Raw genomic sequence first — 56,143 nt, 5'->3', positions numbered from 1 at the left:
CCACACCCACACACACACACACACACACACACACACACACACACACACACGGCCTGCTTTCCTCACCCGACCTGGAGCTGCTCAATCTCCCCTCTCCTGAGCTCGAGCTCCTCATTATACAGTCCAAAGGCCTGGTCGCCACCACGCTGATGAGCACGCAGTTCCTCTACCCCAATGTGGCGGCCAGTGAGGAGCAGGAGTTCACCAAGGACTTTGTCAAGGCCCTGGAGGATTTGCACAAGCAGAACCAGCTAGGCGTGGGTGCAGCGGCTGCTGCTGCGGATGCCACAGGAGGACCCCCCTGGCATGGCATCAGGCGCAGCACCTTCGGTGGCTGCGACTGAGGCAGCAGTCTATGGGAACCTGAGCAGCTACTCTGGTGGCGCTGGGGATGCTGGGGGCATTGCCATGGTCGCCTTAGCCACCGAGCCTGTTCCTACGCTGCCCTCCCCCCCACCGCCCCGGCACTGGGGCAGCGCTTGGCCGCGCTCAAGGAAGAGCCACAGACAGTGTAGACATGCAAACTTTGGGGAGAGCCGGGGATGTTGCCCATCCACATGGACGCCAGGATTTCATCAAGGTGGAGCGCAAGCGGCTGCTCGACTGCTTCACAGCCTCCAAGTGTGGCAGTTGCAAACTCGAGCGCATCTTGGGGGTCTGGAGGAGAAAGTGAAGTCTCCAAGAGCCAAAACAAGGAGCTGGCGCTGGCATCCACCGCCAGTCTGCAGGTGGCGCAGCGCAGGCAGAAAGTCCTCAGCCACGTCAACAGGGGCTGCCAGTTGCTTCCCCAGCACCAAGCGCCCACATATGGAGCCCGAGCACCGGGCGCATTCACGGACCCCCTCCTTGAGGGGCGGGCTCACGGGGCGGGGGTGGGCGCCCCCGACTTGGAGAGGGTGCAGCCCTGGCGACCCTCTCTGGGATGGTGCCCAGGTCTTGGAGAAGTCACAGTCCCCAGGGATATCCCCGTGGGTTCCCACAACTCAGAGAGGGCGCCCTGGACTTCGACAAGCTGGACCCCCTGCTCGTGGGGTGGGGCAAGCGCATGACCCCCTCTCCCTATCGCGCTGCCTCTGTTCCCGGTGATGCTGTCCTGTGTTGCACAAACCCAATCGCCCAGCTGCCCTTCCTACACAGCTACACATCGCTGTGGAAGGGGCCTCTATGGGGAGCAGCCTCCAGCCTGACTTTTCTTTTACTTTTTTTTTTTTTTTTTGCCTTTGGAAGAGAGAAGAACAGAATGTTCCATTCTGCCCTATTTATGGTTCTACTCGGGAACAAATGGTTGTGTATGCATGTGTGTTTCCTTGTGTTGGTTTTTTTAAAGAAATGGGAAGAAGAAAAAAAATACTATGCCTTTTTCTAGCTCTCACTACCCCCTTCTGTCCTTCCAACACCCCTCCCCCCTGCCCTTTTTGTTCTTTTGTTTTTGTTTTGCTAGTAGTCCACATTCCTGTTAGTAATCCTTTGTTCACCCTCTCCCAATTTTCTGTTTTATGTAAAGTCTCCCTTTGCCAAAAAGAAAAAAGAAAAAAAAAGAAAGAATAAGTTTACCTTGTGTTTACCATAGACAGCTTTTATATTTGATAGTGTTAAGATATATTTCTACTATACATAGTTTTCTAGTGTTTTGGCCATGTATTTAGTCAAATGCTTTTTCTGCATTTATTGAGATAATTTTCTGATTCTTGTCTTTACATCTATTTACTTAAAAAAATATGTTTATTGATTTCCATGTGTTGAGCCAACCCTTTATCCCTGGGACAAACCCCACTGATCATGTTAATATGCTTTTTGTATGCTGCTTCCATAATTTTATTGAAAATATTACATCTCTGTTCCTCAGGAATACTTATCTGAAATGTTCTTTCCTTGATGTGTCTTTGTCTGGTTTTTGGTCAGGTTGATATTAGTTTCATAGAATGAGGTTAGAAGGTTTTGCTATTTTTTATTTCATAAAATAATTTTAGAAGAATTGATGTTCATTCTTTTTTCAACTTCTTGTAGAACTGGGCTGAGAATTCCTCTGATACTGGGTTTTTCTTAGTTGTTAGGCTTGTGATAAACCCTGGCTTGGGAGAATTAATGTAGTACACTCAAGACTTCATGCTTTAGAGGAGAAATGTCTACCCTAACATTAGCCTGCTTTGACAAATATTAGTTATCAAATAACAATTTTTTTAAAACATTTTTTGTTTTCCCCAGGAGAAGACTTGACACCTCCAAGACTCCTTTCTTTAAACATGTATGTGTGTGTGTGTTTGTGTGTGTGTATCCAGGGTTTTGTGGTCACTTGATAAAATTTCATTAAATTACACAGCCATGACTCCAATTTGGGTGTTTTACTCAAGGTTTTTATCCTACATCTTAAATTTTTGATCCATACAACACTTAAAGTAGCTATAATTTCTATGAGAGTCTCTACATGGAAGTATGAAATGATGGGATAAAATATTTTAACACTCTAACTCTCCAATATTATCAAATGTATTTCTAATGGAATTTAATGTTCTTCATACTCTTGACATAATGCTCCTAAAATAAATGTGAAAACCTTTGAAGTAAATAAAACACATGAGCATCAGTCAAGGGAAGTGACAGAGCCCCATGAGAGCAGGATGAAGATTATGAAATACTTCTGAATTAAAAGCTAAGTTCCTTGAAAAGTGGAATCGACAGTTTTTATGTGTGTGTGTGTATTGGGATAATTACTACACAAAGATATTTAGGGGTTTGTAAAGTAGGAGAATATAAGATACTATCATAGTGTTAAATAGGGAAATAAGAGAAACACTTTCATAAATAGTCATGCTGAATTTAGCTGGAAACCCAAATGTGAAGCCTAGAGATGTTTTGTAGAAAGCAACAAAGTTAAGCAAATAGATCATCAGTTCCCTTGCTACTGAGGACAAAGTAGAAAGCAATATTTTACACACATATTTTTAATAAATTCAATAAAATACTTCATTTCGAGGGAAACTAATAAACCAGGCTGTAGTAGAAGGAACTGTCAAGTTCAACTTGTTAGACTGTCTTTGACATATATCTATGACCAAGAAGGAAAAAATGACTATTTCCCATGAATAAATTCAGTAATAACAGAAAGTCTTCTCAAATAAATGCTACACTTTGAATAATGCTGAAATATTCATTAACTCTGGCACCTCTTACAGAATAGTCACCCCATGCCTGAAAGACTCATGAGTACAAAGAAGTAGGTACCCAGGGCTTTGAGTCTTCTTCAAGAAAAATTTACTTTTTTCCCGAGTTTTGACCATCCTGACATCAATGTATGGATGCACATATTTGGGGCAAAGCTGTCCTCTGATGATCCAGTTACCTTTCTCCTTTAAAATTACAAAAATTTCTATAGAAAATGCTTTCTTTACCAGAACACACAAAGTCTGTTGTCATTCATTGAATGAATATAAATTGTCTTTGAAAAACATTAAACCTTAAGGTGGTCCACCAATGAGATACATCTCCTACCTGTTTTGTTCACAAAGTCTCACTAAGTTACCCAAGTTCCCCAAAACTTGCAATACTCTTGCAGACTCCTGAGTAGTTTTAATATGAGCATGAACATATTAATAGACAAAAAGTATCAATATTCCTCTAATAGAATTTCATTGAAAGAAATATCATGAACTGTCATGCAGAAAGACAAAAACATAGACCCAATATAAATGTCTAAGATACAAAGTACATAAAAATTACAGAAATTTATGATATGCAAATGGTGTCAGATATAATGAAAATTAATGCAAATGTTGAAAAACTGATCCAGATACAGAAAAAAAATATATCCACAAGTTATTTGCTACCTATTTAGATAACTTTGTTCTAATAGAAAATTTTAATCCTATATTATTGATTTTTATAGGAGGTAAAATGTTCTGAAATAGAGAATACTATTTTAATAAGAGTGACAAAGTTGCTTTTTTTTTTTAATATTTATTTATTTATTTTAGTTTTAGGCGGACACAACATCTTTGTTCGTATGTGGTGCTGAGGATCGAACCCGGGCCGCAGGCACGCCAGGCGAGCGCGCTACCACTTGAGCCACATCCCCAGCCCCGACAAAGTTGCTTTTAATCAGTTTTGTCAGAAGCTGACCTTTTTTTCTCCATTTAATTTGCATAGATTTATTATTTGTGTGTCAGCATTGATTAGCACCAAAGGACTGAGCATACCATAACCATTGATCAGAAGCCTTTTAAGACATGTCAGGATGACATAAATTGTCCACACTATGCCTAGTAATAGTGAAATGATGGAGTCCAAACAATACTGTATGTCAAGGCAGTTGATGAGCAGCAGAAGGGTGTGAGTGGTTATTTTTTCTGGGGAGCTTCATGGAGAAAATCTGGAGCTTTGAAAAAACATGATTGTTGTTTGTTTGTGTCTATGAAAGAGAATTATTATGTATCTGCTTGAAAGAACCATATGGTCTCAAAACTAGTGATCACTGAATGCCATCAGTGCAAGAAAGAGACTCCTGTACTTGTAGCTCATGAGCAGAAAGGAACAGTGGTCAGTGAGAAATAGAAGACCAGGCTAGATTTTATTTGGTGTTTGAATATCTGTTTTCAGTTCATTTGGAAATATAGCTAGAAATGAAATTGGTAGGTCATGTGGTAATTCTATGTTTAAAATTTTAGCAATCATCAAATTCTTTTCTATACCTATTATACCACTTATTTTCTTAACAGAAGTGTGTGTGGGTTCCAATTGTTTCATTGGTATAGGTGGACATGGTGAAGATCAATAAGAAAACAATTAGCCACAGGATGGTCTTTGTGGTTTTCAATTTGAAGCAGGCCAACTAGGAGCCACTGAGGCTAATGGTAATGGCCTAAAGCACACCCAGCATGTGAGTGGTGCAGGTGGAGAGTCCCCTCATGACCTTGGCCAGGAAGACAGGAACTTTGCATTTGAACCCACATGAACAGTCCTACACTTCAAAAAAGTCTGTTGATACCAAAAGTCCCATGGTCAGGAGCATGAGAATGTGTGTTAGAGCCATGTGGGTGATGGGGAGGTCAGTAAGCCTGGGCTTGGGGCCCACAAAGACAGTGGCAATGTAAAGGCAAAGCAGAAATGTGTCTGCTGAGATTCCAATGCCAGCTTGAGGATAGAAGGTATTTCTTATGGAAATAAAACTGAAATATTTGTTCATCTTTATGGGGATTATTGGAAGAAAAACAGGAGCATTTGATCACAACAGGATTTTTATTGACATGCTTTCAGTCAATCTATTACCCTTCATAGTCTCTATAATTATCATTTTCCAAAACAACAGAAAAATTTGAATATAAAGCAGGGTCTTATTCTTGATCTTAATTTCAAGTCAAGAGCTGGTGTGGGGCTCTTTCTTTGCTGTCCTACCACAAAGAAAGCCCTTGTTGCATCCCCAAAAGTGAAAGAAAAAAAAAGTAAATAAAAAGTAAGTAAAAATAAATTTTAACTCAAACATCCCTCATTCTTCAGAAGAATATTTTTGTTTGCTTTCATTTACATCATGAAATTGCTCAAGTCTTACCCTTGTCTTTAGCCTGTATATACTGTTTTCCTTTTTATCATAAGTTATATTATTTAATGGTTAGTGTTTGATTTTCAATCTTCCCTGCAGACTTCTTAAAATTAAAGATGGTGTCTTATTTGGCTTGGATCTATAGTATCTGAAATACTTTTGCTTACATTAAAATTATTCACCACAAACTGTGGATTTCATATTTGGATAAGCAGAAATAGGAATATTAGGTTGGGGTGGTAGCTCAGTGGTAAAGTGCTTGCTTAGCAAGGGTGAGGCACTGGGTTCAATCCTCAGAAGTACATAAAAATAAAATAAATGTATTGTGTCCATCTACAACTAAAAATAGTTTTTAAAAAAGATATAGGAATCTTCTAGGGAAATAATCCAAACATGCCCATTTCCAGGTTTTCTTTTTTTTTATTCAAGTGCTGTATTGTAAGAGTATACATTTTTTTCCCTCCATCCACATGACCTTCATTTAAATCAGATCCTTTCAAATTCAGAACCTATTGAATTTAACATGGCACATTGAATATCCATCACCAATGGAAAAAAAAAAGAACTGTTTCCCATAAACAAGTTTTAAAAAATGGAAAATTTGTGTTTGTATGATACTGGAATATTTGTTATATGACATTCTTTATGTGACTCTTTTTACATCATATTCCTTGAGGCACTGAAATACCCAGGGTATTGTTTCTTCTTTATAAAATCTGCCCTTGTTTTCAACCTTAAAGTCATTCTCCTACCAATGGCTGTATTTTAATAGTTGCAAACCAGTGTGCAAAACATTTCCACTCTTATGATCTAGTTACCATTTTCTTCTTAATCTAAATCAATCAAAGTCCTGAAGTTTTTGGTTTATGTACCTTCATGAATAGGTAAATGTGACTGGATTGAAACTGCACTTGGAAAACATTTTTTTTTTATCAAGATTTGGATGGAAAATAGAAGAGAAAATAGTTCTCATGGAAAAAGAAAATATAGGGCTGGGGATGTGGCTCAAGTGGTAGCACGCTCCCCTGGCATGCGTTCGGCCTGGGTTGGATCCTTAGCACCACATACAAACAAAAATATTGTGTCCACCGAGAACTAAAAAATAAATATTAAAAAAAAATTATCTCTCTCTCTCTCTCTCAAAAAAGAAAAGAAAAGAAAATATAGTTTCTCGAGTTTATTGTAAATTGTTCTTCTTTATTGCAGAAAATTCATTGAAATTATAATAAATCAATTTTAGTTCTAGAAGTATTTATATATTTAAAATAACAAGGGGCTGGAGGTATCATTCAGTGATAGCATGCTTCCCTAAGACTTGTGAGGCTCTGGTTTCAATCCTTGGCACAATATTAAAAAAACAAAGTTATTAAAAAATAAAATAAGTATTTTTTTTATTATTGGGTCTCTGATACATGACAGGACGATGCACTTTGGTATAATTATACAAGCATGGAGTAGAATGTATCTCATTCTAATTGGGACCCCACTTTTGTTAATTTACTTAATGACGTTATTCACTGTGGTAGATTCATATATGTACCTAATAAAGTTATGTTCAGTTAATTCTGTTTATTGAAAATTCTCAGAATTTTATGAAATATTTAAATGATTATACATTAGTAAAGAATAACTCTAAAGCTCATAAAACAATGGGTAGAATAAAAGAATTCTAGAAAATTTTAGGTATCAAAGAAAAAAGTTTTATAATAGAGGGGGAAGTTAGCAATATCCATTTAAATGAGCCTATGGTTGTCTGTGATAATAGCACTCTGTCAAGTCATGAAAAAGTAGCATGTTTTTGTTTGATCACAAACTTAAATTTATTCTAGTGTTTTACTATGTATTCATATATTTGGTATTCTTAAAATTACAAAATTCAATGTATTTACATAAAAACAAACACTAGTATTGGAAAATCTATTGTCAAATTCTATGTTCTTTCTTAAGGATTGTACCTTCATAAGGAAAAACACTAAAGCTACACAATCAACTAAAACATTGGCATTCCAGATCCATATTAGATATAAAGAAACAATGTTTTCTGATATATGAAATAATAAACTGTATCCAGAATTTTGGGTTGTGTATTCTAATATCAGTATGCCAAACCATGAAAAAATAGTATATTTTATTTTATTACAAACTTAAGTTTATTCTACTATTTTGCTGTCTCCCTGCATCTCTAGGATATTTTAAAAAATTTAAATGCACTTCCATTGAATATCTAAGCTGCAATAAAGAGCACGATAAAGTAATTCTGATACAGAGTACCAAGAAAAATTTTAAAGAATGCAATGTGTCTTATTTCATGTATTTTAGAAGATGAGTCTCCAAGCTTAGGAATTTCCAAAAGTAATTTCTAAATATTTCTAGTTCTAAAAAGTAATGTAAAGCTAGAAAATACCAACCTTTTAAATTATTACACCTTGTGAATCTTTATTCTGGAAAAATCATTCATGTAAGACAATAACATTTGTGATATTATAAATTATAATAATAATATCAATTTAAAATAATATAATGAGAATTCACATAAATTGTTGTACTATGGAAGTTTAAAGAAGTCCTGTAGCACTTTAGAAATAAATATCTGTGTCTTGGTTATGAAGCAGTAAAAGTCAGACGTCAAAATGCATTTCTCCAATGCCTACCTTAGAGTCTCCACTGCTTCTCTTCCACTCAGATTTGAAACTGAGATTTTCAAGATGAGGTTATATGGACAGAGAGCTTTAGCTCATCTCTCAGTAGACTGGTAATTTTGCTGTTTTAAATGAAGTCTGACAGAGCCTGTCTTGCTCAGAGGGCATTCCTAAAGGAAAGGCTAATACTTCTTCCATTCTCAAACAATAGTAAACAAGCAGCATCTAGATAAAAAAAAAAAATGTGTTTCTAGCTCTGCTTTTCTTTTTCCCTCATAACTTTATTAAAATTGAAGTAAAATAAAATGCACATATTTGAAGTATACAATTTGATCAGTTTCAACATGTATGTAACCAATATAATTAATATAAAAAACATATCTATTACTTTTTAAAAAAATATGAAATCATGAGGACTTGGTTTTCTGTGTGATTTATTACATTAGAAATCAATCATCATATGATATATAAAACCCTACCCCCACATGTCAATTATTTTAAAATATATAGAATAAGAAATAATACAGCTAAAATTTGATAAACAAATCTAATCAAGAAAAATCAAGAACACAAAAATTAATATCAATGGAAAGAGAGCTATATAAATAATCCTATGGATGCTAAAAATATATTAAGGTAATATTACAATTGTATGTGAACATATGTGATAGCTTACATAATATGGTCTATATTATAGAAGGCTCCATTGGCTGCTAAGAAAGTGTATTCAGTCTTTAATGGATGAAATATTCTATGTCTGTTAAGTCTACATTGTCAATTGTGTTTTTTAGTTTTTTGGCTTTAGTTTTTGTTTGGAACATCTATCCAGTGGTCACAGAAGCATGCTAAAGTTACCCAGTATTATTGTATTGTAGGTCTATTTGATTCTTGATATTGAGAAGGGTTAACCAAAATCCAGCAAAATTAAGCTTCAAATTTAAAGATGAAGTAAAAACTTTCCATAATTATCAAAAGTTAAAATAATTTCAAACTAGAAAGCCTCTACAACAAAATATGCCATAAAGATGAAATGAGAAAAAAATTGAAAACCAGCTTTTTGTTTTTGTAGGAACTACACTAAATAATACTCAATCAAATGAGAAACTAATTCAAGTTAAAAATTAGAAATAGGGGCTAGAGTTGTGGCTCAGTGGTAGAATGTGTGGGGCACTGGTTTGATCCTCGCACCACATAAAAGTATTGTGTTCATCTACAACTAAAAGTTTTTAAAAAGTTAATCAGAAGGGACAAAGAAGGATATTCCATACTGCTTAAGGGAATTATTCATCAAAAAGACATAACAATCATAAATATTTATGCCCCAAACAATGGAGCATCTACACACATCAAACCCTTCTCAATTTCTAGCTCTCCTTTTCTAAGGTCAGATGAACCTGGGCTGCTGTGCACAGCATTCATAGCAAACAAATATAAAGGCTCTCATGTACCCCAAATAGGTATGATCTTGCATAAAATAACTGAACTAACAAAACTAATGTTATTCGTGCAAGGAAATATAAATTTTTCAGATCTGTCTGATGAAGCAGCTCCAAGTATTGATACCCCAATAGCAATGAGTTTTGATGTCTAAATACTTTGGTTGTGAGAAGAAAATATGAATAGGGTTGTTGGATATCTAGTCCTAGAAACAGAGCCAGGAAGGTAGCAGTGGAGGGAGGTTAGAAAAAAGCAGAAGAGAAAATGAGGAAGAAAATAACGACGAATGGGTTTGTTGTGGTTGATTTGGAGGTAAAGTTTTTCAAAGTTTCTTAAGGCCTTGCTAAATTGCTGAGTCTGACCTTGAACATGTGATCTTCCTGTCTCCTCCCAGCCTCTCAATCTGGTGTGATTGCATTTGTACACAATGATGCCAGGCTATGCAGTTGTTTAAGTATTGGGAAAAAAACTAATCTAGAATAGCCACCATTATAGTATGTTACAAAATAGATTCAGTACTCCAAAGGACTCCAATTTTTACCCTTTCCTAGTTGCCCTGAGTCTCTGGCAATCATAAATCTCATTATTGTCTGTGTCATATACTCAGAATAACATAGATGTGGCATTTTATCCTAACTATTTGCCTAATCAAGGTGTGTTTAAGATGCCTCCTCATCTTTCCATGTTTGATTGCTTATTAATGTTTTATGGATGAATCATGTTTCAATTTATTAATGAGTTCATTTTTTGATTAATAATATGTAAATACTTGCCGAAGATAACTTTATTGTTTTCTGTTCTTGCAAATTATGAATAAATAAGTTACATTGTGTGTGTGTGTATGTGTGTGTGTGTGTGTGTCTTAGAGAGAGAGAGAGAGAGATACTGGGGATGAAACCTGAATTCTCATGTTTGCTAGGCAAGTGCTCTACCAATGAGCCACATCCCCAATCAAAAAATCATCAGCCTTTGCATACAGAATTTTGTGTGGACTCCAGCTTTCAACTCCAATAAATAAATACCTAGTATGTGATGTGGTCTGTAGATGCTACAGTCTGGCTGGGCACAATTCAGGAGCCACTTATCAAGCAGAAACGAACTTTATTTTTAGAACACACATGCCACACTACAAGAGTTCTTCAGGAATTCCCTCAGAGCCCAACTGCCACCACCTGCTTCCGACAAGCCTCTCAATCCCCCCACTCCTCCTACTCTTGAGGCCAATTGGCTGGGTTGTGTGGGCGGAGCCAAAAAAGTCCCCCAATGAGCAGCTCCGTGGTCTGAAAGGGCAGGGAAACAGCCCAATGAGCATCACCACAGAGGAGCAAAGCAGTTGGCAGCTGGAAGTTTGCTGGCAGCTGAAAGTTTGCTGGGGCCCCTTCAGCTGTGACTCTCAACATCGCCCCCTCTCTGTTTAAACAACAAACCTGTGGCTTAGGGACCGTGCCTGCCTTAGGTTGTCCAATACTACATATGGTCCTTACCCATCATCTGATGAGCTGACCTCTAGGCGTCAGCCTCCTGTCTTAGGTTGGTACCATTGCAATTGGATCTTACCCGTCATTGACTACCAGTCCAGCATACAGCCACACCCGTGGATAGGTCTTTGTACCAGCAGGGGGGTGAGGTTCTTTGCCTCACTCTGTTGGCCCTCAAATTTTAGCTGAACGACCATCACAAGCAGAAGGGAGGAGGATACACCAAGCCAATTGACGGCTCCTTTTGGAAAAATTGTACCACCGATGACATCATCAGCAAAAATACCCCAACACTACCACAAGTCGCTGCACCAACAGATAGTTCACAATGCATACAGGTGAGCTCACAATGTGTCCAGGCAAGTTCTGCAAGCAGTTCAGTGATGGCTATTGTAGAAGCTGTAGATTGGTTTTATCTTTGACTTCACCAGCACTGGGATGAAGATAGGAATTCTGGCAATAATGGCTAAAGAAAAAATTATGTAACATTACAGAAGGCACTAAAAGAAAACAATTTTCTTAACAATTTACATTATCTTTAAGAGAATTATTAAATATAATGAAAAGGAAAGGTGAAAGTAAACAAACAGATCTGTTAACCTTCTTTTGTGTTCACATATTAAAACAATCTTTAACAGCTGTTTACCCAATTAAATTAAACCATTTAAATCACGTGAATTAAAAAAAAATATTTGGATCCATTTTATCATGAGCGCTCATCATATATGATATATGGACATACATACATTCAAACATATAACACAAAACACAAGTGTGCACACATAATATAATACATACAACACATAACATTATAGTAAAGGCCTTATAACTTTTTACAGGTGAAATCTCCATTGCAATGTTTAAAAACTCTATAGTCAAAAAATAGAACTGATCAGCAAAACATTAACCTAGGTCTGTATGAGCTCAAAAAACAAAATAGAACTTCATGATATGGCAAAGGGCAATAATAAAATAGATATTGAAAAAAGCATCCTGGTTCTGTTGCAGATGTAAGAATAGCCAAACTGGAGTTTTGGATATCAGTTGTTATGGATTTGAGCCAAATCATCTTCTTTTTGGTCTGTAGAAATCGCTTTAGTTAATCTTTCTGGAATCCAAATCGGCTGCTGTTCTCCCTGTGGAAACACATAAACAGACTCCCGACTCCAGACAATCACTGGGTCAGGACCTTGGTTAATCTCTCTGGAATCCAAATCGGCTGCTGTTCTCCCTGTGGAAACACACAAACAGACCCCCGACTCCAGACAATTACTGGGTCAGGACCTTTCCATTGTCCTGTTAGAATATCCTTCCAAAGTACCTTGGGCTTATGTACATTTTTTGGACACATATGCCTTTCCGCAGCACTAAGTCCTGATGAATCCAAATTTAAAAAGTTTAGAGTAAAAAGGGTTATTTTAAGTTTATCTTTGGGGAATATATACCCCTTCCCAATTCCTTCTTTTTGCTTTAATAAGTACATTTTAATAGTTTGATGAGCTCTTTCAACTATGCCTTGTCCCTGTGGATTGTATGGGATTCCTGTTATATGAGTAATGCCAAATGTTGAGCAAAATTGTTTAAAAGAGGTAGAAGTATAACCAGGGGCATTATCTGTTTTTAACTGTTTTGGAACACCCACAGTGGCAAAATTTTGTAAGCAATGAGCTATAACATCTTTAGTTTTTTCTCCGGCATGAAGGGAGCCCATCAAAAATCCAGAAGAAGTATCAACTGTAACATGCAAATATTTTAATTTTCCAAATTCTGGCAAGTGTGTGACGTCCATCTGCCAAATATGGTTAGGTATCAATCCTCTAGGATTGACTCCAAGATTAACTTGTGGTAAAAAGGTCACACAATTTTGACATTGTTTTATTATTTGTCTAGCTTGTTCCTTAGTTATTTTAAAACGCTTTTGTAAAGTATTAGCATTGACATGGAACTTTTTATGAAAATTTATAGCTTCTTCTAGTGTAGAGAAAATATGTATGTCATGTGTAGTTTTATCTGCTAAATCATTGCCCAAACTAAGGGCTCCAGGCAATCCTGTATGTGCCCTGATATGTCCTATAAAGAATGGATCTTTTCTGTCCCAGATTAGACTTTGTATAGTGGAAAGCAAAGAGAAAACAGTAGAAGAAGGGGAAATCCTACCAGCATCTTCAAGAGATACTATAGCATTAACTACATACTGACTATCAGAAAATAAATTAAATACAGAATCTTTAAACATCACAAAAGCTTGTAAAACTGCATTAAGCTCTACCTTTTGAGCTGATTGTTTGGGTACTAAAAATGTAAAAGTTTGATCAGGGGTAACTACTGCTGCTGTACCATTATTTGACCCATCAGTGAATATATTTGGAGCATTCATGATAGGTGTTTTTCTTGTCATTTTTGGAAAAATTACAGGATGCAATGACCAAAAAGACAATAAAGGATTAGATGGTAAGTGGTTATCAAATGAAACATTAGATTTGCACATGATTATTGCCCAAGTATTTAACTCATTAGCTAACTCATCAATTTGATTCATAGTATATGGAGTAATAATTTTATTGGGAGAAATTCCAAACACTCCCTTTGCTGCTTTTATTCCTTTGAGTATTAATTGTCCTACAGCCTCAGGATACCTAGTAAGAATAGTGTTAGGAGAATAAGATAAATGTATCCATAATAATGGACCTTCTTGCCAAAATACTCCTGTAGGAATATTTTTTGTTGGTAGTACAATAAATAATAAAGGCAAACTTATATCAATTCTATCCAAATGCATATTTTCCATATATGTTTCAATGATTTTTAATGCCTTTCTTGCTTCAGGCGTTAACATTCGGGGTGAATTTGGATCTGATGGACCTTTTAGGATATCAAATAAAGGTCCCAACTCTCCTGTTGGTATACCTAAATAAGGCCTTATCCAATTTATGTCTCCTAATAACTTTTGAAAGTCATTAAGTGATTTGAGTTGATCTACTCGTATTTGAATTTTTGGTGGACGGACCATGGTTGAGGATAATAGAACTCCTAAATAATTAATTGGAAAATTTAATTGTACTTTATCTATTGCTATCTCTAGATTATAATTTTTTAATAAGTTTGTAAGTGTGGCATAACATTCTAGCAATGTGTTTTTATCTTTGTGTGCTAATAATACATCATCCATATAGTGAAATATTTGTAGTTCAGGATTTTGATTTCTAAGTGGCTGGATTACTTTGTTAACATAAATTTGACACATAGTTGGGCTGTTAGCCATCCCTTGAGGGAGTACTTTCCATTCATATCTCTGATCAGGACCTTCATGATTCAGTGCAGGGATAGTAAATGCAAAACGTGGACTATCCTCAGGATGAATTGGAATTGAAAAAAAACAATCTTTAATATCTATAACTAAAACATACCAGGTTTTTGGCAAAGCAGACAATTGAGGAATCCCTGATTGAGCAGGTCCCATAATAACCATCTCATTATTAATGGCTCTTAAATCTTGCAATAATCTCCATTTACCAGATTTCTTTTTGATGACAAAAATGGGAGTATTATGGGGAGATACAGAAGGTTGTATATGTCCTTCTGCTAATTGTTGTTTGACCAGGTCATGGGCTGCTTGTATCTTTTCTTTAGTCAGGGGCCACTGAGGAACCCATACTGGTCTTTCTGATTTCCAAGTAATTTTTATTGTCTCAGTGGCCCTTTCTGAAAATCCAACCCATGTCTGTCTGTTCCTTGATCTATTTGTATTGGTGCTGCTATACCTTGTTCTTGTTTTTCTAATCTTTTTCCTTTCCTAAAACCTTGTCTAGTCATAATAGTGGGTGCATTTTGGTTGATGTTATTTGTTAATGTCAAACCTAATTGATCTAGGACATCTCGTCCCCATAAATTTACGGGAAGATGATCCAATACATATGGCTGTATAGTTCCTTCACATCCTTCAGGATCCTTCCAATCTAATACCATTGCACTTCTATGGGGATTAGTCGCCACTCCTAGGCCTCGAAGCGTTTGAGTGGCTTGTTGTAATGGCCAATGTTTTGACCATTCTTGACGAGAGAAGATGCTAAGGTCTGCACCTGTATCCAGTAGCCCATTAAATTCATGTCCTTGAATATTTAGTTTTAGCATGGGGCGAGAATCTAAATTTAAAGAAAGCAAAGCCCAATCTATACCTGTGGAGCCTAATCCCCTGGAACCTCTTTCTACAGTACGACTGGAAAATCTATCATGTTGGCTGGGTATTATTAGTAACTGTGCTATTCTATCTCCTGGTGAAATTACTGATACACCCTTTGGAGAACTGGCTATAATTTTTACTTCACCTTCATAATCAGGATCAATTACCCCAGTACTTATCTTAAGTCCTTTTAGAGTAGAAGAACTGTGTCCCAATAATAAGCCTACTGTTCCTTTGGAAAGAGGTCCTTTTACCCCTGTGGGAATGATTTGAACTCCCATCTCTGGAGTTAGTACTGTTCTGGCGGAGATGTAGATGTCCAATCCTGCACTTCCTCTGGTTTGTCTAGTGAGGGATTTAATAGACAATGTGTCCTGTGCACTACCCTGATGGGGTTGCTGGGTCCCTCCAGTGCCCCATATATTTGTGGTCTTGGGCCCCGGAGCAGTGGGCCTCCCTGTCCATTTTTTGGCAATGGAGCCCGATGCCTTTCTCCATGATATCGTGGATAAACACCTGGTCCTTGTTCGTTTTTTGATAATGGAGTACCCTCTATGGTGGTTTGAGAATGGCATTCATTAGCCCAATGTCTCCCTCTATGGCATCGTGGGCAAATACCCGGTATTCTACTCCTTTGATGCCTAGTTTGGTTAAACCCTCCTTTTATGGGGCAATTCCTATTAAAATGTCCTGTTTGTTCACAATTGTAGCATGTTTTTGGCCTGGCATCTAAAACCTGTTGTACTGCAGCTGCCATGACTTGCCCTTGTTCATTAATGTCTCTACATAATTTAATATATGTGTTTAAATCTTCATGTTTCCATGGTCTAATGACTTCTCTGCACCAATGATTCGCTTGTTCATAAGCCAGTTGTTTTATTAATGGCATTGCTTGTTCTGTATTCCCCAAAACTCTGGTAGCTGTTTGAATAAGCCTATCTACAAATTCAGCGTAAGGTTCATTAGCTCCTTGTATTACCTTAGATAATTGACCTTGTAAACCTCCATGTACTTGTAAAGTCTTCCATGCCCTAACCACATCTGCAGCAATTTGTGAGTATACGCCAGGATCATATGCAATTTGTTGCTGCTGATCCTCATAAGGTCCCTTTCCTAATAACATAGCTAGATTTCTCTGAGGATAACCAGCTGCTGCATTTCACCTAGCCGTCTCCTTGCAAAATTCCTCATTGGCAACCTTCCATAACAGGTATTGTCCTCCATTTAGCACAGCTTTACACATACTAGCCCAATCTGCTGGCGTCATGTTAAAGTTGGTAATGGATTTGACCATGTTTACAGTGAAGGTTGTTTGAGGACCATAGGTTGTTACAGCCTCTTTTAGCTGCTTCACTGTTTTGAAACCTAAAGCATGGTGAATTCGCTGCCCTCCTGCCTGCTCAAATACAGGGCATGTTAATATTTGAGGTTCTGTCTCAGGATCCCATCTATCAACTGCGGGGGTTGGGGGCCTCCCAGCATATGGAGGTGGCGCTGTTGGTTGGACACTTATGCCCCCTGGTTATAGAAAGGTGTTAGTAGCAGTCTCCTGTAGAGGTGGCGCTGTTGGTTGGACACTTACGCTCTCTGGTGATAGAAAGGTGTTAGTAGCAGTCTCCTGTTGTAACTTTTCCCCTGATGGCTTTTTCTGCTCTAAACTTTCTTCCTCTGTCTGACTAGCTCCAGAGACCTTCTCTTTTACTTGAATTTTTTCCTCTGTCTGACTAGCTTGAGAGACCTTCTTTTTTACTTGAATTTTTTCCTCTGACTAGCTCGAGAGACCTTCTCTTTTACTTGAATCAATATGTTTTCTCCTTCCTCTACCTTTGTCTGAACTGAAGGCTTTGGACTAAGCAAACAAGATACAAAAGTCCACAATGGCAATGTGCCAACTGGCAGAGACCCTGGGCTTTTCTTTTCTATTCTTTTTAAATCTTCACCATGATGGTTCCATTGTGATATATTTAACAACTCCTCCTTAAAAAGCCATGGGCTACATTTTTGTATTGTATCAATGTATGCTCTGACTGTTCTTGATTTTACTGAGATGCCTCCTTCCTCTAACAATTTACTTAACACTCTTTCAGTTTGTTTTTTACTAATTTCTGATCCCATATTTCTACTATAACTATAATACAACCCAACAAGATAACACCAAACAAAACTGAAACAGAGTGAAACAAAATTGGAATAACAAAAAATCAGTATAATAGCCTTTCTATCCTCCTGAAATGTCCATCCATCATTTCTCCCTATATGTTCCTCAGATGCAAATAGTTTTTCCTCAGATGTGAGTGGTTTTTCTTCTGTCTCACTCATCTCCAGGGACAGGCAACTTAAAACAAAAGCGAAACAAAACGAAAGAAGAATCTTAAAATGGCTACAGATCCTCTCGCCCTGCCCTCAGGGGCGAGCAGTTTACCTTATCACTTGCCCTCAGTCGTTCCCTGTGCGGCCCACCAAATGCCGCAGTGTGACTGGACACAATTCAGGAGCCACTTATCAAGCAGAAACAAACTTTATTTTTAGAACACACATGCCACACTACATGAGCTCTTCAGGAATTCCCTCAGAGCCCAACTTCCACCACTGGCTTCGCACAAGCCTCTCAACCCCCCCACTCCTCCTGCTCTTGAGGCTGATTGGCTGGGTCACGTGGGCGGACCCAAACAAGTCCCCCAATGAGCAGCTCCATGGTCTGAAAGGGCAGGGAAACAGCCCAATGAGCATCACCGCAGTGGAGCCAATCAGTTGGCAGCTGGAAGTTTGCTGGGGCCCCTTCGGCTGTGGCTCTCAACATGTAGATACATGGCAACAGTGCCACTTAAAAAATTGCCAAACTCTCTTTCCAGGTGGACTGTACACTTTTGTGATCCCCTTAGCCATAAATAAGAGTTGGTCTTATTCCTTTCTTTGCCTAGCAGTTTGTATTGTCAGATTTTGGAATTTCAGCCATGCTTATGGGTGCATTACTTGCAATTCAGTGTGATCCATGATGTTAAACATGTTTTCCTGTCCTTGTTTTTCATCTATATTTGTTGGTATGACTCCTCAGATCCTTCATTAATTAAAAAAATAAGTAAAACTGACATACAATAAACTGCACACATAGAATTATGAATACATTGAGTTTTTATATATTTATATCTACATAAAATCATCACCATAATCAAGACAGTGAACATTGACATCACACCCAAAAGGTTCCTTGTACCCCTTTAGAAATCTTGCCTCTTCCCTCCTCCTTTATATAGAAACAACCCAGAACAAAATTTTTATCATAATAGATGAAAGAATAACTTGTAATTTATATAAGTAGTCATATCCCTGGTCTGCATACCGTGTGAACTTTGAAAAATCTCTCTTAATTTATCTATCTGTAAAAGCATGATTCTGCCTGACATGGTGGCACAGGACTGTAATTCAGGTGACTCAGGAAGCTGAGGAAGGAGGATGATAAGTTCAAGGCCAGCCTCAGCAGCTTTGTGAGTCCCTGAGCAACTTATTAAGAGGCTGTCTCAATGTGAAAAAATATAAAGAGCTATGGATTGGCTTAGTAGTTAAGTAACCCTAGGTCAATCACTGATAGCAAATTAATGTAAAAAATGAGAATTTCTCCAAACAGAATGTAAGACCTTGGAGAAAGGTAAGGATTAAATTATATAAAGAAACTGAAATAGGTCTTGATATATAGTAAGCTTCAAATTCCTGGAGTTACCAGCCAAGATTTAAGTCAGTGATTCAGAGTACATAAGGGAATGGATAGATCCCCAGTGCCTTTATTTCACCAAGAGCTGATATTCTCTACAACTAAGTAGACTTTCAGGGTTTTTTCTTTTCATTATTTTCTGGGTTTTTTGTTTGTTTGATTGATTTTGAGTTTAAAGTCTGATAATAGTATTCATATTATTGCTGTTGAATACTTTTATCGTCTTCCTAATCTTTTAATAACTACAACAAAATCATGTATCCATTAAGTGAATACTCTTTCCCCTGCCCTCCCAGGGCCTGGCAACCAGCACTTCATTTGGGTCTGTGAGTTTACATATCCTTATAGTTCAAGTGAATGAAATTATGCCATATATATATATATTTTTTTTCACACTGCTTTGTTTACTTAGTTTAAAATTTTTGAGATTTATCTATGTTATAGGATGTGCATTGCTTAGTTTACATGGCATGTATGTATATACAGAGCACATTTTGACTATCCACTCTTTTGTTCATGGATTTGGATTGTTCTCACTTTTGGCTAACATCAATGGTGCTGCCATGAACATCATATGCAAGTGTTTGTGTGTATATTTTTAGGTCATTTGCGTATAGAACTGAGAGTAGAGTTGATAGGTCATGTGATAATTCTGTGTTGAATTACTGAAACATTGAATGTTTCAGTATACACTGTATACTGTATACACCGTATGCCATATTACATTTCCCAGAAATTTATTGGAATGCCAATTTTTCTAAATTACCACCAACTGTTATTATTTTACTGTTTTTTTTTCATTTGTTTCTTAATTTGAGCTTTCTTGGTGGGCTTAATGTGAAATCTCACTTATTGTGTCAAATTCTTTATTTGCTACATTGGGACCTGAGGATGTAGCTTAGTGGCAAAGTACTTGCTTAGCATGTTCCAGGCAGGTCATGTCTCCAAGTCCTACTACCATTTCTCTCTCCTTTTCTTTGTTAGCATGGCTAAGGGTTTTTGTCAATTTTACTTATTTTTTCAAAGAGCCAACTTTTTGTTCTGTCAATTTTTTCAATTGTTTCTTTTTTTATGGTTCTCTTGAACAATATGTAATGTCCATCTTTATCCCTTTTGATGAACTTTGGCTTGAAGTCTACTTTATTTGATATGAGGATGGAAACCTCTGCTTGCTTCCAGTGTCCTTGTGAGTGATATGATTTTTCCCAACACTTCACCTTCAGTGTGTGTATGTCTTTTCCTATAAGAGAGACTCCTGGAGACAGCATATTGTTGGGTCTTTTTTTTTTGATCCAATCTGCTAGTCTATGTCTTTTGCTTGGTGAGTTTAGGCCATTAACATTCAGGGTTATTACTGAGACATGACTTGTACCCCCAGCCATTTTTGTTTATTTTTGGTATTTAATGAGACTTGGTTTCTTCTCTGATTAGATTTTCCTTTAGTGTAATACCTCCCTCTATTGATTTTCATCATTGTTTTTAATTTCCTCTTCTTGGAATATTTAGTTGAGGATGTTCTGTAGTGCAGGCTTTCTAGTTGTAATTCTTTTAACTTGTTTATCATGGAAGTGTTTTATTTCATCATCAAATCTAGAGCATAATTTTGCTGAATATAAGATTATTGGTTTGCATCCATTTTCTTTCAGGGCTTAGTATATGTTGTTCCTCAATCTCCTGGCTTTGAGGTCTGGGTTGAAAAATCTTCTGAGATATGAATTGGTCTCCCCATGTATGTGATGTGATTTTTTTCTTTTGCAGCTTTTAAGGTTCTATCTTTATTCTGTATGCTAGGCATTTTCATTATAATGTGCCTTGGTGTATATCTGTTGTAATTTTGTACATTTGGCTTCCTGTAAGCCTCTTGCATTTGGTTTTTCAATTAATTCTTCATGCTTGGAAAATTTTCTGATATTATCTCATTGAAGAGATTGTGCATTCCTTTGGTTTGAAACTCTGTGCCTTCCTCTATCCCAATAACTCTTAGATTCGGTCTTTTGATGCTGTCCCACAATTCTTGTATGTTGTGTTCATGGTTTCTTACTATCTTCACTATGTGATCAACTTTATTTTCCATATTGTATACTTTGTCTTCATTATCAGACATTCTTTCTTCCAAGTGATCTAGTCTGTTGGTTATGCTTTCTATTGAGTTTTTTTATTCAATTTATCGTATCTTTCATTTCAAGGATTTCTGACTGTTTTTTTTTTCAGATACTCTGTCTCTCTCTTGAAGTAATCTTTAGCTTCCTATATTTGCTCTCATATATCTTTGTTGGAATGATCAATTTTTGCCTGTATTTGCTCATTGAGATCATTCTTCAATTCACAGATCATTTTAATTATGAACCTTCTGAACTCCTTCTCTGATATTTCATCAACTTCATTGTCCATGGGTTCTGTTATTATAGTATCCTGGTTTGTTGGGACACTTTCCTCCCTTGTTTTTTTTTTTTTTTTGTGTTGTCTATGTGTCTTCATTTCTTGCAGTGTGGGTCTGAGATATTATAGTTTCTTCCTTATATTCTTGTAGTACCTGTGCAGATTTTCTGTACATGACCTTGATGTTGGGCTTTCAGACCCTGCCAGTGTCCCTCCATGTATGCTAAAGGTGGTGGCAACAACAGCTGAGATAACTCAAAATAATAATTAAGTTGCTCCAAGACAGAAGCAATGTCTTACAGAAATGGGGATGAAAGGGTGGGCCTCACAGTCTCTTTGGGATTCCTGCTCTGAGATGTAACTGCCTCTAGGCACTGTCAAAAAGTTAGGGTATACTGTGTGGGGAAGGCTATGGCGATGACTGCAGTGTCCCAAGATGGAAGTGCATTAGGCTTAGGCTTCCAGGTCGGTGGGGGTGAACTCAGACCTGCCCTGGACCTGGGTCTTGCATAAGTCAGTGTGGACCAATCTCATCCAGGCCTGAGCTCCCATGGTAGTCTACTGGTTGGAAGAGGTGGTCCTGTGCCTGTGGCCGGGCTCCATCGGGTGTCTGTTGATGGAGGAGTTGACATGGGCCTACTGTGAGCCTGGGTCCCACACAGGTCAATGTGGGTGGATCTAGGCCACTGTGCAGAACTCCCATGATAATCGACTGGTTGGAAGGGGCTGTCCTGTGCCAGAGGCTAGGCTCTGGCTAGTGTCTATCCTGCTGGTGGAGGGATGGACCCCGGCCTACTATCTAGTTTTTCTTATTGCCTGCAACAAAACAAACACTTTTAAATGCCCACTCATGCCTTTTGTCCTCTATTTACTTTGTTTGCCCTCTGAAATCCACAATAACAGTAAAAAAGGAAATTTCAGAAATTTGAAATCATTATAACAAACCACTCCTAAACTATAAACTTCCTTCTCAAAACAAAGTGATGGGTAAGAAAATTCCAAGTGAATATGCTCTAATTCTCAATGGACCTCATTGCCATTTGGAAGGTTAGTAACAATTAGGGGGATATACTATGAAATGTGTAAAAATATTTATGAAGTGTTGGGTTTTTTTGTTTGTTGGTTGGTTTTTGTTTTTGTTTTTGATTTGTTTGTCCATTTTTCTCTCTATCTTCACAATTTTAAATGCATTTGAAAATGAGATGTCAAAGAAAGTTAAACTCCAGAATATCTTTTTCCACCTTTGAAAGTGCATGGATCACCCATATTTGTTTGAAGGCGAAGCAGTGTCCTTTTTCCCCACATTATTTTTCAATAGTACTCTATACTATTTTCAATAATAGTACTTCTGTAACAAAAATCATAGCAGAATTCTTCAAAAGAACTACCTGTATTTACTGTGTCTATTTTCACTTTCTCTATATTATTGGTTTCTAATATTATTTATATTCAGATTTCTTCAGATGTTCCTGTAATATCCCTTATGGCTAGTTTATCTTTTTCTTTCTTAATCCAAGATTCTGTATTGCATTTGCCATCTCTGATTTTTTACAATCTAGAAATGTTTTTAGCCTTTTTTGAGGGCAGGGAGCTTTTGTGTCTTTCGTGATATTGAGAGTTATGGAGAATAAAAGTGCTAGTTTTACAGAATTTGTCACAATCTGGATTGATCTGACTCTTCATGATTAGATTTTTTTTATCTTGAACCCACTCAGCCACTATGCCAAGTTCCCCATAGATCTCTGTGATGCCCAGTGATGATAAATTCACATTTCAGTTAACCTCTCAGAAACCCTTGACACAGTAGATTATGTCTTCCTTGAACTACTCTTCACTCAGCTTCTGGGGTAGCACTTTTTCCTGCTTTTCCTCCTGCCTGCATGCTCCTTCTCAGTGTTCTTTCCTGCTTCCCCCTCATCTCACTGACTTCTGTAAATAACCCTCTAAGCACTGCTTTCATTATCACCTACAAATTTGATTTGTAGTGTTTTCATTTTTATTCAAATTGGAAGTTTTTGGATACACTCTGATAGAATTTTGTGGTGATGGAGGCTCTAGTATACAAAGAATGCAAACGATTTTCTGTATTTGTTTTAAGGAGTGTTTGCCAAGTAGCACACTTTACTTTTAAGTTTATCAGAATCTTAATCAGATCCACATTACAACTTTTTTAGTTTTTTTTAAGAGAAGAGGCATTAGGAATGTAGATTTTGAAGGAAACCTTCCAGAATATTCTGACTGCAACTCTATACCTTGAGAATCCTTTTTATACACACCTAAGCCTACTTCTCGTTTACTTATTTAGAGTAAGAGCCTTAGGATTTTATTTTTGGATCTTATTCACCTTCAAAATCTCTCTATGCCTCAGTTTCCTAAAGAGTGGTTTTGTTTCTCAGATAAGTATGTATTAGTCATTTGGGATGCGCCAGGCTCTGCAATTGGTGTTAAGCAGCACCAAAATAGTCATGCAAGCAAATAAGTGTATAATGCCTCAAATAGATGAGACTGAGGGACATAATGCATTAGAAAGAGCTTGGGCTCTCTCTCTCTCTCTCTCTCTCTCTCTCTCTCTCTCTCTCTTTGCCTAGTGATTGGCTTTTCTATTCAAGAAGTTTTCTCTGACTCAGGGCACATGATTAGAAATGGCTCTTTTTTTCCAGGTGTAGAGCCAAAGCCTTTTGTAGTTTGAGACCACCTGGTTGAGGCTAGGGAAATTTCACCTGCTGGATAAGCTGCTGGCATTCCTGCATTCCAGGTAGGTAACTGTGCACATATACTGCTCTGAGCTAGTAACTGGTTAAAACCTGAATAATGAGAAACTTACAGATTTCTTGAGACTGATTCAAGTTTTCCTTATACAAGTCTCTAATTCAGGGTCTACTTTCTCTGCAACTCTATACCCAACCCCGTTCCATCTCATCCGATCCCACTCCTCCACCAGTATCCTTTCTTTCCTGAATTCTTACAGCATTTAGTATCTCACTCCAGGACTTGGCAAGCCCCCCTTAATCTGCTACCGGGTTGATTAGTGTGCATTCACCTCAGCAGTCCAGCTATATCGTTTGGATCCACAGGATGAGTCAACATTGAGCATTTCTTTTATAATTGCCTGCTGGTACCTTGCGTTGAATTGACACATAGTAAAGACTCTGCAAACATTGGTTCTTGTTAATGTGCAGGATTCGATTTAAACTCAAAGGGAACTTGTGATACTCATTCCCAGAAATGCGAGTTGGGTATCAGAAAATCATGTTTGGTTAATGTTCACCAGCCTGGTATCCAGCATGTACATCTTCATCACAACAGGAAAGAGGGGGTCTAGAAAAAGACCAGATTCTCAAGAATTTTAATATTTTCCCTTTAGGATGAACTAAGGTGTGTCATGAACTAATCTAGTCATGTTATATTTTATTGCCTTTTAGAGATGGAAAGTTTTTATGTCACAGGCCCAGAAAGGTTGTGGCAATGTCATATTAGCTAGCAAATGGCAGAAATAAGAATTGAGGTACTCACCTTTACACTCAATGCTTTTTCCAACAATTTAGGGCTAGAGTGTGGCAGGAGTTCTCTCTAACTCTTGATCTTATGTTTTGGCAATCTTAAGTTAATTTTCTTACAAAGAATATTGTATTGACAACACTGTACTTATTTGTTTAGGCAAATTGAAACAATGACAACAAGGGCTCTCAGCTTGCTTTTGTTTTTACTGTATTATTTTGAATTCTCCTTTCCTCTCTTCACTGTCTATATTTAAGTTTTCTCATGTATTATGGGGGATTGCTTCTCCAAATTGATGTGTCTCAGATGACTTTTCTAGATGATAATGACTTATACCCCCAAGTAGAGCATAGCAGTTAAAAACACAGATCCTGGGACATCCAGTAAATGCCATCTATCATCTAAACTAAGAAATTTCCATAAAGATTAGCTTTAACCCTTCATTTGAATGAAGCATCTGATTCAAAAGAAGAGTCTAAATATACTAAGGGCTCATGAATTTGCTGCTACCATTTCTGGGAGTATGGTATCACACACTTGGTTTCCATCAAGTGTAGCCATAGTTGTGTGCTCTAAACCAGCTTTCAGAACTTCAAACTGGTGTTAAGGTGCCTTGATTAAGGAAGAGATTGCAGACCCAGCCAATGCAGTTCTATTCAAACTGCCTGGGTCATCTTTTAATAAGGCCTGTGCCACAACATGTGTCACCTGGACTCCCAGGGAATTCTTAAGCTTCTGATTCTTCTGACTAAGTGGGTCAAAAGAGACACTCCCTTGGGAAGCCATGGTCAGGCATGCAGTTTTGTCTCCCTTGAAGTCATCTGTGCACACATAGTGTTCATGCATGTGTATGTACCTGGTTGCTTCTGCACACAATCACCCAGTGACACACTGTGCTCACTGAAGTACAAAAGGGGCTGTACTTTGCACAGTCTTATTGCAAACTGTGTCAGAGTGAAGGAATTTAGTGTGCAGCACTGGCATTCAATGTCCCTTGAAAATCAAGTCAAATCAGTGCAGAGAGTGATTTTGGTATTTTTGTCCTCTCCCATTTCTTTAAATTAAAAAAAAATGCAGAAGCATTTTTTAAGCCACTTGTTTAAAATCTTAATTAAGACAAGTGAACTCAAGGGCACAGAAATGACTAGCTGACTCAAGAGTTATTATACAGATGCATAAAACAAGTTCTAAATGCATGCAGAAGTGGCAAATTAGGCAATTCTCATTTTAGAAATAACTGTGTTTGTTGTAAGTTCTTTGTGGCTAATGGCATCCCACTGCAAAGTTTTCTGGTGTTTCAATGACCATGACTTAGTTGTAATATAAGGATATATCATGATTAATGTTTTCTGTTTTATAAGAATCTTGCATGACCAATGTTCCAGCCTTTATTTCCTTACAACACAGAGGCCCTCCAGGGGGTTGCCTGACTCAAAGCCAGTCTCATGTGTACCTAGTTGGCAGGAAACCAAGAACTGGGCATAAGGTTCAAAATCCAAACTACCACTCTCTTTGGAGGACTAGGACCCTAAGCCAACCAGTGCAGAATGTGTGAGACCATCTGAAATACTGTAAATGAAAAGCACTTCATCATGTAACAACCAACTGGGCTGGATTTTACAGCAGTGCCCAATCATTCTGAGCCATGTGGGGAATAACTGTAGTGTTAACAGAGGAGCCAGTATGACCCTGCAGGTGCACATGGGGAAAGGGCCCAGGAGACTTGCATCAATGCATAACTCAAGCAAACTTAGGTGAAGGCAAATTATATAAAAAGGTCTTTCACCTATTAGGGGGAGCATGCAGGGGCTACCTTCTCCTTGCTTTGGGCTCATTCCCCAGACTCTAAGAGGCATTTCTTCATGGAAGTTGGAAGTCCTGATACTTCCCAACTGTCTGGAACAGCAGGTTTTGCATAATTTCTTGCCTGAGATCTGGCACCCTCCTGGTCCTCTGTCTCATCCACAGCAGCCTCTACCCCAGAGACCTGTAATCTGCTGACAACTGGGAAGGAATGGGCAGAGGCATCACAAATCCTATTTTGTCACAAACTCTCCTGAGCCATGGAATGAGCCTGGTGTCTCAGGAGTGCCCAAAGTGGAGGTGGTAATGGCATTGCAATTCTTCACATTCTGAGGTATCCTAGTGCTGCCAGGAGTCTGCTTGGGTAACCTGAGAACCCAAACCATGATGTCCATGATGTCAGTGATATTTCATGTGCATTTCTCTATAGGAAGCAGAGGCAGGAGCAGCTCCATGCTCTCCCTGCCCTTCTTGTTGGATTGGTGCTGGGCTGGCTGTGGGACACTTTAACCACATAGCAAGTAGAAAAATTACATCAGTGTCACTGAGTGTTGAGAGCCACAGCTGAAGGGGCCCCAGCAAACTTTCAGACTGCCAGCTGATGATTGGCTCACAGTGGCCCCAGCTATGTGTTGTGTGCACACTTGTGTTTTATGTTGTGTTTGTATGTACGTATGTCCATATATCATATATATGATGAGCGCTCATGAAAAAATGGATCCAAATATTTTTTTTATTCATGTGATTTAAATGGTTTAATTTAAATTGGGTAAACAACTGTTGAGGATTGTTTTAATATGTGAACAAAAAAGGAGGTTAACAGATCTGTTTGTTTACTTTCACCTTTCCTTTTCATTATATTTAATAATTCTGTTCAAGATAATGTAAATTGTTAAGAAAATTGTTTTCTTTCAGTGCCTTCTGGAATGTTACATAATTTTTTCTTTAGCCATTATTGCCAGAATTCCTATCTTCATCCCAGTGCTGGTGAAGACAAAGATAAAACAAATCTACAGCTTCTGCAATAGCCATCACTGAACTGCTTGCAGAACTTGCCTGTACTATGTATCACTTGTATGCATTGTGAACTCACCTGTATGCATTGTGAACTATCTGTTGGTGCAGCAACTTGTGGTAGTGTTGGGGTATTTTTGCTGATGATGTCATCGGTGGTACAATTTCTCCAAAAGGAGCCGTCAATTGGCTTGGTGTATCTTCCTCCCTTCTGCTTGTCATGATCGTTCAGCTAAAATTTGGGGGCCAACAGAGGTGAGGCAAAGAACCTCACCCCCCCCCTGGTACAAAGACCTATCCACAGGTGTGGCTGTATACTGGACCGGTAGTCAGTGATGGGTAAGATCCAATTGCAATGGTACCAACCTAAGACAGGAGGCTGACGCCTAGAGGTCAGCTCATCTGATCACGGGTAAGGACCATATGTAGTATTGGACAACCTAAGGCAGGCACGGTCCCTAAGCCACATGCTTATTGTTTAAACAGAGAGGGGGAGATGTTGAGAGCCACAGCCAAAGGGGCCCCAGCAAACTTTCAGACTGCCAGCTGATGATTGGCTCACAGCGGCCCCAGCAACTTCTAGCTGATTGGCTCCTCTGCGGTGATGCTCATTGGGCTGTTTCCCCACCCTTTCAGACTACGGAACTGCTCATTGGGGGACTTTTTTTGGCTCTGCCCATGCGACCCAGCCAATCGGCCTCAAGAGCAGGAGGAGTGGGGGAGGTTGAGAGGCTTGTGGGAAGCCGGTGGTGGCAGTTGGGCTCTGAAGGTTTTTCCTGAGGAGCTGTTTTGTTTGGTGTGTGTGGTTCTAAAAATAAAGTTCATTTCTTTTGACAAGTGGCTCCTGAATTGTGCCCAGCCAGACTGCGGCAACTGAGTATCCTCCAGCATTAGACCTGAAGTAACCAGCTATGGAGGTAAAAGCAATGAATGGCCCATCTGTGTTGTCAAAGAGCAACCTCTGCTCACACAGAAGCAAGATTCAGGAATCTCACTTTAAAATCAGGAGCATTAACCATGTTTTAGAACTATTTATTCTGTCCAATTTGATCATAATTTACTCATGCCCTGAAAAGTATTAAAATGTACTTCAACTTTTCTCTAATTGTTTTTATATATAAATCCGATACTTATCTACTTGAAATTTGCTTTTAGAGTTAATAAACTTTCTGCATGGAAGCAGAAACCCCAAGCCTGTGCCATCTGTGCTGTCACATGTCAGGAGAGTAGTAGATCAGGCCACCCTTTCTAAAAGCAGGATAGGGTGAGGTGCTGAGATGCAGAATCCCAGCACAGGAGCATGAGGTGCATGATGCTCACTCATACTTGGGGACTCAGAGGTCTTGACCTAATAGGGTATCAGGGCCACCATAATGCTTCTTAGGAACCCTATTTTTCTGCTTTTTTTAGACCTCAGGACAGCTGGTGCCAAAAATGAGCAAGGAGTTTAACCAAATTGGGTGAAGAAAATGGGCCAAGAAAGACAAGGAACAGGGGAAGAAAAGAGAAAGTGAAGAGGATTTTAGGGAAGGAACTTGGAAGCTGGAGGGAAGACTGTGGTAGGTCACCACTCATCAGCACCTGTCCCCTGGAAAGATGATGAATGGAGGGCAGACAGTCTGGGACTAGATGCAGCTGTTCAAAGTAATAAAAACACATGCAAATGGTGTCATCTGGACTGTCAGGGAGACCAGGAGCTATTTCTCTCCATCTCAGGGACCATACAATCACATCTCTATGAATCCCATACCCAGAAAGAGGTCAAATTAACAATGTTGCCTAAGAACTGACTGGCCCACCTGAGCCCCAGCACTCCTCAGGGTGACCTAGGGGCTGATCACAAGGTCAGTTGACCCCCCACTTGCCTCCCTCACCTTTATCATAGGGACACTACCAATCTGAGGAGAATGGGAAGGAGGATTCCACTTGAGGATATCTGCCCTTGCACTCCCACAGATCCCTAACTTGAGAGAGGTATGAGTCCAAAGACCAACTGCTGAAAAACATCCAAACTTTGCTTCTTGACATCATGCACTGCCCCCCCACCAAGCCTAGGCAGAGTGTTCACCTGCTGTACTGCAGCCCTCTCCAAAGAGACTAAAGAATAAGGGGAATCTCCTCCTCCTTAGTAAGAAGAAAAGGGAAGAGACATTGTCCTTGCAGTATAACAACTTTACTACCAAATATGCTTCCACGCAGACTGAGAAGTGCTGGGCACCTGATCCAGAAGCCACTTGGACCACACCTGTAGATATCAAAGAGAAGGACTTCCCAGGTAGTTTGGAAGTGATTTGATTCTGGAGAGAGGAACTGGAGAGAGTTTGCACCAGGCTCTGCACCAACTCTTCCCGCACTTGGGTCCTTTGGGATTCACAGTCACATTCTTCTGTCCCTAACCTACATCACAGCTAAGAACTGTCAGAGCTCTCCCAAGCATGTATCATTCTCCTCACTTCACAATACTCATCAGATAATGACTGCTTCCACCCATCAGGAAAAATGGCAGGCTCAACTTCAAGTCTGCCAAAAAAACTGTTGGGCTGACCTCGGTTTGCTGATTTAGTGGATTTTCTAAACGCACGTATCCTCAGAGCTATTCTGTGGACACCATCAGTATTATTGGCTATGCCTTATGCTGGTCAGACATATTCTGTGCATCTGGACAAGACTAGAACAAACATGAAAAGAAGTCCCAGGTCACACACCTCACAATAACTCAGAAACTGAAGAAATCACCTGCCATACCATTGACAGTCCTCCCATCACTGGAGAGTCTGACAATGGGTTGTGGTGAGGTAGAGGGCTGGGTGGGACCAGGAATGTGCATTTCTAGTCAGGTAGCAGCAAAGAGCCATGGCTTGTCAGGGTGGGGCTCCATGCCATTCCCAGTGCCAGTATACCATGGTGCTTAAGAGGCAGGATTATTAGACAACCTGCTGGCAGCCAGACGCCAAATTAGCCAGAGAAGAATCTACCTAACACTGGCTGTTCCAATGACAATTAGGCATTCTTACAAAGTTGGAGCTTCTTATAGGAACTCAGGATGGGTGTCTAGGAAGAACAGTCTCTAAATCAGTGAGACTAGAATCTGCAGTTGTCAACACAGGCTGCAGTGTAGTCTCCTGGGAACTCAAACACTGATGTCCAGTTCCCCCAGAGCAACACAGCAACAGTCTCTTCATTAGGAGTAAGGGTGGGAAATGTTGCAAAGCTGCCAGGTGGTCCCCAGGGCATCCAGTCTTGAGAATTACAAAACAGAGGCCATTTGGCACTGCCTGGCTGGGCCCTCAGCTGATGAGGGAGGGGCTTGTGGTAAGATAGGTGAAGCTATGGATTCCATAGACATGGAATGAAGATGTCACAATGCCAAGGACACAGTACAACTCCAAAGATAATGGAGGTCATTGGAAGCCCTGTTCTCCAAGGTGGTGTGACCAACCTCAATTTCTAAGCCATAGGGGTGTTCCAAATCCAACAAACATCGGTAGTTCTAAAGGTGGGTCCAGGAGTCTGAGGCATTCATCCTGGTGCCTTTCTGGGATTTAGGAGAAATGTGCTAAAATCTGATTTTGCAACATGGTATTTTTATCTCAGCAGTCTCTCCATCACCCTGGGTGCAGCCTTATGATCTGTTAAGTTGGGAAGGGATAGTGTGAAATCTTTGATAAGCTCCACACCCAGAAGTGCCAATAGGAAGCAGCAAGTAGAACCAAGTACCAGCCCCTGCCTGCATCATGAGACAGACAGGTACATGTCAGCATGAATCCAGGGTTATTGTAAAGAGCTTTCAAACAGTGTACAATAGTTTCAATTTATGTCACCAGTATTTAAATGAACATTTAAATAAAGTGCATATGTGACCGATACTTTAAAATCCACTAAAAATTTCTCAGTGCTTTAGAGATAAACACATAGACAGAAAACTCCGCTGAGAGCTCAGGACCCAGGCAAATCACATCTGTGTCCTGCTAATAACCTCACATCCTGGAAATTTTATAAAGCTGGCATGAGGATGAACTTAACATCAGGGACAGTTATCAAAAGAAAAATAAAAGTAAACTCCACTTGAGCCTGGAAGAGATGGCTGCCCTGAAGTGCCGAGTACTCTTAGAAATTTGCCTAAAACATCTAACTTAATACTCAACTCTAACCACCTGCTTCTAAAAATCATCCTCCTGCCCACTTCAGCAACTTCATCACTCTGGTTTTCTCATCCTTTTTGCATAGTTTTTGCCTTTTAAGGATACACAGATTTGACTTATCTAAGGGCATATGACTTAATTTTCTATTTCTACTAATCACTTTTTAAACTTACCCCTCTTATTAAAATTCAATTTTTTTTTCTTATAACTAGTTAAATATTTACTAAGTGGTGTATCCAAAGTCTCTGTTTAAAATGAATCTAGCTGGAAATGCAAGTTTATTTATGCATTATTTCATAAATTTTGACAATGATTTTTATTATTACTGTATGGCCAAGAGAGATTGAAAATAAGATACACTGAAATCTGAATTGTTTCCCTTGATCATTTTGCTGTAAAAGCCAAAGCTTTCATCAAATAAAAACAAATATACAGCATCAATTAATCAAATTAATTGGAAAATATAGTGCAAATTTGCACCCACAATTAGATGGAAAAGGTAAAAGCCAAAACCAATGGTAAAAAGACGGAGAACCCATGAGTTCTGTGTGTATTCATACAGCCACCACAAATATTTTAATCCAAGGGTCTTGGGGCACATGTATTTAAACTTCTTTAAATACAAAGAGCTACATCACCTGTAAAATGGTGCAGATTGGTGAATAATGAATAAAAATACAAAATAATGCAAAAATACTGCCTTTTGATAAATTGTTATTTTTTTAAATTTCTTAATTGATGTTCTATAAATGGTGTCATTTAGGTAAATTGTCCTTTAGGTATATTGATTGCTAGGAGAATGGTGTTAGACAAATCAGTTTGTAGTGTTCCCAGTTAGAAACAGCTTCATCACTTCCTAGATTCTGGGAAGAAGTCTGTTAGGAGAGGATGTGCAGGACTGGCAGAGCACACTGCAGGAGCCCAGTGCATCCTTCTGTGCATCCATCCTGGGGCCCCCTCCCTGTGTTTCTCCCCTTCCCTGCATGTCTCAACTTCTTGCATGACCCCACCCACCTCCTAGCTGAGGCTTTGCACCAATTCCACAGCTGCTAGCCTGACACAGGGCCTCTGCTCAACAGACCCCCTCATGTTCTTTTCCTCCAGCGTGGTGCCCACCACTTTCCTTCTGTGCTTCTGCCTGGTGCTTCCTCTCTGCCCCTTCTGCCTTCTCCCTTTCTTCCTTGGCCTCCTTCTACTGCTGCTTGGGAATCTGCAGGTGGGTGCTGTCTTGGTGCTGCCCTTGAGGGCTATCCAGTCCCCCGAAAAATGGGTGCCTGCACCTTGCTGATGTGGATGCTGAGGACCACACACCTGGCCATTCCTCTGATGCAGGAGCTTGAGGGGCAGGAGGCTGGCCTTCCACCTGGCAGAGGCTGACCCCTGGGCCCCTGGAAGGTAAAGGGATGGGGTGCTGACTCTTGGAACCTCCTCTCTGGAGGCCCTCTGGGCCTCAGAAGTCTGCTATTGTTGTTCAGTGCCTTCCTCCTCATCCCTCTCTTGGGCAAGGGTGTCCTGGTTCCCCCAGCTGCTAGGATTTCCTTACTGCCTGCTGCCTTTTTCACCCACAGGAAAGGTCCTCAGAGCTCACAGTTTGGCAGATGATGGCCACAATTGGACTGTAAAAGCTTATGCTCATCCTGATCATATTGTCTAGGATGCTCCCATCCTCCAGGCCCCAGTTGGAGTGCTAGGTCAGCATGGACCACACAAACTCAGTGAGTCTCTGCAAGCATTTTGGGGAGGCTGTAGGCTTCAGAACTTCCTCACAGGCCAGCAGCAGCTCTAGCCTGTACTTTTCCCCAAACTGTTTGGGAGAGGGTTGCATGTAGCCTCCACCCAGTCTATGTAAGTGGCTCACTTCTGGGGGGATATTTCATGAGGGATCTCCCTTCCATGTATATCTGCCCCTGCATCAGGACTCTGGCACACTCCATTTAGCCCTGCATGGTGACTTTCATCATGGCAGTGAAGCTGAACACGTTCCTTCTTTCAAGATCAAGACCAGAGAAATAGTTCAACAGGTAGTTGGTGATGGTGGGGTGTCCTGCAGGCACAGCTGTGATTAGGGCCATGTTCTCCTCGTTGCCTTGCCAGCTGATGTCTTATGGGGGCACTCTGCTAAGATCACCACAGTGTCCACAAAGCAGACAACAAAAAGGCCCATCAAGCACTGCAGTTGGTCCCCTGCACCTGCTCATCTCGAGGACCCCACTGCACCAGTGTTTGAAGGAGCCCTAAATCCTTGGCACAGCCAGTGCACAGGAAGGTGGCCTCCTCCAGGACATTCTCCAGGGTGCTGTCCCTGCTCACCATACTGCATTTCTCGTCACTTTCAGAAAGATAGAAGGAATCATCAGAAGTGATTCTGCCTTGTGTCTGCCAGAGTATTCTTTTCTTCACATTTTAGCTTGTCTGAAATTGGGATGCATCTCATTACCAGCAACCAGTTGATAGTCACAGAATTATCCCAGATTGTGCACATGTGAATTATAGCTTATAGTGGTATCCCCTTGACTGACCTGCGTAACATTAATATAAAAAATGCCAGGTTTGATTGGCATTGTAAAATGGCTTCAAAAATATTACCCTATGACTCAAGTTTATCATATATGCAGAAAAACATGGAAACAGAGCAGCAGGGTAGAACTTTGATATTAGTGAAACACATACTCAGTGTTAGCAGAACTGATCACCATTTCATATTTTCTTGAGTAGCACTCACAAAATATTTTGAGAGCTAACATAGGAAGATAAACACAAATAGATGAAGTTGAACTACATTTTGTCAGTGAGGCCTTGCAAAAGGTTGTCTATCTCATGCCAATCAATGAAGTTGAAGGCAAAGAAAATTACTGTCTCATATGTGAGACAGTGCAAGAAGGTTCAGATGAGAAATGACTGAAAGATTGTCTTGATCTAATCAGTGAATTAGTTGAGTGGTAAACTCAAGGCAGGTGGGGTGTGGCTGGAGGAAGTTGTTCATTGGAGGCATGTGTATGAGGTATACATTTTGAATCTGGAGAAAAGAGTTTCTCTCTCTGCTTTCTGATCATTATGTAAGTTGCCTCCTAAGCCACACTCTTTATCCATTAATATTAAATTTATGTCTAATTACACATGAATATTCATATTATTACATATGCTTTATATTAATGTAGTTTTATGTATAGAACTAAATTTAGGAATAGTGTAGGGTTAGACATAGGGCTAGGGAATGAATACATATCTCAAAAGCATGAATATTCATAAGAATGTGCACGTGAAAATGTGTATGAAAATATATATGTTTTGAAATAGGCAAGGGTTTAATTTGAATCATAATACACATTTTTAATTTGCAAATGCAGAGATAAATTATATAAAACATATTGATATGTATGCAAATATACCATTGAAAATTGAATATATAAGTCAAAATATACATAAACATATTACTACATACACATTCATGTAAAATTAACTATAGAGATATTTTGAGAGTTAATATTAAATTATAGCTTGGGTTAAAGTTAGAGAATGAATATGTAAATCAAAAACAAAAATATAATTACACATGAAAATATATGTAAGTGTACATTTTTCAAATGGAGAAGGATTTAAGAGGAGATATAAATACACTTTTTTAAAAATTGTAAACACAGATAAATGTATATTAATATGTAATAATACTTATGAAATGGACGTGTCTAATTAACAAAAATATTCATATTATTATATATGATGCTATATTAATATTTTTAGGTATATTGTTAAATTTAGGATTACTATTGTTTTTAGGATTAGGGTTAGGAATTAATATATATATTGAAAATCATGAATATTCATAAGAATGTACATGAGTATATTTGTATGGCAACATATATCCCTATATATGGGTTTGTTTTTTTGGAGGGGGTGTTACCAGGGATTGAACTCAGGGGCACCCTTGACCACTGAGCCACATCCCTAGCACTATGTCAATTTTTATTCAGAGATTCTTACTGAGTCCTTATTGCCTTGCTTTGCTGAGGCTGGTTTTGAACTCCAGATCATCCTGAGACTCCAGAGCCACTGGGATTACAGGTGTGTGTCACTATGCCCCTGGTATATGTTTGAAATAGGGAAGTGAGTCTTATAAATACACATTTTAAAATTGCAATTGTAGAGATAAATTTTATATATGCATAACCAATAATATATATGTGAATATACCATTTGTAATTGAATATCTAAGTTGAAATACACATACACATTCATATATTTATGTAAATAGGTTTAGGTATAAGGGTGTTGTGAGAGTTAGTATTAAATTATGGCTTGGGTTAGGGTTGATGTTTGGGAATGAATAAGTTTTTCAGAAAACATGAATATTAATGAGCATATACTTGTGAAAATATCTATGAAAATATATATAAACACATATGCTTTAAAACAGTGAAAGGTTTAATGTGAGTTGTATGAATATACATTTCTTATTTTGCAAATGCAGAAATAGAAAATATATATTAATACAAAAATATGTGAAATATGCCATTGATAATTGAATATATGTATCAAAATACACAAAAACATTTATGTAAGTACATAAGGCTTTTATGTAAAATTAGATTTACTTAAAGGGGTATGCATAGGATTAGTATTAAATTATGGCAAGAGTTAGCAATATGGCTATGGAATGAATATGTATATCAAAAAACATGAATATTTCTAAGAATGTACATGTGAAAGTATATAAAAATATATTTTTTTGAAATAGAAAAGAGTTTAATGTGAGACGTATACATACACTTTTTAAATTTGTGAATACACAAATAAATATGCATATATTATATATGCAAATATATTTTTGATAATTGAATATATATGTCTCATTACACATGTATATTCACAATTTTATGTATGCTTCTATATTAATGTAGATTCAGGTATAAGGTTATATTTAGGTTTAGTGTTAAATTTTGGGTAGGGTAATGGTTAGGGTTAGTAAAAGAAATGCATATGAAAAACCAAGAATACTCATTAGAATAACTCATGAATATAAGTATGAAAATATAAATAAATATATATGTTTTGAACTAAGGAAGGTTTTATTTTTTATTTATTATTTAAAAAAATTTAGTTGTTGATAGACCTTTATTTTATTTATTTATATGCAGTGATGAGAATCAAACCCAGTTACTCACACATGCCAGTAAATTGCACTACCACTGAGCCCCAGCCCCAGCCCTGAACTAAGAAAAGTTTTAACATAACACATATTGTGAACTCTAGAGCGTTCGGGTCCCTGGGTAAGGATCGCGAAATAACCAGGACACAGGGGATGCAGAGCAAAGGCAGCAATTGCAACTGCATGCTGAGGTTTATTTGCAAGTTCCTTTTATCTACTTCTTCTAACAAAGCAAGCAATTCTTCAATATCACGTTACCCACATTGCCCAAATATCATGCCTCAGCGGATACACAGAGCTAAATTCAGATCGTTCCTGTTTATTTGATAAGTACCCTCTTAAAGTTCTTTGTAGACATTATCTAATCCCCTGAGGATGCATTTGTTTCTTTAGAATGTACTGTTCCCAGGATAAGTATGCAGGAAGCTTCTTCCTCTTGGCCAAACCATGCAGAACTTGTGACTTGCGATAAGGGGAAGAGAACTTTTCCTCCTCCTAACTGAGGTTTGCCTCAGCTGACCTAAATCACAACCACAGCTCTTGCAAAATGTCAGGCCTGAGGGAGCTAAACTCTGCACACTCAAACCCCAACAACATATGAATACAGATTTTTAAAAATAGGACTGCACAGATTTATTATATATATGAATATATACTGATACATATTCTAATATAACATTGATACCTGTATACATAATTATTTACAAATGAATATTAAAATTATTATATATGCATTTATTTAAAGGTAGGTTTAAGTATACAAGTAAATATAGGGTTATTATCACTTTCAAATTTTGGTTTACATTTACTTTTATCTTTAGGGAATAAATATACTTGTTGGAAAAATGAATACACCTAAGAATGTGCATGGTAACATTTGCATAAAAATTAACATAAATATATGTTTTGAAATAGGGAAGGGTTAATATGAAATATAAATACAAATTTTTAATATGCAAATGCAAAGATAAATTTTATATATGTATATATAATAACACTTCTGCAAATATAAGTGATAAATGTGTATGTAAATATAAATACATATGAGTATTCATATAAGTATATATGCTTTTATCTGAAAGTAGGGTAGTTATAGGGGTAAAACTATGGTTAGTACTAAATTTTGTATATAGTTAGGGTTAGGGAATGAATAAGTATATTGAAAAATAATATTTTAAGAATGCACATGTGCAATTTTGATGTTTTGAAATTCTGAAGGGTTAAATGTGAGATTTAGGAAGACACATTTTTAATTTGTGAAAGCAGATATATGTATATATATGTATATAAAAATGTATATATGCAAATATACCAATGATATATGAATGCAAGTCAAATTACACATAAACATTAGGCAATGAATAGGTATATTGAAAAATGAGTAATTATAAGAATGTACATGTAAAAATGTGCATTAAAATACATAGAAATATATGTTTTGAGATAGGAAAAGGTGTGAGATGTATAAATACACATTTATTAATTTCCAAATGTACAGATAAATTATATGTGAACATATATAAATACTTATGTATACAATTATCAATTGGATATTTGAATATGTATGTAAGAATATTCATATTACTATATATGCTTTTGAATGGGGTAAATTTAGGATTAGTATTAAATATTGTGTAGGGTAAAGGTTAAAGTTAGGGTATGAATATATATATAAAAGAAACATGAATATTCAAAAAATATGCATGTGAAAATACATATAAAATATATTTGAAAAATGAACACGGACCTAGTAAAAAAGGACATTATATGGAGAAATGATGACAATAACTAAAGGAAATCCACTGCCATATATACAGTTGGAAACATATATGTTTAATATATAATAATAGAAAAGAGAAAAAGTACAAGGGAAAAAAAGTTTATCTCAGGTATTTTGAAGCAGTGAAGGCAAGATAACAAATGCAATCATAAAGCAAGTCTCAAAATTTCCTCAAGGATTTATTGAGAATAGGTGATTTGAACATAGAATTAAATTAAGAGTCAACAATAAAAAATAAGTGAAAGATCATCAGAAGTTTCAAATAAAGCAAAGACTTTTTATAAAAAATATATATGGGGTAAAGAAAAACATTACAAGGAAAATTGGAAATGCTTTTGAGCTGACAGATAACAAAGATTCAACAGATCAAAGCAATAGGAGGCTGATGAAGCAGTTCATAATTCCACCTGCTTACATTAGAAAAAGACACAGGGATAAAATCAGTGTTGACACTGATCATGCAACTTGAGAAGCACTAATAATAATTTATTTCTAATAATAAATGTACATGGAGTCCAGGGCCAGTGGATGTACCATATACCAACGTGGGATCACAAAGAGTGCAGCACCATAGCAGGCAGATGTGCAAGTGGCCAGGAGCTGAATGGTGTCTTGAAGATGTGCGCAGGTCACCTGAAGATCTTGACTTTGTTGTCACTGAGAGGCAGGATGGGGTGGAAGAGAAAGGAAGGGAAAGGACTATTTCTTAGTTATTTGTGCTGCTGGATCCTGGGCACATTGACCACAACCATAGAACTTTTTTTTTTTCCTCTGATGTGTGGTTTGGTCTTTGGAGCATTTTTCTTCTAGGCCTACTCTCTGTGACACAGGCCACATTTCATAAGGTGCTCCTGGAAACTCTGGTACAATTCAGATTTTTCTTTAGTGAATAATCTGGCAAGATCATGGAGGAAAGCAATTACTTAGGCACAGACCTGAAATGAATCCTTTGTACTTGGAAGCACCATCTTCTCTCTCTTGCATATATTATAGTTTTTAATTTTAGGCAGATTACTGGAAGTATACTAATATAATTTTGCATAATTAAACTCCTGTTAGGAGACTCTTTTCAAAGGCCCTCTTTTGATTGAAATGGGGACTCCACTGTTCAGGTCTCCTTGAATTCTAGAAGTGCAAGAGAGTTGGGGGTGGGACAGAGTCCTTGCCTGGTGACAGCTCCTGTGAAGAGCATCTGGGGAGCCATGTTGAAGCCTGACCTGGACTAAAGCCATTTTAAGGAGCCATTCCAGAAGGAGCAATGGTTTTGGAGAAAGAATGATGTACTTCTTTGGGAAAGGCTGGGGGAGCAGGGAAGGAAAAAGTTACTTCATTTGCAGTGTTGTTGAACAGTGCTGTCATTGAGTGCCAGATTAGAGGTCCTTTCAAACTTGGCTAGAAAGGAGGACATTTTTAAAGCCCTTGAAGAGGCTACGTGGCAAAAAACATCTCTGTTCACCCATGAATGACTTCAAGCCTCAATGTCACCATCAGGTCATAATGCTCTTTCTCACCCAGAATAACAGGCCCAGGTTCACTACATATGCTTCCATGAACCGTTAACCCGTGTTGGCATGGTTTGTCCTGTCTACCTGTCTCAAAGCCACATGATTGGGTGAGGCTTACTGTTTTCAGAAAAGCCATTGGTGCCCTTGCATGGGTGCCCTGCTTCCCTGGGAGCTGCATGGCTGAACAGTGGGTTGAAAGAAAAGCATAAAGGGGCTGGGGTTTCTGGGCAGTGGACCCATGTACAGGCAGCACTCTTGGACATTCCCACTTTTTCCTTGATTCCTGGAAATCTTAAATGCATCTTCCCTTCTTTTCAATTGTTTATCTCAGGTATTTTGTCACTGTGTTGACAAGTGATCTAATACAAGCAAAAAGAGTCTCAAAATTTTCTTATGGATGTTGTTCAGAGTAGATGATTTGATAACAGAACTAAATGATGAGTCAACAAAGTAAACCTTGTGAAAAATCACCAAAAGTTTTGAAATGAAGCAAAGCATTTTAATAAAATATACATATGGGGTAAAGATAAAACTTACAAGGAAATTTGGAAATAATTTTGAGCAGAAGATAACTGACATTCAACCAATCAACAGCAACAGGATGCATCTTAAGAAGTTCTTAAAGTACTGCTTCTACTTCAACTTGCTTACATTAGAAAAAGATATATGGATGGATAAAATAAATGTTGTCTCTGATCATCCACCTTGAGTAGTTACAAAAACAAAACAAAAACAAAAACAAAAACAAGAAGGAAGAAATTAGAACAAAGTGGATGGAAAAAGATAATAAGGGCCTACCCTTATTATCTTTTTCCAAGTAAAATAAAGACAGGAGAAAATGATGACACCATAAAGAAAAACAAGAAAACAGAAAAGAATTTCTCAAAAAGTTCACTAAACTTTATGAGGACAAGAACAAGTAAGATAGAAAAGCACAATGAGCAATACCAAATACAAAAGTTATCTGAATTGATCCTATGATGTTACAATAACTTAGTACTATGTATACTCTTGTAATGCTGTATGATATGAAAAACAATTATCTCAATGACAACATAGATGACAAGCATCTTGCCAAACCAATTATTAAACTTCCTCCAAGAAAAAGTGGATGCAGTGCCCAGAGCTCTGGCGGATGCAAGGGGAAGAGCAGCAAGGAGCTGTCTGCAGCCCAAGGTGCAGGAGCAGCAAAACACGTTTGAGGCAACAACAGGAAGGAGCCAGCTCTACTCTCCCTTCAACACACTCACTTCCGCTGCCACCCCCTAGTGAGTGCAAGATCATGCAAGGCACCTGAGGCTGCTAGGACTGCTATGTAACCTGAACATGAAGGAGGAAGGTGACCCAATAGGGGTCTGGCCGCCCAAGCCTCGGGGAACCAAGTTGGTGGTCACTTCTGAAGGCTCCTTCTCTTAACCCTTGTTCGCCCATTCCTGTTGCCTGGCTGGCCTGGGTGACTATTGATCGCCCCAGTTCCTACACTCCATGGTGACGATTGATTAACTGGGAGAGATGGACGGCAATGTGCTCAAAAGGATGATGAAGCTAAGCGAGAACCACCAAGGCAGAGGTTGGGAGCTGGTGGTTGCGGTGGATTGAGGGGCGGGGTGGATGGTGCAGTGAGTGGCGGCAGCTGGGCTGACAGCAGGGGCAGCCCCCAACCCTGGGGCTGGGGAGCATCAGCAAACGCTTGCTACTCTATTTTTTGCATACCTTTCGTATTAGAGGTTCGGTCCACCTCCTTTGATACAACACCCAGGACAATAGGCGGAACAAAGGCTCCATGAGTCTGGAGTCCGTCCTGCACGCCCAAGAGGAAGTGCGCCCTCTTGTGCTCTAGCCTCTACTTGGCTGTCATCCTCTACTTTGAGTGGAGCTCGCATGCCAAGGGCTCAGGGAGGACTGCACCATGACCCTAGTAGTGCATGCACTCCATTCTAAGCCTCAGTGAGCAGACATCTGCTTGCTCAAACGTGGCTGTGAGAAGTTTTCCTCTGCTTACACAGAATTCTGTTCCAAAACCAACGACCCGGCAGACATCCCACCAGTGCCACTGAGTCCTGTCACCTGGGCTGCAGTTCCAGTGGAACTGCTCTGTGCATCCAGGCGGAGGGGTCCCTTGGAGATTCTTTGGTTCCTCTACTTCCATGGTGCCTTCCACGCTGCCTGGATAGACATGCTGAATGCCTTAGGGATCACAGCCCTGTTGAATGTCTCCTCCAAATGCCCAAACCACATGGAAGGATGCTACCAGTACAAACACATCTGGTGGAAGACAACCACAAGTCCGACATGGGCTCCTGGTTCATGGAAGCCATAGAGTAGGACTGTGCAGTGAAGGACTGCTGTGGTCCAGGGATCACCGCTAAAAGGGCATTGTGTGCTCTGCTACCATCTGCTTGGCTTAGCAGATGATAAAGGAGCAGCTGAGGCTGGAGAAGGCCTTGAACTGCATGGAGCAGCTGTCCCAGGTACTGGCCACATCCTGCCCCTCCAGGCCTGCCAGCCCTTCAGGCCCCTTAGGGGAGCTGCAAGCCCATCTCCACCCTTACCTCAAAATTTGTCTTCAGCTTCCCTATCTTCCTGGGTGTGCACTCGGCCCTCAGCCGACTGCTGGACCTTCTCAGCCTCAGCACTACCTCCCCCAGCACTCAGAGCCACAAACCTAACCCCTAAAACCAGGGTTGCTGCCAGCAAGGGATGCAAGATCCTCGTGTGGGACTGAACAATATATAAATTTGTTTCAAGAGTACATAATGAGTCTAATGTCTACTATGGCAGATGTCTTTTTCTCCATTTATCATGCCTTCTACTACTGCAAAGACAAGTGCAGTTTCCCAGTCTCATCTGAAGTAAGAGTTCCAATTGGCATTGATTCTTCAATGAGATGAATTCATGTGAGACAAACCTACAGTGCATATGGGCAATTCGGGGTAGGAGTGGCATGTAGGTAATTGTGTTCTTTTGAAGACAGTGAGTGTCCAGTGGAACTGCTCTGTGCATCCAGGAGGTAGGATCCCTTGAAGTTGGGTTCCTGGCAGCAAGGTGTTAAGTGGCACAATTTGGGGGGACAGTGTCCATTGGAATACTTCTGTGCTGTGTTTGGACCTTCCTCCTGGGTCCATTTTTTTCTAGCTGTGCAGAATCCAAACAGAGGTCTCTGTCCTTCCTGGAAATTTTATAAATTATGGAAATATCTTGAATATATCCCTTAATGTAATATAATTGCATTATATTATGTAATTAATTATATAATTACTGGAGTGAGTTCTACTCTGCATATAAGACCTGGCTGATGCCTTATTTGTAAAGATTGAGTTGATTGACCTAAAAACATGCCATTGCTATGTTAATGAGCTTTGATGAAAAATACCTGACAAGAACAACTTTTAGAGGAGAGGTTGATTTTGTTTCACAATTTCAGAGTGTTTAGACTACCATTGGCTGGCTCCAAGGCAGAAATATTATGGGGAAAGGATATGATGGAGGAAAGCTGCTCAGCACATGGGAGCTAAGAAGCAGAGAGAGAGGGGAAGGGACCAGGACATATAGAGCCCAAGGTCATGCTCCCTCTGACCTTCTTCCTCCCATCATGACTCACCTGCTTACAGTTACAAACCAATAGTTCATTCAAATTTTTAATTCATCAAATGGATCAATCCAGCTCTTATAATCCAACTGTTTCACTTCTGAACATGGTTGTTTTGTTTAACACTTGAGTTCTTTAGGGGACATTTCTAGGTCCATACTATAACAATTGACTTGCACATGGTTAATATTCAGTACATTTTTCTATTATTATCACTACTGCTACACATACTACACATACTACCACAAGATGTGAAGGAAGAAAGGATCCATTCATAATAGCAACAACAAACCAAATAATTAGAGAAAAAATATAAGAGAGATGTGCAAAATCTTTTGGAAGGATAATTTAACATACTAAGTTATGCACAAAAAGAGACTTGATTTTTCTTAGAAAGACTCAATATCATTAAATTTTTTCTTCTGCCTTAAAGATTCATAAAAGACTATAATTTCAAAAGGAATATCAACATGATTTTTTTTAATTTTAGAACAAGACAATCTGATTTTTAATTTTTTTTAATCTTTATTTTTTAGATATAGTTGGAAACAATACTGTTAAATTTATTTATTTATTTATATGTGGTGCTGAGGATCGAACCCAGGGCCTCACACATGCGAGGCAAGTGCTCTACTGCTGAGCCACAACCCCAGCCCCAAGAAAGCTGATTTTTAAAAATCAGATTGACAAAGATTCTAAGGAAAAGCAAATTTACTTACTAATGAAAATGTAAGAGAAAATCATATTTAAAAGAATTGATATACAAAAGTGAATGAGAATGAAAAGCACACAATCAAAACCTTTGGTGGACTACCAATTTATAGGAGTACCCCCTAAAATAAGGTTTCATGAGAGATAATTGTGTTTCTTCCTCTTTTTAAACAGCCGTTTAGTTGTTGATGGACACAATAACTTTATTTTATTTATTTATTTTTATGTGTTGCTGAGGATCAAATCAGGGCCTCACACATGTCAGATAACCTCTCCACCACAGAGTCATGACCCAGCCCCAAAGGACAATTGTTTTTAGTCTAGTCAGTATAGAGTGATACTCTTGATAGTGACTGTCACAAAATGGTTTATTTAGAATACTATTATATATATAATAATTATATATTATTTCTATATTTTCTAAGTAGATTACACTATTCTTTGCCTAAAGAAAATAGCAGTCACTGATATTGTCAAGACGTCGAGTAGAGCAAAGGGAAGTATCCTAAAGATGCACTGTTTAGAATAGAACCTGATGTTACAGAATACATAGGGGTAGCTTTTATATTTTTACATCTCTTTGATTTGGTTTTACTTTCACCTTGGGTGTCTTTTTTACTTTCAGCATGGGACATCTTTTTTGGTTTTCTGATCTTTGTATATTGAAGATATTTTCCTATCCTTACCCTGAAATTGGAAGATTGGAGACAACAGCAAGAGAAAGAAACCAATAAAAGAATGAAGGGCACATGCTCTTTCTTGGACAGGTCCTCTCATCTCTCCTGCAGGTCCACTGTGGACACTTCCTGAAAATGCCTGCTCCCCATAGAAAGGAGGACACAGTCAATAGAACAGTGGCAGTTTTGTTTTCTTATTGCAAATGCCTTGGCAGTTGCCCTTCTCAGGCTGACTGTTAATTCAGAGCTCTGACTTCAACTCATCCCCAACACAGATCAAGTCTACTACAAGAAGCACCACTCCCCACATGCCCAAATCTGGAAATCCACAGGCTGTCAAGGATTCATGATACTCTGACCCAGCACAGAACATTTTATTGCTTTCCAGGAATATGACCAGGCAGGTCAGGATTGACCTAGACATTGACACACTACATACTTTCATCTAAAGTATTTTCAGTTTTACTCTTAAAAATGCAATTAGCATGATTTGAATGAACTTTCAGGTAGTGGAACATGGGGAGGTTCCTGGAGAGTGGCATTCCTGGAGAGGGCAAGGAAGCTCTGCCCCTCTTCTCCCTTACCTGTGCTCTCTTTCATCTGGCTTCATGTCAATCTATTCTGTAATATCTTTTGTTGATAGACCAATAAATTTGCAAACACAAGTGTTTCCCTGAGTTCTGTGAGCTGCTCTAGCAAATTAACCAAAAGTAAGGAGGGGATTAGGAACCCCAATTTATAGCCTACCACCTATACATATAATAGATAGATTTATAAAATAAAATGTTTATATGATAAAATATAAATATACATATAAATACACACACACACACACACCCCACATGCATTAGCACAGGTCACAGCCTATGCTTGCTGTTGGAATCCAAAGTGGAGCACAGCCTCATAAGATTCACCCTCAAACTGTGGAATTTAACCCTATTCTCTAGGAAGTATCAGCATAGAATTGAATTACAGGGCTCCCAGAGGGTATCCACTAGAGAACTGATTGACTGTTAGAGGATCAAATATCCACACACATTTTGATGAACAAAAGTCATTCTGGATTAAGTATAAGAGAAAATATACTTTTTTCTATAATTTAGGGATGTTGGTATGTAAAAATAGAGCCTCTGCCTCTGCCAACTCAGATCTTAGGGACCAGCCATGAAAATAGTAATATAAATAAACAGCAACAGTGAAATGTGCCAGTTGGTGATTTCTCATTTTGACACATGGTGAAAAGAACAGTTGGAGCCTTGGCCAGTTCATATTTCCCTTTTACATGGGTTTGAAATGCTTTCTGGGGTAGTAAAAATTGCCTTGGGTAACACAGTTTTCCTACACAATGATTTGTTACCATTTTCTCCAACATCTTGCAATTTTTGTTGGCATCATGTGAAACTTTTTTAAGAGATTAGTAATAACATACTTTACCTCATGCTTCTATTTTATGCACCTCTTTTAAAAATTTGCTATCAAGTCCACAGTTATATTATTAGTAATTTTATAATAAGATCTTACTTTGTATTTTTCATTATGTACTACTATTGTGAAGTCGTCTGTAATTTTGTGAAGAATCTGCACTTTCTCTTTTTACTCTGGTTATGGAACACTTTAAAATGATAAATTTCCATTGGGGTATGCCTTTGTGTGTGTGTGTGTGTGTGTGTACACACATGTATGTGTGATTTAAACTTTTCTTTAATGTTTTATATGTCTTTGTATCTGAAGACAAGCCAGGACATTTTTCTTATGTTTATGTTATTTTTTCTTATCTGTGCTCGCCCAATATGTCTTTTTTTTAATTTTTATTTTTTGTTCTAGAAGTCAGATTGGGACTCATTTACCTTAGCTTCCCTTTTATACTTCTTTATCTTCTTGTTATAGATGCTGCTACCCCTTGTGCTCTATTTAGAGAAAGATTCCAGCTTGGTCTCTCAGTGTGCTAATTCATTGTTTTTGCATTAGAAATAAAAGCTACTCTAACCTTGGAGAAGAAAACTAAGATGAAAAAAATTTCTGGCCTTGAATTTTTATATTGGCAATGATTTCTTATATTTGAGATAAAGAAGACAAACTATTAATGTAAAAAAGAGATAAATTAAACATTATTTGAATCTTAAACTTCTGCTGTTTGAAATTTTCCATCAAGAAAAAGAAAATGATAAGTCACATATAATATTTACAATATTAATAATAATAAAATAAATTTTATTATTATTAGATTAACAGTATTCAAGTATCTGACAAGATTTATGGTCATTGGAAATCTTCAAATTTGGCAATAGTAAGACAAGCAACTTAAAGAAGGATCAAATATTTCAACAGATACTACACAAAGAAGGGAATGTAAACATCAACGAACACCTGAAAATTTGCTCAAGAGCACAACTCATCAGGAAAACAAAAATGAAGACCAACTCACATCCATCATAATGTCTAAAATTCAAATGACAATGCCAAATGTTGGCAGGGATTTAGAACAACTGCAGCTCCATCCTCTGTTGTTGAGAGGGATACATGTTACTATCACTTTGAAAAAAATTTGGTGGCTGCTTATGAAGATGAGCATACACTTATCATGTGACCTGTCAATGCTGTAAACAGACATAAACGCATAAAACTAGAAAAGTACATGTTCCCATGAACTTCAGAACAGCTATGCTCAGAGTAGTTCCCAAATGGAAGCAATAAAAATATCCATGAACAAGTGCCTGAATAAAACAAGTTATCATAATCCTTGAAATGGAATAAAACTCTGCAATAAAAACATAAACTACTGATATGAGTAATAACATAAAAGAATCTCAGAAATATTATGGTGCACAAAAGGAGTCAGATAGCAAAGAATGTATGACAAACTATTCCATTTATATTTAGCTGCACAGGCACTTTCCTTCCTCTAAGGTGTTCTTGATAGGTATTTTGGTCACAGTGACACAAAGCTGAATAAAACATTCTATTCCTTGAACTTGAAAAATATGATTATATTGGCATATAAACAAATAAGCTAATGATATATCAAATCAGTGGAGGAAATGATAACTTTTAAAAAAATCTCTTCTGGAAGGAAATCATGCTGGAGCACTGACACATCAGACCAAAAAAAAAAATCTAAATGAATGTAAGCCCAAAATGTAAATAATAATAATAATAATAATAATAATAATAATAATAATAACAACAACAACTTAAACACTAATTTCAAGATAATTTTAAAAAGTATTTGTATAACATTGGCCTTGGGGAGAAGTTTTTCAACTAACACTGGAAACTTAGCAGATGTAAAGAGAATAACTTATTTGGTAACATTAAAGTCTTCCAATTCTTCTCTGTGCAGGGTCTCTTCCTCTGTCACCACGTTTGGGTGTTTGTTCATTAACTTTTAATCCTATGACCCTGTCAATATCACAAAATAATAAAAACAAATTGAAGAAGATTTTTTAGGATCTTTTTTCAAATGAAAGTAGTTTCTCATTTTCATTTCCACACTTATTCCTCTCAGCTTGTCCTTATTTTTCCTTATTTTGGGGACTAAGATGTCCAGCATTGGAGTAAGTGAACATGGAGAGAAATCCTCACCTTGTTCCTGAAGTTAGGTGGGAAACATTCAGCATTTCACTACTAAATGTATCAGTTGTTTGTTCTTCATAGACACATTGTGTCAGGTGAGAAAAATTTCCTCCTATTCCTAGTTTTCAAAAAAAAAAAAAATTAGGAATGAGTTTCGATTTTGTCAAATACTTTTTAAAAATTTATTGAAATTATTGTATATCTATTTTTCATTCCTTGTTCTGTTAATGAAGTAAATTATATTCTTTAATTTTCAAATATTGAGCAAATTTTACATTCCCAAAATAAACTTGTTGGGGTTGTATTGTTCCTGTTACATATGACTGGCTTGCTTTTGTAGAGGACTTTTTTTTTGCACAAATGTTTATGAGAAATAGTTGTGCATATATTTTTGTTGTTGTTGTTATCAGATCTTTTGTTATCAGATATGTTCCATTTGGTTTTGGTATCAGGGTTATGTCTACCTAAGAAATTAGTTGGGAGATTTTTTTCTCCTTTTATTTTCTAACTTGTGAATTTTTAAAAGAATATATTTGTTTTCTAGTTGTACACATTACCTTAATTTTGTTTATTTGTTTTTATGTAGTGCTGAGGATGGAACCCAGAACCTCGCACATGCTAGGCAAGTGGTCTACTGCTGAGCCACAACCCCAGCCCTAACGTGTGAATATTTGTATCACTTTTTCTTTAAATAAATGAAAGAATTCAATCTGTGAAATCTCTGAGAGTTAGAATTTTATTTGTGTCAAATTTTCAAATTATGGGATGGGATTGTAGCTCAGCAGTAGAGTGCTTGCCTAGCATGTGTAAGGTGCTGGGGTTGATCCTCAGCACCACATAAAAATAAATTAATAAAATAAAACTATTGTGTCCAACTACAACTAAAAAAACAAAATATTGAAAATATATCTATATCTATGGATACCACCTAAAGATAATTTTTATTTTCTGTCATTTTTCTCAATTATCCTTGCTTGGTATTTATCAGTTTTATTAATCTTTTCAAAAACTTGATTTTTTTCTGTAGTTTATCTGATTTCTATTGGATTGATTTCTACTCTTTATGATTTCTTTGCCCTATTTACTTTGGATTTTATTTGCTTGTTTTTCTCTAGATTGTTAAGATAGAAACTAAGATCATTGGTTTTAAACTGTCTTCTCTGATGTCAACATGAAGTTATATATTTTCCTGTCAGTACCACTTTGGCTGCAAATTTTAGAATATATTTCTTTCATTGTCATTAAGTTTGAAGAATTTTCCACGTACTTTTGTGATCTTTTTCTTTCACTTGTATTATTGAAGATGATATTATTTGTCTTTCTAGTATATGTGAATTTCACAGATACCTATTATTAATTACAACATAATTTTGTGTTCAGTAAACATAATTAGTATTTTAAAAATTTGTTGAGTTTATTAGGGAATGGAAACGGTAACATCCCTGATTTTGGTCATTACACATTGTATAAATGTACTAAATTATCATTTTGTGCCCCATGAATAACCATAAAATTATCTATTGACTTAAAAATGCAAAGATGGTGAGTCTTCCCTACTTATTTGGTTGGATTCTTAACCTTTCTCCCTGATTATACACTAAGGGGAGGAAATCTAGTTCAAGTGTTATAACAATCTGAAACTTGCAAGACAAAGGCTATAGAACAGTGCATGACAGTTGTGCCATATTCCATGAACAAAATGTGCATGTGCATATGCAGATTCAGGGCTATTTCTCAAAGCACCAGATGTGGGTTTTCTGGGCATATTCTTCCTTGTCCATCCTGGTAGTATTTCAGGGCCATTTGTTTCTTTTCCTCACAGCACAGATTTTAAGAAATGAAAATTCAGGAAAAAAAGATGCTGGCTAACATAAGAAATAGGAAGATGAGATTTTTGCTGTTTGAATCAAAGAAAGAGTTAGTCACATTAAAATTTTAAATAGTTGTTTGAGCTGGGGATTGAATCCAGGGCCTTGTGCTTGCAAGGTAAGCACTTCATGAACTTATTAACATAAGTTAATAGCTCAGTTGGCTGGAGATCAGGGCACCACTCAATGGGTGGAAGGGAAATAAATTTTAAGGTGCTAATGAAAAAAAGACAAAATATTTGATTGTTTCTACTACAAAGCTCTTATTTGCAAGTTAATTGTTGGTGTCTAGTGATTAATCTTGAGTTTCCTTTTTCTGTTTTCATTGAGTTGTGGTTTATTTCAATAGGAAACCACAGTACTGGAGGTGTCTCCAAATTAATTTTCTAAAACAATATGAAGCATGAGTTTTTTGTTTTCCTTTTTCCTGATTTCAGAAATAGATTAGAAGACTTGTTGGTGAAGGCACCAGCAATGGAGAAAAATGCAGAATTGTAATTTCAGGGCAGAAAATTGTAATTTCATGGGGTGGTTGGACTTAGTTCTGAAAGGGCTGCCATTGTATTGAGGGGGGAGATGACTATATTTATTAGAATCCTGGAGGCATTTGGAAGGCAATGGAGCCCTTAGAAGATTTCCAAGAACACAGCACATCTTCTTTTCTTCATTCTTTATCTTTTTCTCTCCTCCTCTTTCTCGTCCCTTTTCTTTCCTCTCCTCCTCCTTCTCCTCTGCCTCCTCCTTCTTCTCCAGGTTCTTCTACTTCACCATTAAAAATAGAGTATTATTTCATAACCCTAACCCTAACCCTATGATGAATTCTCTGTAAATTCGGAAGGTCTTAAGACAGCAGGTCAAGAGATAGTATTTTGTATTTTAAGCACTACAATAGGTACCTGTCCTATTTTCTTTTCTGTCTCCCTTTATGGACTTTCACTCTATTTTCCTCAAAGAATTCTCCATGGATTTTATTTGAATTAGAAAAAATTGGAAGACAGTGGTAGTCATATATGACTGAGGTTTTCCCCTTTCCTTTCCTTTTTCTTTCTCTTTTTTAATTTCCTTGTGCTGAGGATTGAATCCAGGGCCTTGTGCTTGCAAAGGTTAGCACTCTATGAACTGAACTATATGAATTGCACCAGCCTCCCCCTCCTTTTTTTATTTCTTACAGAATGAGCTGTGTTTCTGCCACAACAGGGATAGAATATACTTATAAAAAATTAAATACTGGAGAATCTGCCTCAAGGATATTTTGCTGTCACCTTTTATTTAATTACAGCTGTATATGGACTCAATGCCTTTGTTTTTATGTGGTGCTAGGATCAAACCCAGTGCCTCACACTTGCGAGGCAAATGCTCTACCACTGAGCTACAACTCCAGCTTTTGCTGTTGCCTTTTAAAAAATTATTAATTCAAACAGCTATTTTGAATTATTTCTATAATCATAAATGGGGAAATACAATAGCTTTCAAAAGTTTTCTCCAAAAATAGCTGGGGACTGTATCCACCAGTCTCAGACTTACAAGAGGTAATATGTTGCTGTTGTCATCGTAAAGTTGCTTCATAGTAAGCTGACTTTACTAAGTAGAAATATTTGAGCTGTCCTGTGACCATTGATTATTTTATCAAGGCTACCAGCCCTTGAAGTTCAGAAGTAAAAGAAGAAAATTTGCAGGCTTGCTGCAATAAACTCAGGGCCAGAAAAGTGCTACCTATTGTAGCGCTTAAAATACATAATAGTATCTTTTAACCAGCAAAATATGCCCTTTCCTGTGAAACTATACAGGCACGTCCTTACCACTGACTACATTATTTTTAGATTCATTAATGGGTCTGAGGAGTTTCCAACCATTCAGCTAAATCTGCCAGCAAATTCCTCTGTATTTCAAAGCAAAAATCATTCATGCAAATACTTAAAACACTCAAGTGTGAAGCACAGGTTGACTTCATATCTTCCCAAGGGAGTGGCCATGTCTCTACACAGGGAGGTCTATTGAAGGTTTTTTGTTGTTGCTGCTGGTAATGGTGGTGGTTTTGTGATAATGATTATAAGTTTTTGTTCTGTCATTGTATTAATTTTTAACTATTTCTAGGAAATAACTATAGACTAATAGCTTTATTTTAATTCTGCAAGGAGAAAGAACACAAAAATTTTCTGAAGGATTATTTAAAATTTTTTTTATTCCAAAATTTATGGAATGATCATTATCAATTAAGGTTCTTAAATAAATTTATTGTGACTCAATGACATGCATAATGTGTGTTAAACTGTCATCTGTGGCCCACCTGTATCAGAATCATCAGTTTGTTAAACTGTGTCTGCATCAGTATCACCTGGGATACTTACATAAAGAGGCAGATCCTTGATTAGAGTCCCACAACCACTAAAGTGCTTTATACTGCAGCCCAGAGAGTCGCTACCACAATCCCCATAGCCCACTGTGAAACAGACCCCCTTTGAAATGAAAATCTTCAAATTCTTTTTTAATTTTGATCTTTAAACTGATGATGAAGGTTGATGGACTGCCTGGCCCTCTTGGGCACTGCAAAGGGGAACATACACTTTGACACAGGTTCCTGATTAACACAGTCTAGCTAAATACACACTTGGGTATTTCCTGCCTTTCCCCCTCACTGTGTCCTGTTTTATAAAAGCTTTCCATGCCTCACAGTCTTCAAAGATGAAGACAGGTCAAAGAAAATGTTCTTATCTATCTTGCTCAAACCCAGGATGGAAAGAAACCAATTCTCCATTGCCATACTGACTCCTGAGTTTTAATGCTGCAGAACAAACAGCAAAATTATATCCTTCCCTGTGAAACTGTAAAGGCGCATCAGGTTTAAGAATCACTTGTCTTATCTTAGAAATTCTTGAAAAATGACAAAGAGGAAAAATTGTCATTTTTTACTTAGACCTCAGAATTAGCCAGAAATTTCTTCACGACAGTTTTATTTTCTATTCTTTTAAAGATTTTTATCATTTTTTAATTTTAATTTTTAAATTTATTCTAATTAATTATACATGACAGTATTGTACACAAATGGAGCACTTCCTCTGGCTGAACGTGGTGCAGAGTCAACACCAGTAGTGTAGTCACAAATGTATATAGGGTATTAAAGTCCCTCTCATTCCACAATCCTTCACACCTCCACACTCCTCCCTTTACCACCCTCCCCTCTGTCCAATCCAAGGTTCCTTCATTCCCCCACCCCACTTTATAGATCAGCATCTGCTTATCAGAGAAAACATTTAGTCTTTGGTTTTTTGGGTTTGGCTTATTTTATTTTCTATTCTTAACACTTGTTCTAGGGACTGGTGTAGAAATGGGAAACAAAGACAAAAAAAAAAAGAAACTATTTATACAAACTTTGCTTTAAAAGAAAAAAAAAAGCCACCAAAAGACCATTACAGTTTCACCCTGCCTGCCATGAGTGATGTTGGCCTTCAACATATGGCTACAGCAACATAAATAAACCTCTATCTTACATTTACGCATACCTTCTCACGTCCTAGGAGCACTCTGAAGACACAAAGGAGGCTTCAGTACAATTGGGGCCTGGCCCACACCATTAAGAAACAAGTAGAGGCTGCCATATGCAAGACTTTGCATAGGCTTGGTGTGGACATCAGCCTCATATTCCCCCGAGGGATGTTAGGTTAGCAAAATGGCACAGCATACTTAATGTGGAGGAGTGGGGGCAGTAAAATTTGGAGAACATGGTAATAAAGGAAGCAGATTGTGCTAGTCTATGAATGGGAGGTCACCAATTTCCTTCCTCACATGGACTCAAAGAGGTCAGACCTCATGGTGCAGTGCAAAGTCCAGCCTGGCTTGGCCTAGAGGAGCTACCTGGTCAGGTGTGGATCTGTGAAAGGTGCCAGCTGAGTTTCACTGACACTGTCCAACAGTGCCCTGCTGCTCACTAGGGTGCTTCTGGAACTGCCAAGGAGCTCTACATTGGAACCATATGACCTTTGTGTAGGAGGCAACAATTTCCCCAGAGCTGATTTTCTGAGGAGAGCTGCTGAGGTGAGAACTGTGTTGTGACAGGTGCTGTGTCACTGAGGCTGTTCAGAAGCTGTGTCTCAAGGTTTAGCATGCACTCTTGGGTACACTTTGCCTAGTGAGAAGCCTGGTGGTATTTGACTACTGGTATTCCATCACTTCCAGGAAGTCATTCTGCCTACCTACTACCCTAGTAGTAGACATTTCTGATCACCTCTTCAGACCTGCACCAGATTTGAAGGAATAGGGCCCAGGTGCTCCTTAGCAGATAGACAGTTGTTCAGATGTGGTGAGGGGGTTAGGCCTAGGCTTCCTCGTGTTTAAGGGACCTGTGGTGGCTTTGCTTCTTTTGTGGCTCCTGGAAGGCAAGGGTCTCAATGCTGGAGCACACAGAAGGACCCTTAAGGATTTCACCTGCAAGTAAACAAAAGAATCCTGTTCAGATGGAACTGTTAGACCCCACTTATGATGCCCAGAGCCTGAAATAAGGGCAAAGCATGCAGGAAGGCATAAGCATAGTGGGAGGTGGTAAAAAGAATGAGTCAAGGGGATGCACTGGGTCTGGAGGAGATTCCAGGTTCCAGCTTAGAGGATAAGCTTCCCTGTGCAACCAAATCCCTGGTGCCCCAGCCATAGCCCTACTGCATGTCATATGGTCAGATCCTACCTACTTTCCTTTTATTACCCAGTTCATACTACATGTTATGTGGTCTGAAGAAAAATAAAGGCCTTTGTCATATTCCAGGAAAAGAAGGATGGAGCATGAAACACACACATGTAGAAACAGCCTGTACTGAAGAGGACATATTGGGGCAAGTTCCCCTGTTAAGTGTGTGTCTCATTTTTCTTAAGGAGAAGTCAAATTGGCAGGGACCTCAGAGATTATCTAAGTCTAGGTCCACCTTTAACAAATGAAGGGTAGTAGCTCACAGAGGCAAAGGGGCCAGCCAAAGGCATACAACCAGTTAACATTAAGCCTGGAGTTAGAGACCAGAAATTTGGAACAAAAGAGGGTGGCCTGGACACTGGAGGGAGCCAGCAGGAACTGGAGGCTGTGGGTTAACTTGCCAGGGATAGGAGGAGGCTGTACAGAGCCAGTCCTCTAAGTGTTGTGATAAGAGGCTCAGGAAAGAAAGCAATCCTCAGAGAAGAACCAAAGGGAATTAGAAAACAAGAGCTAGTTAATATACATCCCATGCTTGATCACACTATGGATGTCAAGGCTCTCAGGGTACAACTTAGGAACATTCCTAGAAGGCTCAACTGCTCTGATATTTACCCTCTAAGTTTAAAGGTTTAATTTCTCATATTTAAAACAATCAGTTACACATCAAGTTTCTCTTAATAGGATTTCTAGGGAATTATTAGCATAACATTTAAGTAAATGTAGAGAATATCTGATATATATATATATATATATATATATATATATATATCTATATTTTTTTTTTTTTTTTTTTTTTTTTTTTTTTTT

The 56,143-nt window shown here is 38.1% G+C and overlaps 1 protein-coding gene and 3 pseudogenes across 1 annotated transcript in view; 2 read left to right on the top strand and 2 right to left on the bottom strand.

Annotated features, from left to right (window-relative positions):
* The first annotated feature begins 17 nt into the window (after nucleotides 1-17).
* Nucleotides 18-1,503, top strand: LOC107147280 (annotated as a pseudogene).
* A 31,837-nt stretch (nucleotides 1,504-33,340) lies between these two features.
* On the bottom strand, nucleotides 33,341-34,125 carry LOC125618759 (annotated as a pseudogene).
* A 7,630-nt stretch (nucleotides 34,126-41,755) lies between these two features.
* LOC107147279 lies at nucleotides 41,756-42,919 on the top strand (annotated as a pseudogene).
* Nucleotides 42,920-53,605: 10,686 nt separating this feature from the next.
* Nucleotides 53,606-56,143, bottom strand: part of LOC107147587 (myomegalin-like) — a 21,305-nt gene continuing 18,767 nt past the window's right edge. The window contains exon 7 of the mRNA XM_048810234.1: nucleotides 53,606-55,083. Within this exon, the coding sequence (XP_048666191.1) occupies nucleotides 55,080-55,083 (4 nt within the window). The 3' untranslated portion in view covers nucleotides 53,606-55,079. The remainder of the gene's footprint in view (nucleotides 55,084-56,143) is intronic.

This window comes from Marmota marmota, unplaced genomic scaffold, assembly GCF_001458135.2.
Source record: "Marmota marmota marmota unplaced genomic scaffold, marMar, whole genome shotgun sequence".
In the NCBI taxonomy this organism is placed as follows: Eukaryota; Metazoa; Chordata; class Mammalia; order Rodentia; family Sciuridae; genus Marmota; species Marmota marmota.
The sequence above is the reverse complement of the archived record's forward strand: the minus strand, read 5'-3'. Positions and strand labels throughout refer to the sequence as shown.